The sequence below is a fragment of the Hypomesus transpacificus genome, chromosome 18, assembly GCF_021917145.1.
Source record: "Hypomesus transpacificus isolate Combined female chromosome 18, fHypTra1, whole genome shotgun sequence".
In the NCBI taxonomy this organism is placed as follows: domain Eukaryota; kingdom Metazoa; phylum Chordata; class Actinopteri; order Osmeriformes; family Osmeridae; genus Hypomesus; species Hypomesus transpacificus.
Genome location: NC_061077.1, coordinates 7,810,589 through 7,880,551, shown reverse-complemented (window position 1 = coordinate 7,880,551; position 69,963 = coordinate 7,810,589). Strand labels below are relative to the sequence as shown.

At 46.2% G+C, this 69,963-nt stretch overlaps 3 protein-coding genes across 6 annotated transcripts; 2 read left to right on the top strand and 1 right to left on the bottom strand.

The window, feature by feature from the left end:
* Positions 1 to 165: 165 nt before the first annotated feature.
* On the top strand, positions 166 to 10,317 carry LOC124481172 (DDB1- and CUL4-associated factor 1-like). Of its 3 annotated transcripts, none has more exons than XM_047041007.1 (25): positions 166 to 370; positions 1,025 to 1,145; positions 1,322 to 1,398; positions 1,479 to 1,552; positions 1,687 to 1,800; positions 1,890 to 2,027; positions 2,172 to 2,783; positions 3,128 to 3,229; positions 3,355 to 3,513; positions 3,643 to 3,822; positions 3,907 to 4,116; positions 4,256 to 4,425; positions 4,572 to 4,699; positions 4,875 to 5,110; positions 5,231 to 6,300; positions 6,484 to 6,682; positions 6,785 to 6,867; positions 7,681 to 7,765; positions 7,861 to 8,094; positions 8,275 to 8,368; positions 8,862 to 8,966; positions 9,078 to 9,151; positions 9,287 to 9,379; positions 9,474 to 9,726; positions 10,069 to 10,317. In XM_047041007.1, exons 2-25 carry the CDS (start codon positions 1,033 to 1,035, stop codon positions 10,122 to 10,124), a joined length of 4,659 nt encoding a protein of 1,552 aa, XP_046896963.1. In that variant the 5' UTR covers positions 166 to 370; positions 1,025 to 1,032; the 3' UTR covers positions 10,125 to 10,317. The 3 variants fall into 3 exon arrangements, with proteins under 3 accessions (XP_046896963.1, XP_046896960.1, XP_046896962.1); XM_047041004.1 differs by having other exon boundaries at positions 10,066 to 10,317; XM_047041006.1 differs by having other exon boundaries at positions 1,012 to 1,145; positions 10,066 to 10,317.
* A 3,873-nt stretch (positions 10,318 to 14,190) lies between these two features.
* LOC124480225 (dedicator of cytokinesis protein 3-like) lies at positions 14,191 to 44,648 on the top strand. The gene is made up of 52 exons (XM_047039331.1): positions 14,191 to 14,291; positions 19,945 to 20,028; positions 20,331 to 20,371; positions 21,885 to 21,940; positions 23,359 to 23,455; positions 25,172 to 25,320; positions 26,217 to 26,301; positions 27,669 to 27,710; positions 28,012 to 28,166; positions 28,475 to 28,556; positions 28,640 to 28,700; positions 28,788 to 28,935; positions 30,296 to 30,384; positions 31,045 to 31,170; positions 32,171 to 32,295; positions 32,455 to 32,617; positions 32,746 to 32,852; positions 32,986 to 33,157; positions 33,282 to 33,379; positions 33,572 to 33,655; positions 33,981 to 34,081; positions 34,252 to 34,333; positions 34,677 to 34,847; positions 35,631 to 35,823; positions 36,065 to 36,192; positions 36,652 to 36,798; positions 36,938 to 37,036; positions 37,189 to 37,283; positions 37,467 to 37,542; positions 37,715 to 37,815; positions 37,915 to 38,122; positions 38,244 to 38,329; positions 38,457 to 38,483; positions 38,593 to 38,688; positions 38,816 to 38,876; positions 38,964 to 39,057; positions 39,162 to 39,310; positions 39,607 to 39,693; positions 40,111 to 40,215; positions 40,455 to 40,596; positions 40,762 to 40,928; positions 41,042 to 41,128; positions 41,322 to 41,501; positions 41,614 to 41,697; positions 41,835 to 41,951; positions 42,059 to 42,201; positions 42,475 to 42,692; positions 43,110 to 43,225; positions 43,315 to 43,399; positions 43,516 to 43,638; positions 43,816 to 43,898; positions 44,037 to 44,648. Exons 1-52 carry the CDS (start codon positions 14,255 to 14,257, stop codon positions 44,646 to 44,648), a joined length of 6,264 nt encoding a protein of 2,087 aa, XP_046895287.1. The 5' UTR covers positions 14,191 to 14,254.
* Positions 44,649 to 49,089: 4,441 nt separating this feature from the next.
* Positions 49,090 to 64,820, bottom strand: pcbp4 (poly(rC) binding protein 4). Of its 2 annotated transcripts, none has more exons than XM_047041100.1 (13): positions 64,579 to 64,820; positions 64,286 to 64,309; positions 62,565 to 62,597; positions 61,124 to 61,240; positions 58,830 to 58,961; positions 58,111 to 58,239; positions 56,788 to 56,862; positions 55,820 to 55,891; positions 54,245 to 54,286; positions 54,011 to 54,098; positions 53,288 to 53,337; positions 50,409 to 50,578; positions 49,090 to 50,100 (listed from the first exon to the last, which is right to left on the bottom strand). In XM_047041100.1, exons 1-13 carry the CDS (start codon positions 64,684 to 64,686, stop codon positions 49,755 to 49,757), a joined length of 1,386 nt encoding a protein of 461 aa, XP_046897056.1. In that variant the 5' UTR covers positions 64,687 to 64,820; the 3' UTR covers positions 49,090 to 49,754. The 2 variants fall into 2 exon arrangements, with proteins under 2 accessions (XP_046897056.1, XP_046897057.1); XM_047041101.1 differs by having other exon boundaries at positions 54,023 to 54,098; positions 64,579 to 64,804.
* Positions 64,821 to 69,963: the final 5,143 nt, after the last annotated feature.

Genomic DNA, 69,963 nt, shown 5'->3' with positions numbered 1-69,963 from the left:
TTTTACATAATACCAGTAATATATCTTATTGTCTAAAAGTTATTCATTTAGCAAATCTATGATAATTAATAGCCTTTTCAATGAAAGCGCAGGAAAACGCGTGATGCCCCCCCAAGCCAACGTCATCAGAAGTCGACATTTGTCCCTGAATTTATGACGCGAGGAACGTGTTCGCCATAAACGATAATAAACCGTGAACAAGGCTGTGCTAAAAGTAGTGACAACGAGGGGGCTGTAAAGCCTTTGAATTTGTATTGTTTTAAACAATACACATACAGTTAACTTCATTTTTTGTAGGGTTTAGACAGTTATATTTTGTGCAAGGAAATAAACTCGGAAAAAGCTTAGGAAAACTGAACAGAAGAAGAAGGTAAAGTTGCTAGGCTAGTTGCGCTACACTAATAGCTAGCCTGTCAGCCCTAGAAGGCTAACGTTAGCTAGCTATTCAACACAGCTAGCGCCGTCGTTGATCCAATTTAATTGATTCGTCAACTTTAGCCAGTTGTGTAGTTTGTTACCCAAAAACCATAACCTCAATTTAGTCAGTATGGCTTGTGTTTGCAGTGTAGTGCAGCGATATGTGATATCTGCTAACCTAGCTACGGAACACTGAACGTAGCGATCGTACTGACACATTGACACCAGTCACTATCCGATATCTGCCTTCGCTTACACCTGGCCACAGTAAAGAAGCTAGGTGGTCAGCATGCTATGCCACAGGGCATGTTCCGTACTAAATTACTTAATAGTAGACAACAGTCCAACTTGGATCTATATGAAACGGAAACGTATGCTGCACAGACTTGCAGGAGAAGCTGTATCGCGGGGTTTTCAGACTAAGCTATGCATATGACTCCATCACCTGTTGACAGTTGAAGTCCCTATGGTGCACTGCAGCTGTGTGTAGAGGAAGTAATGGTATTAGCGGACATATCTGCTTTACATACGCAAGGGATTTAGAACTACGTTCTTTGGTCGAGCTGGTGAAATATATGTTCTGTTATCTTACAGTATTTTTTTGTAGGCCGCGCCATGGCGTCAGCATCTGCCAGTGTGGATTCCAAGGCAGAGCTGACTGCTTTGCTGGAACAGTGGGAGAGGGAGCAACAGGGCAGCACACAAGACCTGGTCAATATCCTCACCAAGTGAGTTTTGTTACAACATGATTTTGAAGAAATTTAAAGACGGGAGTAGATTTGCAGAAAATGCACTGGACACCTGTTTTAGAACACATCCTGTTTTGATACAATTCTAGTTATACCAATGAAAGAGTTTTATAAAGCTGTGCAATACATAGCTTAATGTTGCATTTTATTTTCAGAATCTCAGAGTTGGTGGAAAGGGAAACGGAGGAATACCATAAAGCTGATCCGGATCCCTTTGATGACAGGCATCCTGGTATGGCAGGAGAGTTATTTTAACAGCATTATTGACATTGTTGCTAACTAAGTGTCTTAACATCCCCATGTTCTTTTCAGGGAGAGCTGATCCAGAGTGTGTTTTGGGACACCTTCTCAAGATCCTTTTCAAGAATGATGATTTCATGAATGCAGTGAGAAGTTATTGCTGGCTTAACGAATTGTGTATACATTTCAAATAGATGTCAACATGTTAGGGACATAAACCCAGTTGCACAGTGTGATGCACACAGTTGATCTGAGTTGCTGGTTTCCTCTGCCTCCCTAGCTGGTGAACAGCTATGTGATGACAAGCAGAGAGTTCTCTCTCAACACGTCCGCCTGCCGCCTGCTGCAGAACATCATGCCCGGCCTTGAGACAGCTGTGGTTTTTCAGGAAAAGGTATGCATGGAAACGGTGCGCCGTTGACAGTGGAAGTGTCACTATGTTGACCAGAATCCTAAAAGGATGTGTGTGCCTCTGTGTGACAGGAGGGCATCGTTGAGAGGCTGTTTAAGTGGGCCCAGGAGGCTGAACAGCCCCTAAGGATCTATGCCACAGGCCTTTTAGCAGGAGCCATGGAGAACCAGGACATCGCTGCCAACTACAGGGAGGAAAACTCTGTTCTGGTCAGTGTAGAAAAATGCTTCTCATTTACCCTCATGCCTCCTGTGTCTTTGAAAGGTAAACAAAGTAACTGATTTTGCTGCGTCATAGAGTTGTCTATAAAAAAGTTTGGTCAGAGACTAACCTCTGTCTCTCTGTCTCTCCAGGTGCCTCTGATGCTGCAGCGGCTCCGTGAGCTTCAGGACAAGGATGCTGTGAACAGAAGGGAGTTCAAGAGGCCCAGCCCCCGGAAGGCCTTGGGTGAGCCTCTGCTTCCTCTGGACGAGGAGACCGTTGACGGGGGTTTTGAGGACAGCCCCTTCACCCTGGGCAGGAACGGGCCCGAAAGAGACGAGAAGGGACCAGACGAGGTCAGATCGGAAAATGTGTTCACCCTCCGGGAGCCTGGGAATGACCTGTCTTTCCACCTGGCATCTCTTCACAAGACCAGCAGCCGTGCCAACTCCACAGTTAAAACCATGATGAAGCCCGTCTCTGCTCCTAACTCACTGATGCACTGTGACGTCTCTGACGGAAGGGCAGAGGGGAGCAGTCACCTGAAGAGGAGGGCAGAGAGGGAGAACGGGCGCAAGGCCAAACAGAAGCTGAACTTCTCACTGCCTGAGCCCGAAAGAAACTTTAACGAGCTGTCAAATAGCAGCTGGTCTGAAATGAGTCCCTGGGTGATTGGGAACAACTATCACCTTTACCCTCTGACCCCAGAGATAGAGCAGAGGCTAATCCTGCAGTACCTGACTCCCCTGGGGGAGTACCAGGAGGTGAGCACTCAGTCACATGTTTGTAGGTTGATCCTAAGGTGGTAGTGCCACCTTCAGTTGGCTGGCTGTTCAATGGCTAAAATAACATGGAGTCTTGAGACTGTCTTGCTCTCATGAGTTAAACCTTACCACTACATGTCAGTGTACTTGTAGTGTTGTAACATGGATATTTAACATGAAAAAAAATATATTGAGACTGTCTTGTGAGCATGAGGACCACAGACAGGCACTAAACAAACTAAAGCTTTAGAACTTATCAGCTGGACAGTTGCTAACTAGGTGAACATTTACAGTTGTATTGTGTATATATTTGTATTGACACCCCCACCCTTTTTCCCGTATAGCTCCTGGCTGTGTTCATGCAGATGGGGGCTCGAGAGCTGCTCATGCACTACATGGACCTAAAGCAGACCAATGACGTACAGCTCACCTTCGAGGCTCTCAAGGTACCCCTCCCTGCCACTCGCCTTGACAGCCTCCAAAATGCCTCTAGATTTGATCATTCATAGCGAGTTTCGTCCGGTGAAAGGATTCTAATTGGATACTTTTTGCAATCCCTCCCTCCGTCCAGTACCTGGCCTCTCTGCTCCTGCACAAGAAGTTTGCAGCAGAGTTTGTAGCTCATGGGGGGGTGCAGAAGCTGCTGGAGATCCCCAGACCATCCATGGCTGCCACGGGGGTGTCTCTCTGTCTCTACTACCTGGCCTACAACCAGGATGCTATGGAGCGGGTACAATACCACACACATCCATTATATACACATCATTTATACATTAAAGCTTCATATAATATATTCATTCTAATATTAACAATAGTATGTTGTGTGTCTCCCTCTCCTGTGTTTGTGTCTGCGCCCCAGGTGTGCATGCTTCCCCATTCGGTGCTGTCTGATGTGGTGGGCTACACCCTGTGGCTGCTGGAGTGTTCTCATGCGTCAGGCTGCTGCCACGCCACCATGTTCTTCTCCATCTCCTTCTCCTTCCGAGCCGTGCTGGAACTCTTCGACAGGCAGGACGGCCTCCGCCGCCTCGTCAACCTGGTAGGAACTCTCTGGTTGTGTGCGTGTGTCTGTAGTTGTGTTGTTTTGTGTGTGTGTTCAACCAGTACTGTTACCTGTTTCCAGATCAGCACGTTAGAGATCCTGAACCCCGAGGACCAGGGGGCTCTGCTGAGCGACGATGCCATCTTCTCCAGCAGGCAGACTGCCAAACACACCTGCATGGCCCTGCGGAGGTACTTCGAAGCCCACCTGGCTATCAAAGTGGAGCAGGTCAAGCAGTCCCTGCAGCGGACTGAGGGGGGCGCTCCCATCCACTCCCAGCCCTACTACAAGGTAGGTGGAGGGAAGCGGCCAGCTCATGTGATTGCTTCTCCCCCACATTAAGTTCAGTCTTCTCAATAATGTAGCGTTTGACCTCTCTGTAGACTATGTCAGGTCAGCACTGATCAGCCGTTGTGCCATTTTCCCCCAGGCGTGCAGCTACACCCACGAGCAGGTGGTGGAGATGATGGAGTTCCTGATTGAGTACGGCCCAGTGCGGCTGTACTGGGAGCCAGCAGAGGTCTTCCACAAGCTGTCCTGTGTGCAGCTCCTGCTGCAGCTCATCTCCATCGCCTGTGACTGGAGGACCTACTACGGCAGGTAGGCACATGTACTCTCTCTCTCTGAGTAACCCCTTTGTGGGTGTCTCTAGGATTAATCAGTTGTGGGATATCTTTGATGGATTTCCTCGGTTGGACTGATACGTTGCATCACAGTATTTCGGATGGATTTTTTCTTCTCCACAGGAGTGATACAGTGCGCTACGCCCTGGACATCCTGAGCATCCTGACGGTGGTGCCTAAGACCCAGCTGCTGATGGCTGAGTCTGTGTCGGTGCTGTCTGACGAGGGGGGCGCCACAACCTCCATCGTGGGTACGTCCACTGGGCCCTCCACAGGGGTCCCTCCACAGGGGTCCCTCCACAGGGGGCCCTCCACAGGGGGCCCTCCACAGGGGGCCCTCCACAGGGGGCCCTCCACAGACACAGCACAGGGCCTTGGTGTCGCCAGTGGAGAAGCATTAAAGGTCTTGTCCCGGTCTCCCCTCAGGGATGAGCATAGTGCTGTTGGTGGCGGAGGGGGAGGTGTTCGTCAACGACGCTGAGATCCAGAAGTCGGCCTTGCAGGTGGTCACAAACTGTGTGTGCGCCCCCGACAAGCGCATGTCCAGCATCGGCAAGTTCATCTCGGGCACGCCTCGCCGCCGCCTGCCCCAGCAGACCAAGACCAGCGAGAGCGTGCTCACCAAGATGTGGAACGTGGTCCAGTCCAACAACGGCATCAAGGTAGGGGGGGGGGGGCACACACTGTGTAAGGCACACACTGCTCAACGGAACAGTTGCTGGTTTCGATTTCTACTGAGATTGGTCAAATCCACTGATGCCCTCACTTGTGCTGCCACGCAGGTGCTGCTGTCCCTGCTGACGGTGAAGATGCCAATCACAGACGCAGACCAGATCCGGGCCCTGGCCTGCAAGGCGCTGGTGGGCCTGTCTCGCTCCAGCTCCGTCAGACAGATCATCAGCAAGCTGCCCCTGTTCAGCAGCGGACACATCCAGCAGCTGATGAAGGAGCCCGTGCTGCAGGACAAACGCAGCGAACACGTCAAGTTCTGCAAGTTTGCCGCCGAGCTCATCGAGCGGGTGTCTGGGAAACCCCTGCTGATCGGCACGGACGTGTCTCTGGCCTGGCTGCAGAGGGCCAACGTGGTAGCCCAGTCGAGGATATCCTTCCCTGAGAAGGAGCTGCTCCTTTTGATCAGGAACCACCTAGTGGCCAAAGGCCTGAACGACACGGCGACCATCCTGACCAAAGAGGCAGACCTCCCCATGGCTATTCTGTCCCACCCTTCCTCCAGCGCCTTCCCCCCCGTCTCTGTCCCTCCCCCCCCCGCCTCCCCCGCCACCACCCTTCCCCGCACCCCACGGCTGGCCAATGGGGTGGCGGCACGCCTAGCGAGCCTCGCCTCCCATTCGTCAAGCCTACTGTCGGTCCACCCCCAGCCCCGCCCATCCACATCCCAAGCCCTCGTCGCTCCTCCCTCGTGTCCCGCCACGTCCGGACCTCACCAAAGCAACGGCTCGCCGCTCATCGGCCGCATCGTGTTCACGCGGGAGCGCCCGTCGCCGTGCGGCGTGGTGAGCTGCAAGAAGCCACGGGTGCTGAGGCAGAAGTCTGACCACGGGGCCTTCAGCCAGAGTCCCGCCATGAAGAAGCAGCTGGACCGCCACCTGCCCTCCCCGCCCGCCCTGGACAGCATCATCACCGAGTACCTGAGGGAGCAGCACGCGCGCTGCAAGAACCCGGTGACCACCTGCCCCCCCTTCTCCCTCTTCACGCCCCACCAGTGCCCCGAGCCCAAGCAGAGGCGCCAGGCGCCCACCAACTTCACGTCCCGGAACACACGGCGGGTCGTCTACCCCAAATACGGAGGGGTGGACGGGGGTTGCTTCGACCGACACCTCATCTTCAGCAGGTGAGGCGACGAGCCGCGCACGTCTGGTACGGCTTTTGTGGGCACGGTGGATCTAGGTTGTCTCCTTGCAAGCAGGGCGCTTATTTCTTGTTCCCTATCATAAGGGATGAAGAAATCGTCCTACTTTCCACTTTGGTGACAGGTCCCCCCACCCCTTCTCTCTTCCCCCTCCTCTCTCCCCAGGTTCCGGCCCATCTCGGTGTTCAGGGAGGCGGATGAGGACGAGAGTGGCTTCATGTGTTGTGCCTTCTCAGCCCGCGAGCGCTTCCTCATGCTGGGCACGTGCACGGGCCAGCTCAAGCTCTACAACGTGTTCACGGGGCAGGAGGAGGCCAGCTACAGCTGCCACAGCTCGGCCATCACTCACCTGGAGCCGTCCCGGGTCAGTAGGATCAATACCTCCACGGCGCACCCTCTTATTACTGCGGTCGGTGCGCGCCGTTATTGATTGGTTGATCTGTTGTTGATCTGGTCTCCTCATTAGGACGGCTCTCTGCTGCTGACGTCGGCGTCGTGGAGTTTCCCTCTGTCTGCACTGTGGGGCATGAAGTCAGTGTTCATCATGAAGTAAGTGACAGCTCTGACCCCCCAGGAGCACAGCTCTGACCCCCCAGGAGCACAGCTCTGACCCCCCAGGAGCACAGCTGTGACCCCCCAGGAGCCAGGAGCACAGCACTGACCCCCAAGAGCACAGCTTTGACCCCCAGGAGCACAGCACTGACCCCCGGGAGCACAGCTCTGACCCCCTTATATAGACACAGAGCCGGAGGACGTGTCCCCTCATTCTCCTACAGGAAGATCACCAAGCTGCCAGGCTGACTCAAACTGTGGAAACTATCCTTGTGAGCAGTGACGGGTTGTTCAAAACTTCCCTGGCCCAAAGGATCAGATTTTCACAGAGTAGACTGCTTTGTATAGGGACTGTTCTTGCCTTTTGTGTGGTTTCCTCTTCCCAGTGCTACATCTGCTCCATGCTATAGGCAGCTGGGAGCGGACATGCTGTTTAAGTATGCACTCTTAACTGCCCCGGGGCTGAAATCATCACTTGATGGAACACACACAGGCAGTGGCTCCTTCCCCCCCAGTTTAATCAAACTCCAGAGGGACTGGGGACTGAGTCAGAGCAGCATTCTGCTGTCCTCGTCTGGCAACGTGATTGAAAAATGTTTTGCTTTACTTTCATCGGATGGAAGAGAAGGGTTTTCAATTAGCAGTGTTCTGTGGAGTTGACTCGTCCATACTCCATGCTAGCAAACACTAATGCCAAATCATTAATCATAAATGTGTTCAACCCAGCTACTGTTGTTTTCTAACTCCACAAGCCCTAAGGATTTGAAAGGACCGTCAGAAAATGTATTAAAACATGCTTTTTGCCTCTAGGCATTCCTTCCTAGATGACCATTATGTGGAGTTTAGTAAACTTTCGCAGGACAGAGTCATCGGCACAAAGGAACACATCGCCCACGTAAGTACCCCGGCTCGTCACAGAACAACAGATATGAAAACACATCGCTTCTATTGATCAGGTCAGTGATGGAAATCTTCCTGTCGCCTTCCTAGATCTACGACATCCAGACAGGCCTGAAGACGCTGACCCTGAACAACCCTGACCTGGCCAACAACTACAAGAGGAACTGCGCCACCTTCAACCCCACAGACGACCTGGTGCTGAACGACGGCGTGCTGTGGGACGTGCGCTCGGCCCAGGCCATCCACAAGTTTGACAAGTTCAACATGAACATCAGCGGGGTGTTTCACCCCAACGGCATGGAAGTCATCGTCAACACGGAGATTGTATCTTTCACCATGTCACAGTAGAAGGGGGGGGGGGGTAAAGATTTTTTGTTTTTACTTCACTTAAAAGCTTGTTTTGCCCCAGGGTTATAAATGTATGTGTTGTGTATTCATGCCATCAGCTTTGGTTTACAGCCATATGAAAGCTAAGAGTGTTGTAGTCCTTAACAGTCATGTCAGTGGGACTTGCGGACCTTCCACCTCCTGCACACCGTCCCAGCGCTGGACCAGTGCAGGATAGTCTTTAACAACAACGGCACTGTGATCTATGGAGGTAGGCCTCGTCCCTCCTGGGAGATCCCACAGATTGGGAAGCTGTCACATGTTCAGCCGTGTGTGAGGGAGAGGGCTGAACACGTGACAAGTGTGTGTGTGTGTAAGAACTTTTGGCAGCTCCAGGATGTGTGTGTGTGTGTGTGTGTTTTGCCGTGCTGGAGGCTGTGTGTCTGAGTGTGTCTGTGTGGGCAGGGAGAGGTGTGAAGAGGGCCTGTAGAGGTGTGCGTTTCATGCCACCAGGTCCTGCTGAACCATATGGGCAGGAGGCTCAGCACTGGGCTGGCACTAGGGGGACCAGCTGGTTCACACAAGCTCACCGTCAGAGCCATGTAAGGGACCAGGCCTCAGTCACTGTGCCTGCTCATGTCTGGGTCTGGGCGCTCTGCATGCAACTGGTACCATGGATCTATCTGGCCATTAGTCTCTCCATCCCTACTGTGACCAGTGGAGGAGCTCTCTGCAGCCTGTTAACACGTGTGTGTGTGTTACAGCCATGTTACAGGCTGACGATGAGGATGACATGATGGAGATGCAGATGAAGACTCCCTTTGGCTCCTCTTTCAGGACCTTCAACGCCACTGACTACAAACCCATCGGTGAGGCCAGCCTCACACAGCCCTAGTTTGAGCCTGAGCACACCATGAAGCGGTGTGGTGTTCAGTGCCAGGTGGATGAGGTGCTGACTGACCCCCTGTTTGTATCCACAGCCACCATCGACGTGAAGAGGAATATATTTGACCTGTGCACAGACACGAAAGACTGTTACCTGGCTGTGATTGAGGTACGTCTGTAGTATCTGATACACGTGTCAATACAACTGTGTCTGTTCTGTCAGTGGTGAACAGAGCCTAAGAGGGCCGGGTGGCTGACATTGTACTGGACCGGTTCTCTGTCTGACCCTTCCCTCCCCCTCCAGAACCAGGACTCAGTCAACACAGACACTGTGTGCAGGCTGTACGAGGTGGGCCGCCAGAGGCTGGCGGAGGAGGAAGAGGATGAGGAAGATCAGGTCAGGCTCTTCACTTCCACTCACCCCGGCATGAACCGCATGGCGTCTCTCCGCTAGGCCTTTGTCAGCATCCTCACTCTCTTCCTTCCGCCAGGAGGACGACGACCAGGAGGACGACGACGACGAGGATGAGGACGACTCTGACGAGGACCTGGACACGGACCCCCTGATCGCAGAGCTGGAGAACGACAACGGGGGGGGGGAGGACGAGGAGGACGGCAACGACGACTTCTCCCCCTCCGACGACGAAGAGGTGGCTCGTCTACTGGAGGAGGACGACGAGGATGACGACGACGACGACGACTCGGACGATAACGAGGATGATGTGGACCTGGCAGCGGACAACAGTGAGTCTTGGTTTGTCGACGTTGTCCGCAGTCTCAGACAGACTCAGAAATTGGATGCAGTACACGCAGGGCTGAAGTTCGTCTTATATTTTGATGATGTTTGAAAGAAAAAAACAAGGTTATGTTGTACTAGTGTATTCCAGAGACAGAGAGACAGAAAGAAAGATTGACAGAACTGAGAGAAAAGCAGAGAGATGGGTGGGAGAGCGCTTTCACTCTGAGGAGATTCGGTTTTTGACTCTCTGCATTTTTATGCCGACACAGTGACTTCTGCAGTATTCCCTGCCTGTACTTTTCAACCCCTCTGAACCTCTGTTTGCTTGATGTCTGTCACCCCAGCAGACAGCTCTGACAACTCGTACCTTGAGGATGACATCATCCTATCCCTGAATGAGTGAGCTGCTGGGACAGAGGAGCTGGGACAGAGGAGCTGGGACAGAGGAGCTGGGACAGAGGAGCTGGGACAGAGGAGCTGGGACAGAGGAGCTGGGACAGAGGAGCTGGGACAGAGGAGCTGGGACAGCGAGGCCTGCCCCGCTGGCACGGCGCTGTGGGGACACGTGTGACACGGTTAGACAGACGGAGGAGAGCACTGCCAGTTAAACTGTTGGAGGCATTAACCCCTGAAGCAGGGGACCTGGGGAGGAGTGGACAGGAGGAGGAAGAGGTGCCAAAGGACAACTCCTCACAGACCAGAGGGAGGACATCCTGGAAATGTGCAGAGTCCTTGAGGAAGGAAAAACAGATTAGTATATGATATAGTTTTCTATGACATGGTGAGCTTTGTGGGTTAAAAAAAAAAAGGAAAGCAAAAAAAATCTGTTTATGGCCTAATTTTTCAAGGTTATTTTATATTTTCATCAGGGGGTCCACCTTTTGAAACCATTATTATGGGTCTCATTTCTGTCCATTTTAGTCCAACTAAAATAGATAGGATTTGTGAGGGATGAGCTGTCAGATTCATCTGTGCCTCCTCACAGGGCCAGACATGGCCTGACATGTGGTGTTAGACCCTCTCTGTAGCACGCACAAATATGCACACGTTGCCAACCGTCTAGCCCAGTGTTTGTGGAGCCAAACGGGACACATCCTCAGGGGCACCGCCACTCTACCAACATGTCACCATACAAATATCCATGACCAAAACGTCACTTACAACGTGCCATCAAGAAATATTGCCTCTGTGTTTCACTGTAGTCATAGGAATGGAAGAAATATGGTGCTCTTAAAAACTGTACACTCAATAATGAAAGTGTAAAACTGCTGACTTGAAGTGGGCCTGTTGTTGGTACATGACATGACAAGGCCTTAAAGGTTGCCTTCCATTATTTAGTTGATGTTCAGTGATGAACAGCGTATAAATTAGGCTTTAATTGATACTGCTTCAGTGGACCTCAGGGCCTTGTCCTGATAGAGAGGGACATAGGCTTTATCTTCCGTTGAGTTGTATAGGCATGGTGGGTGTTTTGAAAATTACAGCAAGCCTTTCTTATGCTTCATTTTACGCCACACACAGTTTTGTTTTGGTCTTATCGAGTGCCAGAGACTGAACTTGAAAACTGCATTGGACACAACTGGTGCAGATTACAGTTGGTTTGCCGAGGTGGTTTGTTTTCATGTTGCTGTTGGATATTGATAGACGGCTTGAGAATCTGTTTGAGGACAGCATGATCATCAAGCCATAACTTCTACAGTATGTGTTCGCAACATGGCTTGCCAACATCGTAAACATTTTGTGATTGCTGTAGTTTATGGCTTTTGGATTGTTTGATATCATTTCAAAATGTTGCCACCTCTGGTCTCTTTTTCTTTCATGTTGAGATACTTAAAAGATGTTGCTGTACAGAATGTATCAAAAGTATTTTACTATAAATAAAATAAAAAGTCAAAGCTTTTGTGTGTGTATGAGTAGCCCTTGAAAATGCCCATTCATTACACATTCTTCAAACAGCTATCATTCAGTTGATGTTATTGTAGCATCTCTGCCCACATACAGCCAGGAGTTCATGGTTGCATCAGACACACAATATTCAGAAACCTGTAAATCTCTGGAGGACTTTACACTTGCTTTTTTGAGTATGACATGAGTACACTGGACATGTTTGTGTAGGATTTATTAGAAAGTAGAACTATGCATGTTCATGGCTAATATATGTATGCATCACATGGTACCTTCTTTAGAGGGATAATCTTTTCACAGCTTTTGGTTGGGTAGTTTCTGAAGGTTATCATCAAGTAGGCATGTTGCCTTCCCCACAGACAAAATAATACTTGTGCAGAACTCAAATATGTATAGTATTGTGATGAAATGCGATGTAGGGAGAGACACTGATGAGTGTATTTGTGCGTGGGAGATTTGGAGTGCTTATGTGAGAGAGTGTAGAGCACTGGCAAGACTGAGAGGATGGATGTGTTCTTCTGTCTGTGGGTAACAGTGCCAGTGGAGGCGATCATCTTGTCTGTAGAGTGTTGTGGGAGTGTAGGAGACAGATCCTGTGGGCATGTAAGGGTGTGTGTCTGTACAGTCAGATTGTTATCCTTAAGACAGGCAGAGGGGAATGTGAGAGATATTTTGTTATATAGGTATTGTCTGTGTGGGAGAGAGAGAGAGGAAAAGTGTGAGAGAAGCAGATTGAAGGGATGTGTGAGTGGATGATTGATGAGAGGACTGGATGGGATTCTTATTACTACCTCCTCTGGCTCTTATTGTCTGCTGAAAGGGGAGTTTGGAAACTGATAGCAGCTTTCACAGTGTTAGGCAACCACAGTGCCCCATGCCTCCTCCCAGCCTCTCCCTCTCAGCTTGTGTACTCAGCCATGCCAGCTCAAAGACATCAAAGAGAAGGGGCCCTAACTTAAGGGCCCCTGCTTGCTACTGACATGTTTCTATTTTGGAAAAAACGCATGAGCTCGAGTTAGCAGGCTGCACAGTTTGTGTCGAGTAGGAATCAAATGTCAAGCTAAAAGTTTTTTTTACAGCCAATGGTAATGATCTGAGAATCATATTGAAATTATAAATAACATCAGACTCAACCAGCTGTATGTGTGTTCAAAATCCCACCCACTGTATTCCATTTAAGATAGATTGGGGCGTGGGGGGGGGGGGGGGGGGGGGGGGGGGGGGCTGGGGGTCAATAGCTATCATTACATCGTTGAATTCTGCCCCCACTCCCACTCTCCATCAAACTCACCGGACACTAAATCACTGTTTACTGTGAAATAGAAAACCGTAATAGAGAAAGTCACATAGGAACAGATAATCATGATAAAATCTATATTTCATCACGAGGCAATCCTTGTGTCTTCATCAACTCTAATCTAAACCATCTCAGGTTGTCAATTAGCTTTACGTATGTCGATCAATGTGTCAACTGGTTGAAAACAACAAATTACAAGTGCAGTGGTCATGGAGTGCATTTGATTTTATTGCCAGTGAGCCTCAAATGTTGCTGGTTTGGTCAGTCAGGACCACATAAGATGTGCAGGTGCAATGCCATAACATTTTTATGACATGCTCCACCAAATTGCCTTTTCAATAGCATGTGGATTAGTTTGTCTAAGTCTATTTGTTTGTAATGGATATGGTATATCTGGGTGTATTTTTAGTTTTAGGACCAAAATGTATGCATAGACGGTTCAATAGGCCCGTAGAAACACTGACTGCAGTCATTAAAGGACAAACACATACCAACCAAATGATATCTGCATCCTTTGACTGCATGACATGTTCTGGAGTCAGAAAAAGAATGCATCTGATGTAAAAAGCCATAGACTTCTTGGTCCAGACCCGAGGCCGCAGATTCAATCAAGAGGCACGTTGTCACCGTTTCTAGAAACCTGCCTTGTTTCAACCCTTGTATTGGATGCATCCGCCATGGCATTGGTATCTGGGAGTGCAGTATAGATTTGCAAATACTTGACACATTAGTGTTGACAAATGAGTCATACGAGGACCATGGTGATGGCGCAGTTCATGGTATATTGCAGTTAACTCATATTTTCTAGCACCCCAAGACCAGTTTCGACCGGCAAACGATATTCCGATTCTTAATGACCGCCTATGGGTTTTGACTCAACCTCGCCTCCAACAGCCAATACGGCGTAGGCTATAAAATTATAGTTGATTAAGAACTGACTGGAGCGATAGGCTAATCACCAACTGGAAAATACATTAATAATTCGTTGAAAAAACTATTCACGTTCCAGTCGATATGTAGCTGCTGCTGCAATAATAGGCTAGCGTTCGGATATTAGATTACCGTGGATGTGTGTGTGGTAGGTAGGTGGACACAGACTGCATCAGACTGGAGACACGGCGCGGCGAACACACCGGGAGATAATAGAACAGTGTCTCTTTATCGGTGGTCCGTTAATACATCGTTTGATAAAGATTTCTATTTAGACATGTAGTTCGATGTAAGGAACAGGCCGTACATTCACCATAGTTTTAATTTAGCAGCATCTTTCCACGGTATCGACAGAATGTGGCTTCATCGTCTGGAGGGAAAATAACCAAAAAAATCCAAATATGTGGATACCGACAGAAGAGGAGAAAATCGGAGTTGGTAAGATCTTTGTGTCGATCATTTGCTCGTTTTCAAAATGTTTTTAATTAGACTGCCACTAGTCTCGACATGATTTTCATTTGAGTCTGTAGCATAATGAATAATCGGAACCATACTGTTTAAATCTTTAGCTATGATATATTTTAATGTAACCTGACATCTCAATCAGTTTGATTATAACCTATGAAGGTATAGGCTAATAATGGCTGAATACTTCCCAATGATGCCTGAGATGGCAAATCATTGCGTGGGTGATATCCTATTAGTCCTTGCCTCACTGTTACTATTGGCTTTTTAAATAAAAGACAATAACCGAAGGCTATTCCTCTTATTCGTGCTTCATTCTACGCATTTTGGGATTTTGGTGTTTGAAATGCGTCAGTAGTATTGTAGCCTATGTAGTTAAGTGTTATTTGATTTGAGCATCACATTTGAAAAGGCGATTCATGTTGAAACCACGAGGGGGCAATGAGATTGCGTTCCTCCAACAGGTGTAGACTGTGTTTAGAGTCAGAGCAGCAGGCTATGCGTAACCTACCTGTAGACTAAGAAACATGCTTCAGCTATAGTTAACTGTTGAGTTCTATAAAAAAAAGTTTCACGACCACAACATCGCTCCCTTCATCCCCATGAGTATATTCTGTGGATCTTACATGCAACCTTTAGCCTATTTGAACCAAAGATAAACAGTATATATTTCTGCGCAAATTTCTTGGCTTTTGAATGAGTCATGTTGAATCTGTTGTGTCTCTTTGTGTGTGTCACACACGCATAGTATCCTTATTGCTTGTTCGATGATGCATTGCATTGTTACGAAAAGGGTGACGAATAGGTACCACATCGTGGTGACTACTCTGGCTTCCGAGAAATCGAGAACTGTATCCAAGTTAGAGAAAATCCCTACATGTTTTGCAAATGGGATTGAAGCAACAGTTACACAGCTGTTGGCTATCCCTGCAATCTATCCTTCAGCGTTTTAGTTTAACACTGTCCATGGTGCTGAAGGGATAACATTCAGGAGAGCAGGCCCGACCATTAATAATATCAACTGTGCATTATTATGTTCCTTTGGTAGCATCATATCATTCAGTAGACACAATATTACATTGATTAGTGTGGGCCGCAGTTGAAGTCAGAAGTTGTTATACATGGAAGTGTCGTCCTTGATTGTAAGTATCCTTATATAGCACTGCATCTATCTATATGAAGCTAACGTTATAAAATAAAAACCTTGGGGTTTGAAGTATCACACAAGGATAATATATTTATTACCTATCACCTACTGTTGAAACCTCTTATATACCGCTAATTCCAACCCGACAACTCCCATTTTGCTGTCCACTGATGTCTATTTATAGCGTAATTTTGTCTGTCTTATCTTAATGAGCTCTGACAAACAGAAGAAAAAAAAACATTTAGAGCCCACCTCATCCAATCTCAATGCCTTAATAGCAATCACTCTCTTTGTATTGGAAACAAGATAATGAATTGTCACTGGCTTTTTTCTCAAACAGTAGAACAGGTCAGATGTACCCTAATGTGGTTTGGATATGACTAGATCGGTATTTGTTATTTGTTGTGAACAGTCTTATAGTCTGATCATAGCTGTAAGCACCACATATACAGCTAATATTTAGCTTTGAGTGGTATTTGAGAGATTAGCATTGTTAAGCATTATTTCTTCCTAGGTTAAAACAATAAGACAACCATGGACAGGGCACAGACAGTCAGTCTGTGTGCTTGTCTGTAAGTGGGCTGCAAAAGGGAATGGAAGGTACTGAGGTCGTCACTGGCCAGTCAGGTGACCATCATACTGCAGATGGGCGCATAGTCAGACAGATGTGGCACAGTCCTGGAATCAGAACTGACAAAAACCTCCCCTGCTCCTATTGCAGATATCATTAGGTTAGCAAGACCTGAGTGAGTGTGCATTCAGGTCATGTAGACAAACATGACTCACTGGGCGAAACCCAAAGAGCGTTGTGTAATTTGCAACTTTGCCCTGTGAGGATCTGGGACATGGTTACTCAAACTGGGGGAGCAGGATCTCTGGGGGCTTCTTGCTCGGTCACAATGCAGTACAGAAATCACGAGAGGAACTCATCTGGGATTTGGCTCATTGTAATCACCTGTTCTACCAGTGAGGGTTTGCTCTGGTTCTTAAAAGATTGAGGAATCAATGAGGAACAGGAGTACAGTTTATATTACACTTCCCAGCCAGCATCACCACTATAGCCTCCACAGTGCCCAAATACATTAACAGTTTTTATTGTGATCTTAACAAGATGGAACCTGTTCTATCCCTACCTGATGTTGACATTATACTTTTACTACAGATTAAAACGTGTTGCCCTATAGGCCATACTAGGGAATGTTGTTACCATGGTTAGCATAGTGTCTCATAGAGGAGTGGTAGCATTGGCTGTTGTCTGGGAGGGTTTGATGTGTGCTGCCCTTTACACTGCTGTGTGTGTGTGTGGCTCGCTGTGGGGCATAGTACAGTACAGTATGTCTCTCTCTGCCTCCCAGACTCTGCACGTTCCCCTGGTGATGTGTGGCTACAAACCCGTTTTGTTTAGAAAAAAACAAACAAATTAAAACATTGTCAGCATTTATATCAAAATATTTAAAAAAAAATGTGTAATAGCCATAATAATGTGCTTCCTATTTTATACATGCTTTGGCTGACAGTCTTTTAGAATTAAACAGGTGCATTGTAAATGTTAAATACATCTATTTGCATGGCTGATTTAGCCAGAGGTCAGGATGACACATACTGTAAGCCTAGATTCACTGGACTGAAGGACACAGCAGTTTGTGTTTGTGTAAGCAGAGCCAACAATTAGAGAGTAGCGCAAAGACAATACTGCATGATCAAATATAAATTGTTCAAAATTGACCTTTTATTTTTTATGTTATTGCAATCCTAATATGGAGTAACATAACACATGTGATATGAGAGATGCAAACTCACAGAGTAACAGTTTTTCATTTTGTGTCTGTAATCGAGATTGTGTGTGTTTGTGTGTATAGATGCATGCTTGGCCTCAGACACCTGGCCTCGATATCCCTTCTTTTCACACTGTGGGGAGCACAGAACTGCAGCATCTGCCTACTATCATCACATATTGTCATGGAAGCCTGCAGAAAATGCTGTTGTATCGTAAAAATAGCATCAGTGAGGATTTTTACAAAAATAGAGCTGTATCTGTATTCCAAGGTTGGGGAATTAGGGGGCGCATCTTAACAGTTTGCTTTATATTCTTGCGAGCTAATCCATTATTCTACTGTGGTGGAAGGAATTTTCCACTGAAAACACATTCTATTTGTAGTGTAAGCAACTTTGTTCTTGCATCTGATCACATAACAGGCCTTGTAAAAATGGTCCGGCTATAAAAGCTAGGCTATGTAGCCTATGCAGAGATCTTTATCTCACATTAGGTGGAATTAAATGTGTCCATTTATTCTGTCATTACCCCAAACAGACCCTTGTTTGTGCTGTTGATCTTTACCAAATAACCATTGATGTCTGTGAAGGCTAAAAATGCCTTGGTTTTGCTCATGCTAACCAGACTTACTGCCTGGTCTTACTCATGCCATCATCATGATCAGTTTGCCACTGGACTGTGGCTGAGCCCCACAGTTAGCATCGTTGTTACAGTCAATCCAAATGGCAGTGCTTTATATAGATGAGGGGCGTTTTGGGACAGCAAAGGCACACATCTATAAGGGCTGCAGGCTCTCTAACCAGTGTCACAGCACTGTAATATCTCAAGCCTTCACATCAGATAGAGAAGTCTACAGATTTACTAGCATGCATGTTGGCATAGGCATAAAGTAAACATTCAGTTTGCAAGTTCCAGCTTATTCCCACGGGCAGAGTAGGGGACTGAGAGATGGATGGATCACATTCTCTAAAGATGAGACTGCAGTATTGTCAACAGAGCCGATGCAATTGAACCATCTCTTTAAAATCTGACAGGCCCATCTTCTTCCGTGTGAGATCTGTTGAGGAGTTTTCTAATGGTCTGGGGGCAATTTTGCAATTCAAATGAAGTAGAGGACATTAAGGAAGTGGACTCAAGTAGATAGTCTTCAGCCTTGGCTGGTAATGGGCCTGAAGCAGTAGAAAAAGGTGTCAAGTTATTTTCTTTCAGTCTATCTATCTTTCTCTCCCTTGAATCTCTGCTCTGTACACTTGATTTAGACCCTTGCACAGGAGAGCATCCATATTCCTGCCATTTTAAAAAGCCCATATCCCTGCAGCAGTTACAGTAAAGAAAGCCCTCCAGTTTGTAGATGATCTGTTGCCATAGTTACCATAGCAGAGGAACCGAGCACTCGTTTCCCACAAACAGGCGCCCGGCAGAGCCCCTCCTCCTTCTGTCTCCTCCTCCCCCTCATTGGGTCCCCTGGCTAGTTCATTAGCATAATGACTAACACAGAACTCTCCTCGAAGGGCCACCATTTGTGGGTTTTTGAATCGTCAATGGGGCTCTGTCATCATCAAACAATGTTGTCCTCACTGAGGCTTGTATACATTGCATCTCCTGTGATGTTAAGATCCTACCCCTCTCAGATGACACAAACTACTGATGAGAGAGGAGCCAGAGGCCATGTGACTTAGGTTCCTAACCATGCCATTTGTCTCTGAAGATTAATCACATCTACATCTTTAAGTTCACTTCAGAGTTTGAGGCACTGCATCTTTCAGTATACATCATGTTTTACACTTACCGGTCCTGGTTGAATGTGTGATTCTGCAGAAACAGGCAGCGGCACATTGAGGTTCAACAGGGAACATTTATGCAAATGCAGCAATATGACTGAGGAACATTTACCCCCCCCCCTCTTATTTAGCAGTAGAGTGTGTGTGTGGTCTATATCTGGAGACAGTGCAATTAACTTAACATTGCATTAAAATCAGGACTGCTAAAGAATGAATTGGCTATTAAAATGACTCTACACTTCAGGGAGGGTGCTTGTTTACAGTTGGTGAGGCAGTGGCTCCTGTGTGATTCTGTGTTTAGATGTTTGTATGAACCAGCTTATTAAAAGCTGTGATAACCAGTGGGGCACACCAAAACACATGTTTTGTCAAAACATGACATAGTTGGGGAGTCACCTCATTCATACATGTGAATAGCACAGATAAATAAGAGTCTCATCCTGAACCTAGGCAGCTTAATATTCATGCAATACTTTACCCATTTACACAACCAGACAAAGCGCTAGGTAGAACTATTTGTCCCTGTCGGGTTCCCCTCCTTAAATGAGCAAAAACCAGGTCAGACAGGAGTATCTACAGTACTACAAGTACTAAATTGCCGGTTTTGCAGGGCACTCTATGGATGCAATATTTTATTTAGAACCCCAAAGGACATTTACTCCGTTGAAGGCTATCTACTAATGAAATTTGCTTGGCTGGTTGCTAGATTGACACCAAGTTTGCTGAGGCAGAGAGACACACTGGCACCAGGCTGGCCCACCTTGACCCCAGTCCCCCTCTCTAACCTAATAAGGCTCCATTGCAGAATTACTCCCTTCATTTCACCTACTCCTATGGCACTGAGAGGTTGCTTTAATCCCACAATCGGACTCTGAAGCTTTATGGATGGCCACCGCAACCTGAACTTCTTTTTCCTCTGCGCAGTGATCTGTAACTTCCGGGGGTCAGTGTGTCAGGCCCTGGTCCTGGAGATAGGGGAGACCGTGCAGATACTGGAGAAGAGTGAAGGTAAGAACACAACGCCGTCTCTACATGGACAATAAAATAGATCAGCAGACATCCCCATGCATGTTGGATACATGCAAAGCTCTGAGACATCCAAGAATGTCTCGCAATACAATATGCTGAAGTGTACCAACAGCGAAGGTTTATTGAGGTAGTGCTCTCACAAGAGTAGCTAATGCTAGCTTTGACTCAGTCTTAACATTTCACAGCATGACATGTTTAGGAAACCAAAGAGCATGACAACGTAAATCTATGAGGATGTGTATGTGTGAGTTATTTTGATTTACCTTTCTGCTTTCCTTTAGGTTGGTACAGAGGGTTTTCCACCAAAAAGCCTTCCGTAAAGGTAAATAGGCTACCTGTAAAGTCGCATTGATCATGTTCATGTATACTCTGTTTTCTCAGACAGAGTGGTAATGACCTACCTGTTTCTTTGCTACCTATATGGATAGGAGAAATAGTTTAGTTGGTGGCACTGTTCATTCCAATGACAACAAGGATCATATATTTCCCCATGTATGGTTGCTAAACACAGGAAGCAGTTGTGTTGAGGTAAAAGGGTGGGCGAGGATGGGGTCCAAACCATCAGGTGTTTTGCCAGCCACTTCTCTCCAGAAAGCCTGCTGCTGTTGTATTTACATGGCGTTCCGTGTCATGTGGGCTTGCAGGCACCAGCTGGAGCTCATCCGACCCTGAGCCCCTCGGTCTTACCTAGCATGTCCAGTCCACTGCCCTCCCAACAGCCAGAGCACAAACCACCAGAGCTGTTGCCTGCTATCGATCAATACACTGCACTGCAGTAAATAGTTATCATATATTACTGACACATCCACTTCTGATAAAATCGACCGTTCGGTAAAGAATATTTATGACTGTGCCTAGACAGTAGCTTCATGTTCCTTCTCAAAATGTGAGAGTGAATCTGTTATACTTGCAACATCTGGGAAGACATGACATCTGGTAACCCCAGCTGTGTTGTTACTCTAAGGGCGCATATGAGACACTTCCTCAATCTAAAATGAATCATCTCCATAGAAATGCTTTAGGCTACGACTAGCCTGAATCTGTGTTATCTAAATCAGACTTCGATTTGTTAACCTACTGTGAATGCAAAGGTCATCAGAATTCAAAGGTTATGAGAATTCAAAGGCCAGATTATTCAAATGTTGAGGTCATGTGGGTACACAGCCAGGTGGGCAGAATGTTCCAGAATGAATCATTAAAACGGTTTAGTCCTGCTTAGATATTGGTCCTAGAGGCATAACAGCCTGCTCCTGCTGCTCTTCTCAGTGATTCACAGACCCTACCAGCAGGCCTCCATTTTGTCATGTGCTCTGTTGGCCCTGCTTTCTCCCTCTTCCTCCCCCTGAACTGGGAGAATCAGTTGTGTTCACTCTGACCAATTCATCACATCTGGCAGATCAGAACAAGAAAGAGGAGCTGAAAGGGTGGCACTGCTCTGTCTCTCATGATGTACTGTGAGCCAAGGCTCAATTGGGGCTGCCACACGTGACCATGCTCGCGTTTCCTTTGACAGAAAGTATGCATGTATAAGGTTGTGGGTGTGTTTATGTATTTCTGTTTGAAACAGAACCACTACAGGAGCTGCAGCTCAATGAAAATAATGAGATTTAAGTGATGTTTATTTTGGCATAATTCTTTTCTTACTATTTGAATGTGGTGCCAACAATCCCCAAAAACGTTTACTGACAGTGATTGACAGAAGTGTGTCTGCAGCTAATGGTCCACCCAAGTGGATTCCACATCGACAGGCTGCTACAGTACCCATAGCACCACACATACTGAATGGGGATTAGCCGCACTGTGTGTAACCTCTTTGCATCTTATCTTCCCATTAGGGCATCTTCCCAATCAGCTATGTTCACTTGAAGAAATCCACTGTGACCAACAGAGGGTAAGTCTCATGTCCAATCATCATTATTTATCCAAGCATGTCATCAACCAACCACAGTACTGGTGTCTTTGAAACCTGTCTTAACCCGTCCGGGTCTCACCCGCTCCATGTCAGCACACCATCGTATGAGGCAGCATCAGGCATCAGCGTCTCTTGAGCCGCCTCTTCACAACAGCTGTGCAGCCAGTCTAGCACAGTGTGCTGTGTGAGGGCCGTGTCAGCAGGGGCATGATGGACACAGAGACTCAGAGTGTTGGAACGGCTGGGAGCATTGACTCATTGAACTCGAATGGAGTTCTCCCTTAGCCACCACACAGAGCTGTGATTGGGTCATATTCATCGATGGATCATTGACAGCATGCCCGCTCGGCCCATTCCTGGCCGCCTCATTTCCCTCATCGCTGATCTGTGAGGATCCATACTGAACTAGCATTAGGAGTGCTTATCCAGTGTGGCGGAGGAACGCCCACTTGTGCACATAGACATGCATACTGTTCACACACGGACACACACACAAATACGTCGACACGCACACGCATGGGTTAGTGTCCGTCACGGCTCCTATGTTGAAGGAACAAAAGCTGTCGGTGGTTCTGAAAGCAGAGATCAGGGCAAAGACAAAGGCGAGCAGTGGAGCTCTTTATCAGGCTGTGTTCACAGAGATTCAATCTGCGGGTTGGCCTCGGTGGCACTGTGTGGATTGGGAGTATACTTCACAGTGTTATGTCAGTCCCCTCCAGTTCAGCTGCCACATAGAGAGAGGCCTCTTCTTGAGCTTTTAAACAATTAAAAGTGCACACTTAGAAATGGGAGTTGTGGTACATCCTCACTCCAGGAGTTGCACTTGGGAAATATGTGTTGCTGTCTATGGGAGGTAATGATCCGCAACACCTACAGTATGGTGGCAGTTTTCCCCAAGCATTACAGCTTTGGAGGATCACTTTAACTGGTTATGTAATCCATGGACTGTCTAATGTATCCTAACCAAAAAGTTTTCTTTGTAATGTAATCCATGATGGAACACCAAAGCTCAATGGCAGCCAGCCTGATTGGACGATTGTAAACCAAAAGAGGACAAAGAGACTCTGTTTGCAGCAGACTGCCCGTGTCCTCCTCCTTTTTCATATCAGAGGTCTCTCTTGTCTCGCTTTTAGGCTTGTGGCTTCCACTGGCTCGTGGCTGTCACACTCATAGAGTTAGGAATGATGTCTATTGTTTTTGTATTGAAGTGGCCCATCATGGCTCCTTATAGGCAGAGAAAATCTCATTACTGGGTACATTACATGTTTATCATCACTCAGTTGTAATGCCATTATTGAAACAGCTCAAGGCGGCGACCTAAATATCTGCATATATTTATCTGTTTGTTTGTGTGTGTGTGTGTGTGCGTGTGCACATGTGTGTGTTTCTCACCCTAGACTGTGTGAGACGGTGGTACCCCTGGAGGACCCTATCATCACTGAGACCACCTCCACGCTACAGGAATGGGGGGTGCTATGGAAGCAGCTCTACGTGGTCAGTAGCACCCACCCCCTCACGCCTCCCTGTGAAGCCCTCTGTCTAGCCACAGCGTGTAGTGGGCTCATGGATGCATATTACTTGGCCGGCTCAGAGATTTCTTAAAAAGCCTGAGCAGAAAGGGGAAGCATTACTGTTTTACAGATATGGTCTTAAGGGATTTGTCAGAGAGAATTGTTCCTGTGGTCTGCAGTTTTCTTTCACCTCATTCAACCGCTAAAATACCCACGTTGATTTAAAAGACCAAGAAATAGCATGACAGTTAGACACATATATGGGCCAGCTATTTTCCAATATATTCCTTTATGGTACGCAACTCAGAAGCCCCTTTCCACATGCTGTGACACAATCTATGTAGAACCAAATATAGTCTCTGGCCTTAGATAGCGGTTGCCCTCACAGCTGTCTTCAGCAATTTCACGCTGTGTCAGTTTGCCGTTGCTTTGGATCTTGGCTCTCCATTTTCAGCCCCAGCATCATGTTAAGACCCAGTGCTGCTTACCTCCCTCAGTCAGCATTCCCCCCATGAACGTGTTCACCAGGAACCTATAGCAGACCAATAACTGCTGACTGCCAGGGCAGGGGATGTGGTGGTTGGGGGGTTGAAGCTGAGGGGAGCTGTTCCAGAGCAACGTGTTTTTATGTAACCTCTCACTGAGGACTGCTCATGCTCAGAGCAGCCAATGAGCCGCCGGCATGGCTGTGATGATGTAACTTCCTTTCAAGCACAGCTAATACGGACCACTGATTTAACACTGCTCATTTTGGTAGCCCCCCTCTTCCTCTTCCTCCTCCCGCATGTGGTAGGGCGTAGTCACCACGGTTACCATCCATAAAAATAGGACGTATCATTGGCTAGATGTTTATAAGGTTTTCCTTGGATGTTTTGCCCTCGAGGCACATTTTAACCAATTAGAATGCATGGTGGTACCTCAGGGAGCAATGGCCTAAGCATAAGTGTGTATCTGTTATAATGTACATAATTAGCCCTACAGAACAGTCCGAGAGGGCTCATCAACTCTGACAAAAATCTTTGTTTTCGAACAGCTACCAGCATTTGAGGACATGTAATGTTTACCCTCATTAAATTTACATGAGCATTGTGGCAGCGTTTAATCTTTGCACTTATGTAAACAAACCTGGGAGGTAATGTGGGCTTGTCATGCTGTCGGGGAGAGAAGAAAATGCCTTAATTAAAAGTGCTGTCCTTGGTGCTGAAAAAAAAAGAAAAGTTTTCCCAGAAAAGAGATGATGTACTGGATATTATCTAGAGTTTTTACCTTGGTATAAACACTGCAACAAGCATTGTACTGAGTCGAATCTGTTTGGCACAATCTTTTTGACATTTTAAATAAATGCATAAAGGCGCATGTACCTTGAAAGCTGTGTTATAGCCCTACCTTTTATAGTGGAGATGTGATATACCTTTGAGTGCATTAAATATCCAAAGTTCCATTAGTCCTTCGATAGTCTAACAGCTTTACCTTCCACTGGGCACACACTCCACTTTCAACTGTCACGCACACCAAGTGGTATGAGATTGTGTGCAAACCACTATGGAAACGTAATCCATAATCATAAGTCCATTATCCCTCTCCAATAGAACTTCAATGAATTGCCTAGAAAGACTGTAGCCATACTGTAGTGTCTCTTGGACTGGAGTCATGTCATGCTCTACCATCTGTGGTCCAACTCTTACCTCTGCCCTGACAGAAACACAAGGTGGACCTCTTCCACAAGCTGCGCCACGTGATGAACGAGCTCATCGACCTGCGGCGTCAGCTGATCCAGGGTCACCTGGCGCAGGAGCAGACCCGAGAGATCAAACGGCACATCACCGTCAGACTGGACTGGGGCAACGAGTGAGTTTCCTCTGAAACGGGCTAAGATGGGAGCACTGGCCCTCAGGCCATGACCTAAGGCAGACGAACAAGAACCAATGGAGTTTATGACTGTTGTATGAAACGTGATATCGGCGAGATCATTTATAGTACTGTGTTTAATGTATGTAAATGTAGCTATGATGTGATTTTAAGGCTATTGAGCATGTGTGAATCCAAAGCCAATGAATAGCACTACTGTATGCACATTTTCCTGCCCTGGAGGACACCCCACATTCTTGGTGCTGCCAGCTTCTTGCTCCATCGAACTAGTCCGGGATCCATTTATATTGACCATTTATGTATGGGTTTCATCTCATCCAAGGAATAGCATAACCCTTAACATCATAAACATGCTGCAAAATAGAACTCTGTTCTCGACCAATCTGCCATGTCAAATAAAGATATTATAGATGACAGGGTTTACGTGTTAGAGTCTAGCTGAATATCTCCTTGTCCAAACTGACCTGAGGGCTGCCGGGGTTTGATTTGTCTCTTGGTAGCCGTATTGCCTGTAGAAGCAGGGATAGTGGTTCTGCGGTTCCCCCTCTCCCCCCAGCTCCTCTGGTTAGGGGTGCTACAGTGGGATAGTGTTATGACGCATAGCGTAAACGTGGACACGCGACTGTCACTTCCCATCCTACTAAATGTGGGATGACGGTCCTCACAAGAGCCACTTTGAGTCCTCCTGGGCCATCAGCCTGTCAGGCTTCAAACGGGTGTTTGAAATGTATTCATCTTGACCGCTTTGTTTGACTTGTGACTGACGATTGAAAGATTCTGCTTGGGATTTTTACTGTTTTTACTTTCAAGAAAGGGTCTGTTCATTTATCTAATTCTTGTTCTCTCTCTCTCTGTTTTCCTCCTCTCCTCTACAGGCACCTTGGCTTAGACCTGGTTCCCAGGAAAGAGTTTGAAATGGTGGATCCAGATCAGATCAGTGTGTCTGAATTATACAAAATGGTATAACTCGTAAAGAGTATTTAATTTTGGTTGAATCTTCTGGCAGAGTTTTGTGGTTCTGAATCAGAACACTTATCAGTATAACTCGTGGTTTCCCTTGGACTCCCTGAGCATTAGGAAAACATTGACCTTGTTGTGCATCTGTAGTAATGAGAAAAATGGTTCTCTTTCTCAGAATGGTTTAGCATTGGCACTGTGTGGGTGTGATTGTTGAAGATGCACTTTGTATTCACACTGTAAAATATCAGGACGTGAGTGTTTGCACCATGCATGTATATGCATTTTCCAGATTTTGTGTGTGTTGGTGTGAATGTGCTCATTACCAAATCATCCATAAGAAAGTGAGTCATGGGAGACGGCACGACTCTGCGGCTGTGGACTAGGCTGGATAAGAAGGCCTATTCTTTCTGTTCACCGTCCCACCATATTGAGAGTGTCCCTTCCCAGCATGCCCATGACTCTCACGAGCATGAATGTTAACTTGCAGCGCAGACATAATGCAGTGTGACAAGCCTGGGTGAGCCTTTAGAAAAACACACATTGGAATAGTAAATTAATTGAATATTACAGTTTTGGTTACGTAAACCAATGTCTTGACTTGAGACATAATTCTATAAATAAATCATGTCACAAATGTGCTTTTGGAATTCATCGGGAGCAATGTGGGTGTTCCAAATCTACCCAGAGAGAGAGGAGATTAGGACTAGTCCTCCACGTAATTATAACACAGACGTAGCGTAATGACTGTAATGTTTGGGGAGGCCATCTTGGAGAGGGGAGACACAGTCTGACCAATAGCAGAGGGTCCATATGTCAGCCTGAGACACTGCCCAACTGTCCAGCACTCTCCTATTATTCCTCTGCCATTTTTCTCGGCTTTGCAAGCAGATTGTTACTGCATTAAGTGCCCTGTCCAGAAACAACAGGGTAGTGAGTCCCTGCCAAAAAGCCTCCTCACTCCGTCGATAAAAGTGAGCTTGTTCTTGGCAGGCCATGGGGCCTTGGCACCTCCTCAGGTAGGAGTAGAGGAGCTCTTTTAGGTTGCTGAGCACGAAGGTGTGTGTGTGTGTGTGTGTGGTGTGTGTGGGCGGTATAGGCTTTGTCCTCTCCTCTCCCACTGGCTCACGTTTTACCTCATGTGGGCTTATTTTAGGCAGACAGCACATTGAAGGAGCCCCTTGGCTAAATGGGTGGGCGCATTTTAATCCAATTCTAAGCATCTGTACAGGGTAGTGCTGTACAGGTGCGGCCGGAGTGCACAAGCTATTTAGAGGTGAATAGGATCAACTGGTATGTAAGCTCTGATAGTGACAAGACCAGAGCGGACCGTCTAAACTGATCTGTTTCTCTCCTCTTCTTCCCCCCAGCATGTATCAAGCAGACACTGTGGCCAGCCAAGCACAAACCAGGTATGACCTGTTTAAAACTGCTGAGTAGTTAGCCAAACAAAAGTTGACTGCGTGTTTATGGCAACCCGTTTGACACACCTGCATCACAAATGCTTACAACGACTTTTTAACCACCACTTAGGCCTCTGCACGATAGAAACACACGCAGCGTCCACATGCTGACCCACACACAGCCACTCCATTCAGCATGTCTACCACCTCCCTACCACCTCTCACCACAGCAGGCATGTGTGCAGCAGCAGGACTGGGGCCCAGCAGTAAGGACATGTTTTGTTAGTGTTCGTCGTCCGTTCGTTCTCAGGGTGACAGCGTGCGTCAGCGCCACGGAGACGGTTGCCGTGTCCCGGTGCTGCACCACCTATTCGTCAACCTGAAGAGCTTCACCTACAACACCATCAGTGAGGACGCGGACGTGTTCTTCTCTCTCTACGACACCCGCGAGGCCAAGCAGATCAGGTACAGGGAGGACGGGGGAGGGACGCCCCGAGCACACACACTCACACTCACACACCACACACACACCACACACACACACACACACACTCACACACCACACACACAGCAAAGTACACTGTCCAAATACACGCACACAGGACACAGGATATTCACAGAACACACAAACACACATACAAGTCAGATACAGGACAGACACAAACAGGATAGGGTGCACAGGATATGATTAGCATTGACATTCTTTCAAAGTCAATCACAGGGGAGTTTATTCACTTAACGCTGAAGCACCTTACATGTGTCTTCCTTCACAGCGAAAGGTTCATGGTGAGACTGAACAAGAATGGAGGACCAAAGAACCCAGAGAAGATTGATCGTCTGTGTGCCCTCTTCACGGTAATTCTCCCTCCGTTCACCACGAGAGACCTTCAAAATAAAACTATATCCAAAGTTGACAACAATTTGTGTTTTCTTTTCAGGACCTAAGCAGTAAAGACCTAAAGAAAGATCTGTACATTGTTGCACATGTCATAAGAACTGGTAAGTTCACATGGAGGGACGCACAGAAAAGCCCAATGTACTGTTATCAGGGACAGTTGGAAAATAGTTGTTATTGTTTGTCCTCAGGTCGTATGTTACTGAACGACTCGAAGAAGGGCCCGCCCCATGTCCAGTACCGGAGGCCATACGGCTGTGCTGTCCTCGCTATGAGTGACGTGTTCCACACCATCACTGATCTCAAAGAGGAGAAAGACTTTGTGCTGAAAGTTTACACGTGAGTCTACAGCTGAATTTGGCTTTTGACTTGATGCTGTTGAGATTAAACATACCAGTAGTACGTGGATATAGTCCCTTGATGGTTGGTATAAATGAGTACCTTGTCGTTTTAATGTCCTCGAAAACTGGTTGCCTTCACCTGTGAGAGTTGTGCGAATTTAGTATAACTATACATCCATGGCAGTGACTCACCTACTTGGCACAATATTCTGATCTGAATCAGAGTTAATGTGTAGCACTGACTTCCTACACTGTAATTACAATGTGCAGCACCTGCCACTGTAATTACCATGCAGATCAATGGTTCCAGCGCCACTTGATGAAAGGTGGGATTGTAGCACAGTACAGTAGGCTCAGAGGAAGGAAAGTTGTTTGAACGTTCCGTAAATGTTGTGCATGACAACGGAGCGCTGGGCTGTGTTGATGGGTTGTGTGTTTTGACCAGAATGATAATGAAGTGTCCTCTGGAAAATCAATAGCTACTCACCCCGGGCCTGAGATTGTGCTCTTGGCGTGATGTGAATCTGGCTGCCTCTGTTAGGCTCCGCCAGAGAGAGATGCCGCTGTACCCCAGCCAACCAATGAAGGGATGTGAAGAGATAGAAAGGGAGGGAGACGGAGAGAAAGCAAGAGGGAGAGAGAGACATGACACTTAGATAAATGAACAAAGTTAGAGGACAAAGTTTGAGGAGAGGAAATAACACCAAGCAAAGCCGTGACTCAACGCATAGCTTATCTCCTTCTCTGCATCCTCTCTTGTTAGTGAGCTCAGCATCTGGCCTGCTCTCCATGGGGTCTGCATGGCAGAGAAATAATGGATGCTTCTCCATGATGCTAAAGTCACTTTTCCAGCAATTTCTGCTCATCTGTTGACAGGAAATAACATAGTTGAAATGTAATCAAATTGCACAAAATTAAATAAATACAAGTAGTGTTCCAGGTCAAATAAAGATGTTATGAGGATTGTTATTACATCTCTCCTTAAAGCCAAAGGGCTCCTCCTCTTCAGAAAGCCAGCAGTGATTCAGTGTGGAGCAAAGCTGTCTCTAAACTGTCCTTTCAGATCAGACTCCAGCCCGTGCCTGTCCCCGTGCCTCTCTCAGGGGCCCACGGGCCCCCACTAATGAAAAAGGCTGGTGGAGAAGTGGCTGTCAGCTTAGCTTAGCACGCTGTGCCTTTGGGTTCATGTGCTGCTTGATAGAGTCTCCCCCCGCTGGTACCTTTTCTCCACGAGGAAAACGGTACTGGGACACACGCTGCTCAGTTCGTCCCTCGTCGCCCGTCCCCCTCTCTCCATCTGGGTCCATTAATGGCTCTGTAGTTAACGGGCACTTCTTTGCTCTCGTCGTTCTCGCCAGATGCAACAACGAAAACGAATGGTTCCAGATCCATGAGAACATCATCCGCAAGTCCAGCACCAAGTACTCGGCCCCTAGCACCAACTATGGTAAACACACCTCAACACTGCAAACACATGGTGTTGATATGCAGTATTCTCTAATGTTGTTAATAAGAAAGGCCATCACTAGGGCTTGGAGTTATTTGCGTGTCATTGTGATAATCACCATTCAGGATAAGCTGAGGTAAAATACTGTTAGTATGGATGGGTTGGCATGGCTAGGAATCCTTAAGTACAGACATGGTCTATTACTCTGTTATTGGACTACCATATACTGTGTCATCTTCTTGTCTTTGGTAAAATTGAGTCACTGTGAAAATGTATGTCTGTAAATGTGCTTCTTCTTCTCCTTACTTTAGCATAATATGACTCACCAAGTTCTGTCATCAGGTCTTGTACCCAACACTGTCCGATGCTACAACCTTATTGCTTCTCTTTTTTTACCCTGACTCTGATTACATCTTTCCATCCATGCTCCTGTCTGTCTCTGCCTCCCCCACACTCTGACTAATGTCCCTTAAATACCCCTCTGTCCCTCCCTTCTTCTATCCCCCTCACCCTCCCTTTCCCCCCTCTCCCCCATCCTCTCTCCTCCATCTCTCCCATCTCCTCTCTCTCCCACCTTTCCCCTACCACATTCACCACCTATACTTCCTTACACCCTCTCCTCCCTCCGTTCTCCATCCTCCTCCCACCCACCCTTCCCAGGCCTCATCATCTCCCTGCAGCTGCTGCGGGGTGAGCTGGAGCAGATCAGACGGGAGAACCAGGCGGTGTTCAGCCGGGCCCTGGCCCTCACACGCAAGTTGGGCTTCCCGGACGTCATCCTGCCCGGTAAATGCCTGGGGGCCGGGGGCAGAGAGGGGAGATGGGGTGGGGGGAGAGGGAGCAGGAGGTAGGGATCAAAGGGAAGGAAGCTGGGGATAGAGGGAATATTAGAGAGGGGGTGGAGAGTGGGAGCAGGAGTAGAGAGGTAGAAAGGGCAGAGAAGGAGAGGTAGGGGTTATGGCAGGGGATGACAGGGAGGTGAGCTGCAGGGGATAGTGCAGAGAGGAGAAGGGACCATAGAGGTCAGAGACAACTCTCACCACAAAGTACTGTGGGAGTTGTACTCTGGGTTGAGGAGATGTCGGCAACTCTTGGATGCTTGTTCTGTGTCTCCATACATCAAGAGTGAACCTCAGGACTTTGTGGCCTTGTGTGCAATTCTGTTTGTTTCATTAGCCGGCATCGGCCTAGTTCTTAGTGGGACTGATAGTACAATTCACACCTCTCCTTGCCTCCCCTCTCCTCCACGCTGTCTAACAGTCTCCCCAACACCACTCTCTGTGACTCATCCCTCCCCAAGGAAATGAGTTAGGTATAAATAACAGTAATCTGATCTTATAAATAACTGCAATATCTTCCTCCAAACTTTCCATTGATATTTATTCCATTAAACTGTGACCTGACTAGCCACCCTGAGACAGTTATGAGATGTTGTGTTCTACAACTCAGAGAGGCCGTTCGTCATTTGTAAGAACAATAATGTGCCCTGCATGTCTCGACAACTCTGTTTGGTGCCAGCGCTGCAGCCTAATTTCTTTCGACCCCTCTCACTTCCTCTGAGGATCACACACCGAGGCTGAGACAAATTCAAACTTCTGAGGCCCAAATAGGAAATGTAAAGGTTTGTTTTAGCCTGGGAACTTCCAGCCTTGCAGTGACACTGACCACTAGTGACACTTTGCAGAGGGAGGCCTCAGAGAATATTCTAGAATAGGAACTCTAGTGAGGTACACGATGCATTGGTGTATTTATACCTGGCTGCGGTTGGCCTGTGTCCATATTCTAGGTGACATTCGTAACGACCTGTACCTCACCTTGGAGAAAGGAGACTTTGAGAGGGGTGGCAAGAGCGTCCAAAAGAACATTGAGGTCACTGTCTATGTCCTGTATGCTGATGGGGACACACTCAAAGTAAGAAACACAACCTTTTTTCTCCATCAGTCCACCCATCCATCCATCCACCCATCCGCCACTCATCCATTCACCTACCCACCTATCGATCCATCCATCCCTGCCCTTATCCATCCATCCATCCACTCCTTGTATCTAACCTGGCTCCTCCACCCTCAGGACTGCATCAGTCTGGGCAGTGGGGAGCCCAACACGAGTGAGCATCGCTCCTTTGTCCTCTACCACAACAACAGTCCTCGCTGGAGTGAGATGATCAAGCTGCCCATACCTATAGACCGCTTCAGAGGATCTCATCTGCGCTTTGAGTTCAGGCACTGCTCCAGTGAGTGCACACGTGGCCATAAACAACAGATACCCCTCTCTGATGTTGTCGCTGCATGAAGGTTTACGAATGATTTCGGCCATAAAACCTTTGGTAGATAAAACCAAATGCAAACTTTTTTGTTTCAGCTAAAGACAAAGGAGAGAAGAAGCTGTTTGGCTTCGCCTTCACTCCACTGATGAGAGAGGACGGCACCACACTCTCAGATGAGAGCCATGAGCTCTACGTCTACAAGGTGACCAGGAACCAGATGGCATGAAGCTTACACAGAGATGACTTGACTCTATACTGAACCACTTGTTCTCCAGCTGACTACTGTATCTCTCCGTTTCTTCCCCCTCCGTCCCTGTGTCGGTCTCCCTGGTCAGTGTGATGAGAATGCCACCTTCAGTAACCAGGGGCTGTACCTGAGCATGCCATGCTGTAAGGAAGACTTCAACAGCTGCCCCAGTCTGCCTGCCAACCTGCCCTTCCAGAGGAGCCCCAAAGAAACCTTCTGGGTCTCCACTCAGCTCTGCTCCACCAAGCTCACACAGAACGGTATGGCCAAGTCATCACTTCTCACACCAAATATGTTTTGTACTGCACTTTACTGTACTGTACTTTACTATATTATACTATACTGTACTTTACTGTACTTTACTGTACTGTATTCCATCCTCAGTGGATCTGCTGGCCTTGCTGAACTGGAAGGCCCACCCTGACAGAGTTCTGGACATCCTGGGTCGACTACGCCACATTAACGGAGAGGAGATAGTCAAGGTTAATATCCCCCATTATGTTTTGGACATTTCATCATGCTGACAGTCAACAGTATGTTAGAGTGGCATTCTATCTTTGGCAATAACAGATACAGTAGTAAAGCTGTAGTAAGCATGTAGTTTACATGATGTCTTTTAGTGTGTGTGGACCAGTACTGTCTTGAGATTGAGCATTTTTTTCTCTCTCCTACAGTTTCTGCGAGATGTCCTGGACACACTGTTCTGTCTTCTGGATGAAAACACTGATAAATATGGACCTCTGGTTTTCCAGTCACTGGTAATCCAAGATGGAATTTCATTAAAGCAATAGCATTTTAGTTTTTTTGTACAGGATAATGGGCACAGGGGTAGCTGTTTACTGGCACTTTCCAAAACATGTTTACTAATATTTTGCCCTATCAACCAGTCATTTAGCCCAAAGATGAACACATCTGTTGGGTACTGAAAACTATACATCCCTTAAAATATTTAGCATTCATGCTAGCTCTAAAAAAGTAGTTGTGGCGGTCATTTGAATTTCCTTTCTTTCTAGGTTAGCAATAACGTTTTTTGTTTTAAATCTACAGTATATGTTAATAAATCATATGTTTCTGTGTCCTCAGGTGTTCATCATCAACCTACTCAGGGACAGCCGCTTCTACCATTTCAGGCCTGTCATGGACTCTTACATCCAGAACCACTTTGCTGGAGCATTGGCCTACAAGTAACCCAGCTCTCATAACAAATTATTCAGATCATGTTGGACTCAGTAACGTGCAGTACCATTCATACAAGATTCACTGCTGCAAAGATAAATAGGGAGGAAGGGCTTTTTATACATCTATCATTACGTAACTAAATATGGCCTGTCTGTCCATCTGTCTGTGTGTGTAGAGAGCTGATCCGCTGTTTGAAGTGGTACATGGACCGCTCTGCTGAGGTGGTGAGACAGGACCACATTCAGGAGGCCATGAGGGTGAGGCGCCCCGCATCTACCAGTGACACAGACCATAATCACAGACCACATAGAGGAGGTCTGATGACCATACAGTAGTGAGAGGTACAGTGGGAGGAAGTCTAATGCAGAGGTCACATGAGCAGAGTAATGTCAAGCCAGGGGGAATCAGATAAGGGTCTGGGCAGTTGAAGGTTAAGGATCACTGGCACCAGGAAGTCTTTGATCATTTCCTCATCCAGGTATTGACATGTCTACATCTTAGGACGCTGACTGCATGACCAGACATGTCTTGTACTTGGTACATCAATTATTTTTTGAAATTGTAGCCATGTAATATCTTATCCCCCCCCCCCCCCCCCAGGCTCTGGAGTATCTGTTCAAGTTCATCGTTCAGTCCAGGATCCTGTACTCGCGGGCCACCTGTGGGATGGAGGAGGAGCAGTTCCGGGCCAGCATCCAGGAGCTCTTCCAGTCCATCCGCTTTGTCCTCAGTCTGGACAGCCGCAACTCTGAGACCCTGGTCTTCACACAGGTCAGGCAGTCCTGTGCACTTCCTGCCCACCACACCCTCACTTCCTGTCTGAGGCTAGTTTATCTGTAATCTAATGGCTAATCCCTCTTTAGATTTACTTTACATTTTAAAGACGTTGGAAACGTTATTCTTTTGGTTGAACTCATTGATATATTTTCTTTGGAGTCATCCTATTGTTTGATGTATCATTTTAATGTTGCACTGGTCCCTCCTCTTCCTGTCACCCTATTCCCGGTTTGCTCTTGGACAGTTAAGGGTGTGATCGCTGCATGCCTCTCTGTGGTAGTCTTGTTCCTGGGCTCTAGCCTGTCACAGTAAGTCACAGCGCCCCCCTGTGTTGGTTCCCTCGTGCAGCAGTGGCGGCGTACCACCTATTCGAGAAGGATGACGTAGTCCCATTAGGACAGTGATCTCAGGTCCTTTATGAGGGTAATACTCCTGTTATTGTAGATGGTTTGTATAGGCTAGGCTGATCCTGAATCAGAGCCTTCTTGTCTGAAGGTCTGTCCCAGGGCCTACAAACCACCACTGCAGTATCGACAGCTGAAGGGTATTACACAACCCAGCCTGTTCTGTTTGTGTGGTTGCTTTCCTCCGCATTTTTACATTGTTGTTATTCTTGGGTTACGTCTTACAAACTCTTACATTTGTATTAGCTGAATCTGAGCCGGCCAAATGTGAAATAGCATTTTGAATCTGTCTGTCTTTCTGTTTGAGCTGTACCTGTATCCATCTTCTCTTCTACTTTCTCCCTCTCTCTCTCTTCATCGTCTCCCCTCTCAGGCAGCGTTGTTGAACAGTTTCCCAGACATCTTTGATGAGCTGCTGCAGATGTTCACTGTTCAGGAGGTGGCAGAGTATGTGAGGGGCACGCTGGGGAGCATGCCCAGTACGGTTGACATCGGCCAGTCGATGGACGTGGTCAAACTGCAGTCCATTGCCCGCACCGTGGAGAGTCGGCTTTTCTTCTTCCCTGGTGAGCAACAGATGCACACACACACTTCTAGAATTCTTGAAGTATGTTTTAGGCGCATCCCAAGGTCAGAACAAAATCCCAACGTATTGTGCTTGTTGTAGATGTGGACGTTGAGTGCCATGCAGTTTACAGTGTGCAAGAACTATTACGTACACTAAATGCAACATTTGTCCTGTTCACTTAATTCTAAATCCTCCCTTCTCTGACTTACACGTTCTCCCTCTCTTCCTCTCCGAACCAGAGTCTCGTAGTATCTTGCTGCCCGTGGTCCTGCATCACATCCACCTGCATCTCCGCCAGCAGAGGGAGCTACTGATCTGCTCTGGCATCCTGGGAAGCATCTTTTCCATCATCAAGACCAGCTCCATGGTACAGCAGAGCGACCGCTCACAGCCTCAGTCCTGCACGTCCCCTCTGAGATCCAACTCACATTGTGTTCACACAGCACTACATACCATACATGATGGGGTTAAACCCCCTCATACCCAACGTTCCTATGTTAATGGAATGAATTATTTATTGGTAAAGCCTAAAGTACAGCAGTGTGTGGTTCAGGCATTATACATTATGCATGCTGGCGTTTGTCGAGTGATAATTTTGTAAATGGTCCATTCAACAGCACATGTTCATTTATTAACTATGCCTTAAACATTTCTCTTGTTGTTCTTGATCAGTAGAAATACTGACATTTCTCCCACCCTTTCTTTCTTTCTTTCTTTCTTTCTCTCTCTCTCTCTCTCTCTCTCTCTCTCTCTCTCTCTCTCTCTCTCTCTCTCTCTCTCTCTCTCTCTCTCTCTCTCTCTCTCTCTCTCCCACTCCTTGTCTCAGGAGTCGTCTGTGCAGGAGGAGGTGGAGATGATGGTGGAGAGCCTGCTGGATGTGCTGCTGCAGACTCTGCTGTCCATCATGAGCAAGTCCCAGTCTCTGGAGACAGCTAGGGGGCAGCGTTGTCCTCAGTGCACGGCTGAGATCACTGTGAGCACTTCTGCACGGCGTCTGCCATCCCACTCCACAGTTGCATCATTTTGACCGCCAATCTGTTTTAGGGCAGACTTAACTATCAACTGATGTGAGCGTGTGTTTGTGTGTGTCTGTGTGTGTTTTGTGTCAACAGGGCGAGTACGTGTCCTGCCTGCTGTCCCTGCTCCGACAAATGACAGAGCTCCACTTTCACCATCTGCTCAACAACTTCCACAGCAAAGACGAGCTCAAGGTGATAAGTTGCCTCTCAGTTTGTGTGGGATTAGTTGAGTCAGAACAAGGAAAATATTTCATTCATATTTTGCCTACGCATGTTTTCACGTATGGGTTACATGGCTTTGGAAAGAAAATTTAATAAAATGCGTATGACTAATCCTCCACCAGGAGTTTCTGTTGAAAATCTTCTGCGTGTTCCGGAATCTGATGAAGCTCACCATCTTCCCTCGAGACTGGAGCGTGATGAGGCTGCTGACGAGTCAGTAAGTCTGCCTGTCATCACCTGTCACCTTGTCTCCAATTCACACTACCTCCACAAACAGCCCACTCACTGAGAAGAAATCCACAAGGAAACTCTCCTGATACCTGGATTCTGATGACTTATCTTTATGTCCGTCCTTCATCGTCTGTTGTTTGGAAAGTGACGTATGCAATGTTTTCTCCAGTGTCATCGTGGCAACAACTCAGTACCTGTCCCCGGCATTGCACAAGAACTTTTCTGAGGTGGATTTTGACTTCAAGGTATGTGTGCTGAGAAGTAGCGCTATGGAACAGCTGAACTCAAGTATCAGTGTGCTGAAGAAACTTGGAAAACATCTCCTTATCTTTTTCATCTTTTTCTAGTGTCTAGTGCTCTCATCCTGTTTGACTTAAATTCCTCTGCATGTTTGTGTGTGTTTGTGTGTGTCTACAGGTGTGGAACTCCTTCTTTAGCCTGACAGTTCTGTACATCAACCAGCCCAGTCTGCAGCTGGAGCCTCTCAGTCAGTCTAAGAGGAAGAAGATCCTGGACAAGTAATACTGCCACCACATCCTAACACCACTTACCCCAGCGCCACCCCAGCCACACACCGCTCATCAGTCCAACCACGTGTCCCCTTGTCCCCTTCTCAGGCATGGAGATCTGAGAGTGATGATGGCTTATGAGCTCTTCAGTATGTGGCAGAAACTGGGGGAGAACAAGCCCCACTTCATCCCAGGAATGATGGGGCCCTTCCTGGGAGTGACGCTGGTGCCGCATACGGAGGTCAGGAACATCATGATCCCCATCTTCCATGACATGATGGACTGGGAGCAACGGAAGAACGGCAACTTCAAGCAGGTCCGTCACAGCTGGGTTGCTATGTCACAGCAGGTCTTACGATCTTAGTTTTGCATTTGAATTCACTGTTATTTACTTGATTTGATGCTGAACTACTGTGTGTGTGTGTGTGTGTGTGTAGGTGGAGGCAGAGCTGATGGATAAGCTGGACAGCATGGTGTCTGATGGGAAGGGAGATGACCACCATCGAGAGCTCTTCAGCCTGCTGTAGGCCTCACCACAGTCACAGCATGCTCACATCCTACACCCCTGTGTTGTCCTGCCACATGGTGTTCTGCTCAAGACCTGGCTAACCTCATGTTTCTCAATTCCTTTTTACTATGTTGGGATCCAGGACCCAGCTGTTTGGCCCTTACCCCAGGTCAGTTCCCAGACCTCCACGGCCTAACAATTGATTTCTGGACTGATGAAACCTGACTGTTTCCTAGGTACTGAGACTAAACGTGAACGCCCTGGTTGTCTGTCTTCAGCCTCCTGGAGAAGATCGAGCAGGAGACATGGAGAGAGACAGGCATCTCCTTTGTCACGTCTGTCACGAGACTCATGGAACGACTGCTAGATTACAGGTACCATCCTTTAACGTCCTCCGTCATCTCAGATAGGCTTAGATAGGAATTAATTGTGAATCTTGTGTAAACATCAGGCCTTGTTGGTCAATTGGTGCGACTTTGAAACTCTTCTGGGATTTTTTAGGGACTGCATGAAGGGTGATGAGACGGAGAACAAGAAGATGGGTGGTTCTGTCAACCTTATGGTGAGCCACTATACATTCGACCTCTGACCTTCAGAGATGTGTTGAGACATTTCACAATTCCTGAGAACGTTTCCCTCTCCTCCCCAGAACTTCTACAAGTCAGAGATCAACAAGGAGGACATGTACATCCGCTACATCCACAAGCTGTGTGACCTGCACCTCCAGGCTGAAGATTTCACAGGTAACCATCAGCCTCAATATCTCAGAGTGTTGATGCCAACACAGACAGGATGTGTTGTGCTGACCTGAGACCTCTGGCCTGGTCCTGCTCCTCCCCACCACCAGAGGCAGCGTTCACCCTGCTGCTGTACTGGGAGCTGCTGCACTGGGAGGACCGGCCCCTCAGGGAGTTCCTTCACTACCCGTCTCAGAGCGAGTGGCAGCGCAAGGAGAACCTCAGCCGCAAAGTCCTCCACTACTTCAACAAGGGCAAGGCAAGTCAGGACCAAGCAAGCTATGCTGAAGCCACTGCAGGCTATATATGGCTTCAAGCCATATTGTATGTTTGCATTTATGGTGAGTCCAACAGACCTATATGAAAGAAGAACATAAGCAGACTTGGTAGTTGGGATAAGGTCCTTTAAAATGAATCTCCGTATGTTGTGATATCTTTAATTGTGTTGTTTTTTTATGTTCCACTTTAAAATCATCCATGAGTTGTTTTCCATAGACAGGATATTGTAAATTGGAGTTTATAGGCTCATGTCTCTGTCTCTCCATCTCTGTCCAGTGTTGGGAGTATGGAATTTCTCTCTGCCGGGAACTGGCTTTCCAGTATGAAACGTTATATGACTACCAGAGCCTGAGCTGGATCCGGGTAAGTGTGTCCCATCCTTCAGTCTGTCATGTTGACTGGCCTCTGCTTTCTCCTTCAACTGGAACACACATTAGTTTATTTTTGTGGTTGGAGGGATAGAGTTTCCCAGTTTCCACACTCTATACCTCTATCTCTCTATGGCCTTCTCTCTCTCTCTCTCTCTCTCTCTCTCTCTCTCTCTCTCTCTCTCTCTCTCTCTCTCTCTCTCTCTCTCTCTCTCTCTCTCTTGCTCTCTGTCTATCTCTCTCGGTCACTCTCTCTCTTTTTCTCACACTTTTTCTCTCTTGAATCACATTTTGACATCGACAAAGATAGCATTTCACCCTCCAGAGCTTGTCATTGTAGATGTGTGCCTTTGAGTCTGGCGAAGAGGTTTCGAGGGTTAGTGATACCTGTGATGTTGTTTCCCTGGGGCAGAAAATGGAGGCTGCGTACTATGACAACATCATAGAGCAGCAGCGTATCGAACCAGAGTTCTTTAGGATGGGCTTCTATGGCAGGAAGTTCCCCTTCTTCCTCCGAGTAAGACCAATACACACACTTAACACACACATGTACACACATACACACCGCACAAACACACACCACTTATATCAATAATGTATACTTTCAAATAAAACAACCTCTCATCTCTCTCTCCACAATAAGGAGTATAAACACACACACACACACGCGCACACACACACACACACACATGACACAAACACTCATATCAACAATGTAGACACACTCTCCTGGATGACAACCTCTTATCTCTCCAGAATAAGGAATTTGTCTGCAAAGGTTATGACTATGAGCGACTGGAGGACTTCCAGCAGAGGATGCTGGGAGAGTTTCCTCAGGCCATCGCCATGCAGCACTCCAACCAGCCAGACGACACCATCCTACAGAACGACGCTCAATGTATCCTACTCCAGAGGCTTCCACTATAGATGACCCACTTTGACATCAGCTCCTTATTGGCTGGGTCTTGATAGTAAAGAGAAAGCATGTAGAAAGAGAGGACAAGCTCGCTCACTTTTGCAGTGTGTGTTTGTGTGAGTGTCCATCCTTGACGGCCTGGCCCAGACCTGCAGATCTATGCGGTGACCCCCGTGTCCGACATCTCGGACGTGCCCCAGCTGGAGCGCGTCCCAGAGAGGATCAAGAGCTTCTACCGCATCAACAACGTCAACCGCTTCCACTACGACAGGCCCTTCCACAAGGGCCCCAAGGACAGAGAGAACGAGTTCAGGGTACGGGCCGTGGAGCTTGACTCTGTCTTTTCAGTCTGCCCTGCCTGAAATGCTTCTTCACTGTCTTGAATGTACAGCATTCATTGTGTGGGTGTGTGTGTGTGTGTCTCCAGAGCCTGTGGATTGAGCGGACCACACTGATCCTAACACGTCCGCTCCCTGGGATAGCTCGCTGGTCTGAGGTGGAGAGGAGAGAGCTGGTGAGGAACTTACACACACGTGTGCTGACACATCAAAATGTCTTATCTCCGCCTCCACTGGGACACATCTGTCAGATGATGCAAGAGGGTGTATGTGTGATCTGGTTATTCAATTATCAAATCTAGATTCTCGACTTGAGACTCCTATATTCCACCCTAGAATCCTTTAAAGTGTGTGTGTGTGTGTTGCCAGGTGGAGGTGAGCCCTCTGGAGAATGCCATCTACGTGGTGGAGAATAAGACCCAGGAGCTGCGTACCCTGATCAGCCAGTACCAACATAGACAGCACCATGGCAACATCAACCCCCTCAGCATGTGCCTCAACGGAGTCATAGATGCAGCTGTCAACGGAGGCATCGCCAGATACCAGGAGGTGCTGAGAAAGCGAGATGGAGAGACGGGGGTGGGGGCGGGGGGGTTGATATTCAACGTTCTTTTGTGTAGGACTGTGCAACAATCTCTTTTATGACTGTGTTCCCCTACAGGCATTCTTTGACAAGGACTACATCAACAGTCACCCAGAGGACTCTGAGAGGATCACTCAGCTGAAGGACCTGATGCAAGAGCAGGTCAGATCATCTTCTGGCTCTCTCTCTCTCTCTCTCTCTCCTATTGGACAGGGAAACCCAATCCCATTAGAGAGTGCTGACAGCAAGGTCTACTACTCGGCATTGGCTGAGATGTTTTCTTTTGTTCACAATCCCAGGTCCACATCCTGGGAGTGGGGCTGGCCGTCCATGAGAAGCTGGTGCACCCTGAAATGCGCCCCCTGCACAAAAAGCTTGTAGATCAGTTCCACGTGATGAGGACTGGTTTACACCATGTGAGTAATTCTTCTTTGTGTCTGTTTTACATGCTCATGTTGACATGATTAATTCTTATGTTTGTGTTTGCATGTGTGCTTGACTGCAGTGTGAATATTCAGAGCAGTTGATGTTTGTGGCCCAGCAGGGCGTGCCTGGAGTGGACAGGTTCAGTCCTGCAGGCTGTTCTGGGGTCAGCTCCCCCAGGGGCATCCTGACCTCCCACAGCCACATGAGCCCAGAGAGCATCCGTCTGGTCCACAGGCACAGGTCAGGCAGGCAAACTCTCCAACACACACACTTACTCCTTCATACTCACACACATATGTACACCCCTAAAATACCGGCATACACAAACTGACTGGCGCACACAAACACACACACACACACGCACACACAAACAAACAAACATAAAGACAGGGTTCTATTTTTAACATCCACAAGGGCATGGTCTAACAGTCTGTCGCTTTGCCCCCCCTGCGTTCTTCCTTCACTTCCTCTCTTTCTGTCTTTGTTCCTTCTCTTATCCGTCTGCCTCTCCAGTCCTCTGAACCTGCAGGGCTCCATCCGCCACTCCTCCTCCTCCCTGTCCTCCCACACATCCAGCGAGGCGGGGAACCTAGTCATCCTGACAGACGGCCTGATGGGAGAGCACTCGGAGGACACCTCCCTCATGCAGCCTAGCCCCTCCTCCTCCAGCCTCAGCTCGATTCGCTCCAACTCCTCCCAGGTCGTCACCTCCGCCCCCTCCAGCGCCAGAGGTGAGTGACACTGGGGTGGTCACGTGACCAGGAGCCAAAACACAGGGAGATGGTTACAGAGAAGCTCTTTTCAGAGACTTACCATGATGAACAGCAGGGGGTGATTTCAGACCCCAGAATAGAGTCTCATTTTCACCCTTTACGTGCCTGACAGGCTGTGCTAAGAAGCTACACTTGTGATAATGTCATAGCATCAGCCTAAAGATCACTGATAATGATTTCAGCGACTTCAGGCCCTAATCAGATCTGGCGTATACCAGTGCAGACCTGTCCTCTCTCATTTGAGAACATGCTCATCCATAGCAGTGTGACTCAGGAGGGGAGTCAGTGCCAATATACATCTGTCCCAGAGAACAGCAGAGCTGACAAGGAATGAAGAAGTCTGATATAAACAACATGTCCCATCCTTCCTGCCAGGCTCTCCGTCTCTACCTGACAAGAGCAAACACAACCGGGAGGTGATGATGCTGCTCCCGCCGCACCGGGAGCGGGCTAACAACACCATGTACTACAGCATGACTGAGAACGGACAGGTAGGCCAGGACACGTACGACACCATGCCACGTGCTTTTCTGCTTCTTGTTTTTCTGGAAACTGGAGTCATATGGTTGTGTTTTGACAGACCAACCACCTACAGCGTGCCTTACTTCAACAAGTGAGCCCCTGTAAGCCTTGCGCTGATCCTCATATGGGTTTACCAGAGAAAGGTGAGAACTGGGCCCTAAGGCCAACCTTAAGACAATTAGACTGTTGTTGTTGCCCACTGTTGTTGTTGCCCTTGTGTTGCTGTGCTAACCTGTGCTAATGGTGCTGTGTGCTGCAGTGTTCCCCAATGCCCCCAGCACCTGGAGTCTGGATGGGGAGTGCAGGGAGACAGTGCCCTACATCCAGGGCCCTGCTGGAGGGGCCATCATGCCCCCTGTCCCCCCCAGATCCTTCCCCCCTGGTAGGAACCCTTGGACCTTCTACTGAACTAATGTCAGACTGGAGGAAACATGATTTATATCACGGAAATATACTGTACAATAGACTACTTCCCTGCACTGAGTTCAATCCTGCTCGTGTCTTGCGCTGGTCTCCATGGTGATGGATGGCCTATTTCAATGTTGTCTTTTCCTTCCAGGACATTTCCTGATGCACTTTGATGCGTTTCACCACCAGAACAGCGACCCGCCTCCGGCTCTGCCTGTTCGCTCTCTGAGAAAGGTAATCCACCTGAGAGCTAGCATGTAGAACACAAGCGTTAACCTCTCATCGGGCACCCAAACAAGGCCAACACACCCCCTTTTCTCCTTTCTGTGAAATGGTGAACTCGTATTTAATGCTTGTTTCTCTCCGCCACAGTCTCCCCTGCACCCAATCCCTGGCTCCCCCACCAGTCCTCAGTCAGCATTAGGGGGCAGCAACTCCACCCTGTCTGGCAGCGCCAGCAGCGGGGTCTCCTCTCTGAGTGAGAGTAACTTTGGAGGGCAGTACCCAGACCCTACGCCCATCAGGAACGAGGCCATGGAGCCCATACCCAGCCACCTGTGGACCCCTGATGAGTACCTGTCCTCCCCCTACCTGCACATCCACTACAGTGGGCCCGAAACCGACTCCATGGACCCTGTCCGGCCCCTCCACTACCGCAGCCCTGCCTCGCACCCCCCCTCTCACCCCCACTCCCACCCTCATTCCCACACCCAGCTGACGGGGCTGGACCCCCACTCCCATGCTTCTGCCCACCCCCACGCGCCGCTCCACGGCCCCCACCACATCCCTTACCGCCGGCCCCAGCCCCCGGGTGTGCCCCCTAAGCCTTACCTGAGGGAGGGCTGCATCCCTGAGGAGGAGCTGGTCCCCCAGCCCATCCCCCTGCCCCGGAGGATCTTCCACTCTCCCCACAGCCACAGGGAGGAGCAGGCCAAGCATGCCTGGGAGCAGTGCATCAGCGAGGAGCATGAGGAGACACCATGAGGACCAGTTCCCCCGCCCTCCACCTGCATCTCAGTACTCTCTAGTGACCCTCTCTGCTTCTACTTTCCTTCATCTGCGCTAATGTGAAAGAGCTGCACTGATGATGGTAGATACACTTTACTTTGTTGTGCAAGGGCTGAGTATAATGACTTCACCCATCTTAGACAAGGGCTGAGGAGGAAGTGTTTCATGTCAGCGCAGATGAAAGAAAGGAGAGTTGGAGAGGAAGCTACTTTAGTGAACCTATTATGAGGCCCACTCAGTCTCCTCACTGTGCTTCTGCTGTCGGATCATGAATGGAGTGGCCTCACAGGTACCAATAAGGGAATATTATCTGATGAACAATAATATAGATAATGATGACTTTGTTTCAATTGGTATTGATTGTACACTATTGTACAACTAGTCTGTGAGCATGTTTCGTTTTCTTTGCTTTGAGAATAATATATGACCATTTTGTAAAATACAGCAAACATGATCCCATGGTACAGTGCAAGACCAAGACTCCCCCGCCCTTTATCCCAAACATCAGCTACAGAACATTCTATTCTCAGTTTAAATGACTTCTCTGCTTGAAAGGCTTCATATCTCGGATATGTGATATTGACATCTTTGCTACATACAGTATGTGTTTTTCAATGCTGTGTCTTTCCTCAGTTTTTCAAATACTGTTAAGTGCTCCTTAATAGTGAACCGTATCACATGGCACATTCAGATCCTATGTGTTTCTCTTTGGCTATTGTAGAAAGCAGGTTAGCTATTAGGACTTGGGTCCCACCCATAGACCCACATCTCAAGGGACATGAACTTCAGCTAATGATTATCCATCCATACACAATGTATGGAAAACCAATGTGAATGTATTCAAATGAGATGTACTATTTGTACTACACAAGTGGCAATTATCATTTGTTTTGCTTTTACGTTTTAGTTAGGTCTCAGTTGGAGTTTCTTTGTTTTGGTGTGATAAAGATATCTAATGGGAGAAGGGTGTGCTGTATTCCAGACCAGCTGGGTTGATAGACTGCCTTGATAGACTCGGTGAGGTGGGAGTCGTGAGCATGACACACTGAGTTTTGGTGAGGTCACTCGACTTTAAAGTAATTTAGCATGGTGGGGAGAAGGACTGAAGACTAATGACTCAACGTACCTCAACCACCGGCTGGACATACTGAACACACAACACCAACCCCATGCCCCCTCAGCCTCTTCCTGTAATTTGGGACAAAGGTCAAGAAATGAGGACTGACTAAGGTCATCTGCTGTCAATGACATTGCCTAGCTCTTATGATGTGTAAGTTGTGTGGCCCTACGCCCTCTCACGAACAGCAGCAAATCCAGACTCCCTCAAACAGCGTTCAAAACGCCTACCTGCCTTAAGTGCACTGAAATGCAGTATAACCTCTCATCTGGACTCCACAGCTGATCGTCTCAGAGAAGCTCACAACCCCCTGCATCTTCACCAAGTTCTTAAGTTCTTAAAGAAATATATTCTGAATGCTCCCTGAACAAATGAGATATCAACATATGGCATTTGTATGGTTTTGTCCTGCCTTGGTTAGCGATTGTTGTTTGGTTTGTGTCGCTATATTTGTAGTTCTGTCTCCTCGACCACGCTCTGCAATATGAGAACAACAGTTTGTGTTCAAACGAGTGTCTAAAGCCCTGTGTGAGAGCAGAGTGCACCTCCCGTGGATGGAAGCAGCAGCAGCGTGTGGCGTCATGACGCCAACAGTTACCACAGTTGTTTCTCCATTCGTTTCTTTTGCCAGTAGATACTTTGTGTTCTCGTACATCAGGTTGTCAACTGCTCAGACAGCATCTATTTTTGTATGTGGAATCATCTGTAGTGAGACTCTGTAATTCAGAACTGCACCATGAAAGGACGCAGGGTGCGTTTTGCATGGGCTATGTTGGAGTTTGTATGGAAGAAATTAATTAATTAGAAATCTTCAAGGGGTTGTTAGTATTGACAGTAATTGTAGGGTGGAATGATACTCAGATGAAATATAGGTACAATAGAATTTTTCAAAGTAAATTCTGTTCTTGTACATACAGCGGTATTGTGAAATATTTTTGAGAATTATTGCAGACCCCCTATAATAATGTTCTTGTTGTTTTGTGTATATACATGTACTCCAGGAATTGGTGTAATTGATAAATATCTATAATCAATGTTGGAAAAGGACAAATCCATTAGACTGTGGTTGTCTGCATTGTTCTTGACTTAAAGTCTTCACATATAAATACTTTATACACTTTTCAATGTGCTTTCTTGTACATATGGTGTTAGCATGATCAAACAGTGTTTGGTTGTAAAAGTGGTTTTCCTACTTCCATAACTGCTGTGGTATGGACTTCATTAACAATGCCAAACATTAAAGACAATCTTTTATCAGCCCTGTTCTGCTCCTTTCCTGATCTTGCTTGGCAAACAGAAATAACAGCCTTGATTGGCTGACTAGAGTGCAGTGGAGGATAACAGAAGGGGTTGTTATAAAAATATGTACTGCTCTGACACCACACATTTTATTTAGACGGGAACATTTCTTTACTGAAACCTTGCTACAACATGGGTGTTCAAAAGATGAATAAGAGAGACAAGGAAAGAGAGAGTGGGTGGAAGTGAGGGCTGGAGTGTGTGTAGGTGTGTAGGTGTCAGTAAGACATGTTAGGGTTTCTCATGGTGCCTGAGTGGATAACAGGCCTGAAACAAAGACAGGAAAAAAAGTTAGAAAGCCTTCTTTAATTCCATCTGTTTCTTCTTTGCATGAACAACTTAGCTAAAGTATCATCAAAGTCTATACAAAAAACCCAGTTATGGGTTAAAACACAATTCCATTGTGATTATTATTAAACTTGCATTCAGCCCAAATAAACAGCTTGTTAGGTTCAGAGAACTGGAAAATGAATTCCTTTTGAACAGAGTAAACATCCAAAACAAGCATGCAGGACAGGACACTGGGAGCATTGAGACAGATGGAGAGGGGGTGGGATAAAGGTCAAAACCTGCTCAGATTACTTGATCAATTTCCTGGCTTCTTGTTTGTGGCTGAATTGTGTCTGCACTGTGTCTATATAGAATTCATCCTGTAGGTGGCGCAAGTGACTGACTAAAACTGGATGCCATCGTGTTATGCAAAGATGTCCACATTGACTCCTCCTTACAACTAATCAAAGATGAGCAAATAGTGATTGCATCCATTCATTTTTGTGTAGTCAGTGCCACTAGTCACTAGTCAGTGATTACAAAAAGTATTGCAGGATTTATTTGCACAAAATCAATACATTTTTTATTAATACTTTAGTAACTGTATTTGTATTCAAACCAGTCTACCATTATTCTAATTTATGTATTTATGTGTATAGTGGGATACACAAAAGGAGTGAGAAAGAGGGAGCAAGAGAGTGAAAGATAGCTAGAGAGAGAGGGATGTGGATACAGACCATTGATTGCATAGATATTTTATAACCTCTTTGGCTCTAGTTAGCGAGCGGGAGGATAGAAGGACACAACAACTGAGCCTCACGCTAACAGGAGCTCTTTCATGATGTCAGGACAAAGAACTGGAGAAAGAATATGATTCTCTCATGGCAGATTCTGCACTAGACTTCATTGAAATGAATAAAGTCTAAGCTTCATGAAAGAGTCATATTTCGGCATACCTCCGAGTCAATGTAGATGACAACAATGAGGATTCGTCGCTCTCAAGGCCTTCCTGCGTTACCACGGTGAAGTCTAAAGGAGTGAGAATAAAAGAGGGCTCTCTCTCCAGAGGACCCTGATACTGTAGTGCATGTTGATGCAGTTACTGACTTTCCTATTCCAGTGCTGCTGTGTCTCCTCTCTACCCCAGCTGTCACTGTATAGTATGCCCTCCTTTTCTCTCCTCCCCTCCTCCCCCCATTTCTCTCAGCATCAGTGGATCTGACGGTGCCTCGCACCACTGTGCGTTGTAGATTGGAGTGTTCATGTATGTACTGTGTTCTGCCTCCGTCTGTGTGTGTGCCTGTGTGTGCAGCGTGCTTGTGAATGCAGGCTTGGCCCTCTGCTCCACCGGGGATATGATGCCTCACACTGCAGTTATTGTTCGGGGACAAGAGCACAATGATGTGAAAAGCATCCCTCATAAAACCTGGCATTTGAAATGACGTGCCACCCAGTGGCTCGTGACAGGGGAACGCAGAAAGAACCTGGCTTGGAGAGATTTGGGATTGCATCATTTGTCATCGTTTTTTGAAGGCACGTGTTTTAAGAACATATTACATACTGTGTGTTGTCATTAGCTTGACATTGATTTGTTCTCTGGAGGTTAGGTTGGAATCTGTGTCACAGTTCTGCAGGTGCTGTGGATTAGTACATGTCAGTGTTCCTTAACCCTACAGTACCTTCGGAGAGTGCAAATGTATAATTATGGAGACAAATGTCTTTAGATATTTCAGGAAACAATGACTTTTAATAAACAAAACAATACAAATAAATAAGATCAAACAATTTACACATTTCAAATGAAATCCAACAAAACAAACAGAACAGTACAATACAGTACCAGAGCACAACAAAATTATTAAAATACACTATTTCCTCAAACATTTACAAATGTTCTTAAAAACTTCAAGAAGCAAACAGACATTGTAAAAAAGCATCATACTGTAGCATATTCGTCATCTGAGTATAATTTATAAACGTATTGTATGATAGATACTTTGAGCCGATTTCTAACTCAAGATGCACGCTTGTAAACCAATCTTGCACGCGTATGTCTCAGGTGAGAATCCAGCCCTTCATCAGTGATAGAACAATGATGAGGTGACGGCTGCCCTTCATCAATGATAGAACAGTGATGACGTGACGGCTGATACTGCAGCAGTCCACAAATTCATGGGAAACTCACAAATCATCTATATATGTGAAGAACTTATATTAATCGCCATTGTCCAAATGTTCTCTCGGTCTCTTTGTGGTGCTTCATCAAACAGGTACAGGTCAAGAGAAACTCTGGCAGAGGGTATGGCTACATCAGGCGTGTGGAAGAAAACAAAATAGCTGTCCTCCATGTCGCCCTCCAGGCGAGTGGAGAGGCTGAGGCTACACAGACGCTAGCATCAGTAGGGAGCAAACTTCTGTCTCTCTGGCTTCTTGATGCAGTTGGCTGAGGAGATTTTGGTGGTGTATGCCGCCAGCGTGGCGTGGGACGGGGCAGCGGTGACTGCTACAGCAGGGGCCGGGCCGGACAGAGTCAGGAAGGGGACAGACTTCATCCCCAGCAGGCCAGAGAGGGGCAGTGCGCCGTAGGGTGTGCCCAGGACCTGGGTGGGGGTCAAGGCGCCCATGGCTGCCAGGGTGGGGGCTGGGGAGGAGGCGGGAGAGACTGGCTGGCTGAAGGCCATGTTGAGGTCAACCGGGGCAGCCATAGAGGCCGCCTGGGCTGTGGACTTGGCCGTCTCTAAACTGTGGGAACAGAAAAGGGTCAGAAGTGAAGTAGAAAGAGAGGGGACATGAAGCGGGGGCAGTGGTTACAACAGAATGTCATCCCAAACAAACAGGCTGCTTCGATGCAGAGCAGATGTTCGACCAGAATTAAAAGTTGTGGCTTTAATGGTTCCCTCTGGGCCACTTAGCAACAACAAAGGAACACTGTTTGACCTTTTATCACCTATCACCATGCCAATTAACCTCTGACCTTGTTAAAACTATTTAATCTCCCAAGACTATGACAACCTCATTGATTGAACATACTCACGAGACACTGGCCTTACCAGGAAGTGATGAGGTACTGGGCAAGGTTAATGCTGATTGGAGTGCCAGTGATGGTGACGTGTCTGTCACTTGTTCCATCCAGCTGACTGCCAATCTTGATCTGAGCCCCAGACACCTGCCGGATCTCATTGATCTTGGTGCCCTGACGGCCGATGATGGAGCCTATCAGCTGGGGGAGAGACAAGGAGGGATACGGTAGGTTGGTGCATGGACGGATGGACAGGTGTATAGATGCATAGGTAAACATAGAATATTGTGTTTTATTTAACATCAAATTAGGACTTTACAACTATCCTTGACATTAAACTGACGGTCAAAAGACTGAAATAGTGATTATCAAAAACATTTGTACTGGGGAGAATTGCAGAAATGTTTGATGAGAATGTGCTTCATGGCCTGTGTTAGTACTGGATGTGAACTGCAGACCTCTCACAATATTGCATATTGTTTTGTCTTCAGTAGCCTGACCATCTATCATGCTATCTTCCTTAATTGCAACTCTCCTTGGCCTGGTGAAAGAGACGAGAGAGGGAACATTTGCCTCTCATTAATCTGAGTAGCTAAAAGGTTATTGATTTCCCCCAGTCGTGGCGACTTCCCAAACAAATCACTTCCCATACACAATCCAGCCAGATGAATCTTTCCTCTAATAGAAAGCGTAATGGAAAAATAATTCAAAACACGTGATATACCATTCAGATGGCTTGCATAGTGCTGACATTAGTTTAGAAGATGTACACATTTGTTTTCTGCATTATCATCATGGTTCTGTTTTCATTGGCTCAGCATGCAGGCCTGCCTATTGGAGAACAATGGGGTACTTAGCAGGCTGAAGCCCAGGTGATCCTCCCAGGCCCAGGATCAGTGAGCCTGGAGCCAGGTGTGCCAGGGGGCAGGGGGGCAGGGCACACATAGAGGGGGCAGATACCAGGGCAGATATATGGAGGGAGAGCTAGACAGTGATGGAGTACCTCTTGTACGTGTGCGTTTCAGCAGCTTAACATCGGCTGACGCATCGGTCGACACACATGCGTGGGCACACATTTTGGCACGCGCATGTGCGCAGACACACGCACTGTTCTTGCTCCTGTCCTTTTCCTTCACAATCACATTCCTATCCTGGGAAGTCAGCGGCCTGTTCCACACTTTCTAATTTGTCACCCAGCAACCTGGTTGGTCTGCCTGGCTATTATTGGCTCTGCAGATTATTCCAACACTAGGCTGAGAGCAAAGCTGGGCTGAAGAGCACCTCACGAGTACAATGACCACCACAGACCTGAGGTCAAAGTTAATGTCATCTCCCTGTGGGGAGAGAGTCACTGCACTGTCCTCTGGCCTTTCACATCAGCTGTCTATGGACGCCAGCTGTCAACGACTACTTTTAATCATCAAAACCACTGGACGGCTTCACTGCTTCATACTGTATGAAGAACAATGCCCTTCAATAGGTGACAGTGTAAGCACCCAGTTGTCACGGGCAGGTGCGTGGCATGGGCGGAGAGGTCTATTCCATGTTGTGTGACGTAAATACTCATCAGTGATTTTGGAGATGCAGCAGATTCACCTGACCCTGATTACTGGTACTAAGCAGCAAGCAGTGCACATATGCTTTGCCTGGACTTCTACTTTAACTGGCCCACATATTGTAGGAATTCTTGCTGAACCAGCCATTTAAAAGGACACAGGAAGAGGAATGGTGTAGTGGGATTGTCACCATTTTTCTTCTGGCTAAATCTTGCCTGTGCAGATGCACAGTATAGTGCTGACTGTGCGTAAGCAGCTCTTGAATACCTCCTCTCTACTCTCTCTGTATTGTTAGTCTACTGGAGCTGTGAGAATAAAGAGCCTGATTCCTGCACCGGTGCGATGTCTGTGGTCTGGCCAGGCCTCTGTGTGTGTGTGTGTGTGTCTGAAGGGGGGCTCCATGGCTGTAGGTCTCTGGAACAATGGCTGGAGCTTAGTTTGCAGCTGTCCTTGTCATGTACGGCAGTGAACAGTGCCATTCCTCTGAGAGGCTGGTGGCTTTGGTATGCAGGGAGTCTGCAGCAAAACACACCCCTCATTTCACAGACGCTAACCTACAACTATGTCTTGTTGAGTATCTCTACGTGTGCATATCTTCTACAAAACAGAAGAGTCTGTCCTTGGTTTTCTAAATGTCCTCCTTGTTCCAGATACATAGTCTGAGTTACGGTTCGAAAAGCTTTCGAAGAGGAAATGTCAGTGTATCACAGCACTACCTTGTGGATCACAGTCTATAGTCAGGTTCCCCATTAGATTGAGAAGGAATGTGATGGATTGAGAGCAAATTCTCAATCTACAGCTCCCAGATCAAGGCCCCCAGCAGCAGTGCTAGATCATTGGAAGATGAATTTGGGCTGTTTTCTTGTAGCATCAGAGCATCTCAGCATCACAGTCTTAGCTCTCAGACTGAGGAGGCTGGGTGAGAGTGAGAAGATCTTTGTCTCTTTTTTATTGGCTGTTTTGACAGCAGAGAGCTTCTAAGTAGGTCAGGGAACATGAGAGGATTTACTGGCTTCTCAAGGGAGTCACTCGGAGACAATGCAACTGGAATCCAGACAATAACACCAGGGAATCCATATCAGCTCAAAATTCTTCCAACCTTGGGTTAGGCTAGGGTTAGGCTGACTCAAAAAATTAATTTGTTGCAAATGCATTTCTTTAAGTTATCCAATATACTGTATTCACAGTCCTGTGGTAGAAGTCATGAGCATCCAGCATGTTGCTCTGTAACTGTAACATCTGGTGTCACTCATTTCGCGTGTACATTTTCTCTGCTGTTGTTTGTTTGATAAAATAGTTTTGTCTGATAAACTGGTGGAAATGGAACACGCAATATCTTATATTAGTTTCTTACATCATTTGGAATGAGGAGCTCTTGAGAAGTCTGGGCATTTGCATCTATCCCTAATGAGAGAGAAAGAGATATGGATAAAGAGAAACAGAAGAAGAGAAAGAGAGAGATATATTTAGAGTCAGAGAACAAATTATTTCATCACACATGTTCAATCTTTTTCTTTGGTTATCAGGGTCAAGCAAATCATCTTTGACATGCTATACAAGAAATCTCTTCAATGTAAAAGAATCAGATTTAGTAAAGCTAATTTCAATTTTAATGGACTGATGTTTAACACACCACCACTTTTATTTTGGTTCTCCCGGTTCCCTGAATCTGAACACATCATTTCACATAATAGCTTTATTTTGGCCTGGATGATATGGAGAACATTTAAATGAGAAAATTGTAGGGAGCTTGGTCTCACAGCCACGAGCACATAACAGCTCCACAAATGATGACCTCCTCATTGACTACTACAGACAGTCATGCCAGAAGAACCACAAACACAGTGGTTCGTCTCCACATATCCCATTTCTCCTTTAGACTATTCACATGATCTATTCATTTGGCTGCTAGACCGAATAACAAACAAACACAAATGTAATATCCCTGTCAGTAAATCATCATAGTTATTATAGTACACAGAGAATTTGCGGTAACCTTCCCAATGGCTTATTCTTTCAACCAAATGTATAAAAATATAAATGCCTGTTGGCTATGACCATGACCATGGCTACTCACACTCACACATACCCGGTAGGCCAGTGGAGGGCGGCTGGGCCAGAGGACTCATGTTCTGTTGCATCGACAGCTGATGAAGCTTGGCCAACTGTCCATGGAGAGAGGATGTTGTTTATGTTACCAGCAGGAATATTATAACACTTGAAATAAGCATTGTTTAAGTGGCATGCCTTGTTTGCCATTGTGACTATAGTTCATGTAAATAAGTATTAAACACTAGGTGAAACACCTTACCTCTGAATGTGGAATGCCATATTGGTTTTGTACAGTGTAAGCCTGTAAAGAAGAAGGTCGCTTCAATTACTTTAAAACAGTACAATATCAACATCGTCCATCTGTGTGTTTGTCTTAAACACCGTTTTTCAGCAAAAGCATAATGCTTTTGTGGATCTAAAGTGTTCTGGGTATCCAGCAGCTACTTCGCAGAACGCCACATTGAGCAAGCTTTAACGTGGGTGTTTTCCAGCACAGATTGGACATCAGCAGGAGACTTCAGTTTTCACAGCAGGGGTCTCTTTAACAAAACTCCGTACTCTTTAACGTGTCACCTGAAATATCTTCAAGCCTCCCTCCCTCCCTCCCACACACAAACACTTCAAGCCTCATCACATCCATATCCACTCTTTCTATATAATTCTCTCTTTTTATCCATCTGATACAGTATATCCACCATCTATCTTTCTTGCCCCCCCCCCTCCCCTCATTAGCAACGCTCGGGCAGTCTCCTCCTAACACTAACATGCCAGACAGCACTTAGCTAAACTCAATTCTGACTGCCGCCAGCAGTCTGGCTAGCATCACCAGGTCATAGCATGGCTATCAGCTGGGTAGGATTGCAAGCTGATCCCAGTAAGGTATCCATAAGCCTAAAACAAAGACCTGGAAGACACATTATTCACTATTGGAAGGGGCTTGCAGTAATTTTTATACCAGAGACCAAAATGTACAGCAAGATAATCAGTAACCTTCAAATTGTTGTATCTGGTCCTGGTGGTTGTGATCAATGTAAATTGACTTGCTTGTATTTCTTCAATGTAAACTGTGGAAAAATGTCACGTATTCCTCCATGTGCTATATGTATTAATGTTTTCATACAGTGTTTTCATAATAGCGTAAAGTGTGAACTGAGGGAGGGTTGACTTGACGTCGATGTGTAGTAGTGGATGGTATTATCTTGTGTCTGCCAGAGATATCCATGATGACTACTAGAACAATGGGCACAGCTTATTGCTTCAGCTGTTGTTTTTGTACATCCCATCCCAGTGATTGACTGTGTAATTGTCGACATGCCACAACACTAACCTCACCCCCAAAGCTATAAAAAGCTCACTCCCCTACACCTACTATACCGTGCACTTAGTATTCCCCTGTGGCCACATTTGCTTTATGTTGGCTTCTGTAATCTTCCAAAAGAGTTACGTAGATTGGTAACACATTATCTTAAGTGTTCACATGAACCATGCAACTACATAATAATAGCTGTAGTAACAGTGTAAGCATGTTGTGGTCATAGAGGATATGTTTTAAATTACATGGGCACACAGTTTGACTGTACAGGTTCACACATAGGAGATCTCAATCAGTGCTCTCAGCAGGTAAATAAAAACAAACAAGTAACTTCAGCTGCCCTTTTGATGTATACAGTAGATTCGCCCTCGGGAATGCTCCTTATCTCTACAGTGTAACTGCAACATAGTTACTGAAGATCCTGTATCTACTGTGTGAAATGACGTGATCCAATCAGACTTTTCATGATGCACTGTCTCCGCCATATCTAAGTGGTGTTGACATTTCCTGTGTCCAGCTCACCTGCTGGAGGTCCAGACCCCCCTGACTGACAGAGTACAAGGGCTGGGGGGCAAAGTCAGCTGCTTCAAACACCTGAACATGACAGAAAACAAAGGAAGAGCTATCACAACTCAATCCCAACATAAATAATATGGGAACACTTTTCTGGACATAGCAATTTAATCAAGCATGAATACCAAGATCAAATGGTTGATAAAACCAAAATCATACCATTTGATACGGGATGCTAACCAAAAATATATTGTACTTTATTTCTAAACATTTTTGGTCCAAAAAACCCATTCCTCTTCATTTAGAAATACCCATCCCAGTTTCTTTTCCTGCTGTGGTACTGACTATTAAAGATCAAATGTGGTCCGAGAGGTCCTTGAAGCTGCATGTCTAATTCTCTCAAACACACTTAACAGGCTTAGAGTATGAGTCACCGCCAGTGGGCTTCCAATTCCACTTCATTTCTCTCCTCCGACAAATTGCACAAACATCCTTCTCACAACATAGCATTCATTAAAGCCCTTCATCTTCCCAGGACCATAGCCTCATCCTAGACTTTAATTTGATAGCTTATTATAAGTACTATCACAGCACAATACCTCATCATAAATTGGCAGCTAGTGTCAGACAGTGCTGTGCTGAGGTAGCAGGCAGTGACACCAAACAGCCTCTGCTGGACACAGTTCAAACTAGGTCTCGACCCACAGGCTAATCGGGTGTCTTACTCCATAGACAGCTTGATATCTCGCTCACCCAGAAGCCCTTCCATATCCCAGCCCTACTTTCCTTCAAGTGTCTTATCTTCCCACTGTGGGTAGCCACAAGCTACTGCTACGAACTTATACCTCCAAACAAGGAGTAGCCCAAGTGTCTCACTGACCACCTGGACTGCATCTCCCAGTGGAGGTTGACATGGTCTATATAGTGTGCTTAGATCACTTCTACAGGATTATGGAGGTCACATTTCTCCTGCTCACCTGATTCCCAGAGATGAGGAGTGCTCCAGGGGAGGGGTTGGGCCGGTAGGGGATGGTGGCACCCTTTGGGGGAGACTGAGGAGTCAAAAATAGGACAAGGGGTCTGGGATTGTGAGATATATTTTTATCAACACAAATGGAACAGGAGAGCAGGTTGATGAGAAAGTCAAGTTACGGTACAATACCTTTTCCTAATGTCACGTAAGTTCGACAGTAATTGTGCAAGAGTGAAACGAGTGGAGCAAATTGAGTTGAACTATTAGGCAGATAAAAATACAACAACAATGATCTTTTTTACGAGTTGATGTTAGTCATTCATTGAACCATTCAACCATTACACTGGGGAATTCAATCTTTATGGTTGGCAGGACACATCAGCACTTGTTCTCCTTGGATATGTCACATCCACAGAAATATGAACCTCACTGGCACAGGAGCAAGAGCAATGTCACAATGACACTGGAAGCTTCTTGTTCAAATGTAAATAGGTGGAACAATGCACACAGGAAGTTGTATAATGTATTGAGTGGATGCAGTGTTGTTTTTGTCTGTGAATTTGGAGCATCTTTTCTGTGAGAGCAGTCACAGCAGATTCTTTGTATAACTTTGCATAATTTATGTCCCGGAGCCAAAAGCAAGGCCCCGCTGGTGGAGAATCCTAATGAAACTTGTAAGCCTTTGAAGAAAGCCCTAGAAAACTGGATCAAACTAGCAATTAGGCAGTCAGGTCCAGCTGCAATGCAAAAACAAAAAAGGATCTGTGAAGCACACATACATGTGGAGAGAAAAAGGGTTTGAGGTGGTTTTCCCTTTTTCCATTCCTGTTACTCAAGAGAGCTGCTGTATAAAGATGGACACACTTTGCAGCAAGTCAGTTTATTTTCGATTAAGAGTTCGAAGGTCTTTCCAACAACGGAAAACTTTTGTCATGGACTTTTGTCATTGACTCCAGCAAACAGTTCCAACACTGTGTGGATAGAGGAGGATCACGACAGCACCTTAAAGAGAGACAGCTAGCTCACTCTTCTTGGAGGGTAATATTACATTCAAGAAAGTGCTATAATGTACTCTTATCTGTATCCTAGCCAGAACTGGACATCAATCCAATTTGAACACTGAGTCAACAGTCTTTGCTGTGAAAAGGTAAAACTATCAATGATAGTCTTAAACAATGCTAAACGTTTTAATGAAGTTAATGACATTAAGTGGGTTTTCAAGTAATTTACTACTGTAGCATATACACCGAGCATTGAATGTATTTTCTGTAGTCTCAGGTACACGTGCCATTCTGTGAGGAGGAGAGAGAGACAGACAGTGCTTTACCTCAAGGATTACTGTGCAGATGAGCTTGACACACTGGATTACCGAGTCCTGACTTCCTGATATCGTCACCCCTCTCTCAGTTGAGTTGGGCAGCAAATCCCCCGCCACCTGTATCTGTGCTCCAGTGCTCTGCCAGTGACAAGGGTTTAGAGAAGGATTAGTGTGATTCTGGAGATATGACAGAGCATGATAACAATGACATGGTCCCATGATCTCTGGTTTGTGTTGACCTTAAAATAGAGATTGATCCATTGTGTTGAGTTTGTGGTAAATTTGGCAAAATCCTATCGAATGTGGTCTTAGACAGATAAGAAGATGTAAAAGGAGACAAGCAGTCGAAGATTCCCCGATGGTTCAGTGTGTATGTAGACGCATTGCACATGATAGGTGATCTAACACTGTAATACTGGGCAACACATGAAACACGTCGTCGTCGGCAGCACAGATCAGACCAGAGCATACTTCTACTCCAGCCATCTGAAGGACATCCTTTCTCATCTCCGGAATTTTCTAAAGGTAGAACTAAAAAGTGGACAGTGACACTAATGTGATAGTCAGTCTAGGATGGTAAGGGTATACTGTGCGCCAGGTTGACCAAGCTTGGATACATTCTTCTGCCATAAACAAGGTCCCATACTCAGTACAATGGGACAGTGGATGGAGTTGTTCTGTGTGTAGATGGTACTTGCCTAATGGAGATGCTCTGTTGTTATGCTTACCTCTCTGATCTCCTTGATCTTGGTCCCTCCCTTGCCAATGAGAGAGCCACACTGGCTGGCAGGAATGACCAGGCGCAGGGTGACCGGGGGCTTGGAGCTGATAGTGCCATTGGCTACCAGGGTGGTCAGGTCCTGCAGAAAGAAAACATAAACAGATCCATGAACCCACAGTAAACGACTTGGCAGAAATAGGGCCCTTGAGAGGTCATGACGGGTAAAGCCAAAAAGCCAAGACATTATTTAGACGGGCTCTCCTGTTTTCATTCAATTGACCAGGTAGTAAACACCCTTCTCCTCTCTCTGCCTTGGGAGGGATTGCGATGTTAATTGATGAATAGTCAGGCTCAGTTAGCCTTTGAAATGTAAATGATCCTGCTCACTGTCTTTCTGCCCATCAGCGCGCATCCCAACACCTTGGGTTGAATACTAGCGTGTGCCTCTCCCACCCTGCTCCTCAGCAAAATGGAAATCATACTGCATGGTTTTCAAACAGAATGTGTTAGGAGGCGAGCCGTAAGAATAATTTCACATACTTTAGAGAGGGGCCCCCAGGGGATTTGTCTTGTGAGGGAAAAAAAAAAACATTTACTTCTCCAACAGTTCTGTAGTTGAAGTTTAAAAGCCCCATATTTTGATGTGGCTATGACGCTGCCTTTCTCCACAGTGTCTATATTTAGGGAGGTGGATCAGGCTGGTGGTGTCTCGTCTCATTATATGAGGAGCACGTAGCTCGTCAGTAGGATCACAGGGCTCTGGGCGTCACATCCAAGATTTGATCTAAAAATATGCACCATATCTTAACAACTGTGAACGTCCCGCTCCTACCCCAGCCCCATCTTCACACCGAGACACTCTCCAAGCAAACTGGCAGAAATCAGACCGTGGGTTACACAAGCAGCAGTGACACAAAAGAAAGAGCCTAGCTTAATCCCCAATGTATGCTGTGGGTAGAACGATAAAACATCAATAAAGAATGACTAAGTGCCCTAAATTATGCGATCTACCTTCCTGGGAGCAACAAGTCAAGTACATGATACTCCTGAGCCAGGAACACCAGGTCTTTGAGATTGAAATAATACCAGAGTCTTATCTCCGCCTGTGCTCTCATGTAGATAACTGCAGTTCAGCCATGCTATTGAATAATAGGCTAGATTTTTTATCAAGTGAGGGATGATAAGTGATGGATTCTGATCATCACCAGATAGGCTCAGTGTCTCCATCAGTGAGTAAGGACTACACAAAGTCTGTCAATTACCCAATCATGTTTTCCCTCTCTCCTTGCTGTTAATTAAGATGTCAGACACATACCGTTCTGGCATGATGGGAGTACCGCGCTGTAGGTCAGCCAACCTGTTGCCATGACAACTCGGAGTTTCAGCTGAAGGTAGGGTTGGCAAGAGGTGAGAGCCTAAGATCTTTAATGAATGCTGCTCCGTGCTCCCAGCCAGGCGCGTGTTTACTGACAGCTATAGAACTGAGTGGGGAGTGTCTGCCTGCGAGCTGCAGTCTGCTCTCAGTGCATGTCTTATTGAGCTATATGAACACATTCACTGGTGGATAGGAAGGTCATCCTAAATTATGATGGTTTTAGGCATGATGCATACCTGTTCTCTGCATCTCATCAGCCAACCTAGGTTATCGCTCGCACAAAATTCCTCTGGGTTATTCATTGTCATGTTAACATATTTTCATCTGCTGTTTTTTCAAGTGTGCAGGAGGAGGGATGCTAAATGACATATTGTTTGTAACATACATGAAGCCACTCAAGCCACCTAAAAGCCTAGCCGAATGTAGCAAGATATTGTATAGCAAGCCCACAGTGTATAGCAGAAAGGACTAATGGATGCATCAGTGTGTCAATGTTCTCCCTGCAATATCCAAAATGGGAGCCAGAACGACCCTACACAGAACGCTCTGACACACCATCACATGACTCAGTGGGGGTAAGACCACTAGCAGGAGAATTGACCAATCACAGCTTGTTCCATACCAAGTCCAATCTGGCCCAGGAGCTCAAGTAGTGACAAGGGAACAATCATCAAGATTGGTTGGAAAGGGCTATCTCTTAATGATGTTCATGGGAAATGTCCTTTTCTGCATGGCTGTCATTGCAGTAACTAAATCTTTGTCCTTTACCCCCTACCTCCGAATGTTTCATCTCAAAGAGGTTGCTGTTTCTTACACTATGCTATGGTTCTAAGTTACAATCTCAAGTGTTACAACAACAACATATTCCACATCTACAATGGGCAGTTGTTGTTTGATGTGATTGTTATATTTTCGGAGTAAGTTACCTCCTCCAGTTTGTATGTGATCATTGTGAAGGCCCTGAAGACACAGTCTGTGGAGCCGGTGATGGTGATGATCCTCTCTGGACAGGAGCCCTCAGAAATGTTCACCCGGGCACTGCTCTGTGGAGGGAAACAAACAAGTCACCAGGTCAAAGTCACCTCTATCAACTGGTCCTGGGTCAGGCAGGTATTCATCCCCTGTTTGTTGTGGGTAGATTGGGGGTGGGGGGGGGGGGGGGTGGAGTACTATGACTCTAGATCAGGGCTTGTAGATGAAAAAGCTTAATCTTAGAGAGACTAGATCATCCACAACTTTTCATATGCAGATGACAGAGACATAATATCTGTAACTGTCCTTCCTTGCTCAATGCCGTATCGTTGCACAACACATCCTTTATGTCTCTACAGAGCCCCCGGAGTCACATTAGGAAAAGCAGGACAGTCCTCTGACCTCCCTGATCTTCCCTGTGGTCATGGCACTGAGTCATGCTCCCTCCATGACTACACAGCCACATGCCTGGAGAGGAACCAACACAGGACTGACTGACTCATGGACTGACAGACCGGTTGGGAGCATGGCTTGGTGATCATCATGGGTGACTGGTTTTTGTGGCTGATTTATTGTAGGTCTCTGCAGGGTCACACACTCACAGTCGTACTATCTCTCTGTTTATCCTTCGGCTTCATAAAGCACTAACATAACCGCTGTGCTCCAGGAGACATAGGGGAGAGAATGGACCATAACAATGGCAAGCTAATTACTTTTTTATACAAAGAGTTAATGAAGCTCAACTACTCCCTTGAGGTTTATGAGCGACAAATACAGTTATAGGAAAGACACAGGATGGAGAGAGAAAGGGACACATATCGAGAGATTGTGTGTGTGTGTGTGTGTGTGTGTGTGTGTGTGTGTGTGTGTGTGTGTGTGTGTGTGTGTGTGTGTGTGTGTGTGTGTGTGTGTGTGTGTGCAAGGGAGAGAGACAGATACAGAGAGACAGAGATGGTTGAGGCAAGGACATGAAAAAGTTGAGACAAAAAAGACTAATTGAAAGAGAAGAAGTCACTGTTTCCCAATAGGTAGGTCAGACTGTACCTGTTCAGTATGCTATTTAGACTGCCAGCTTCCAAACATCCTGGCTGAAGAGGAGTCGAAGCTTTAATATTTATAGAACTGTCTACCCAGCACTTTTACCAATATTAGAGTGTGTCTCCATTTGATTACATTATCTGAGCTCTGACCAAACAGTTATAAGATGCACTGGACAAAAGCACAAAGGAGAAAGAAAACCTATGCTGACGAAACATAGCACTGACTGTCCTCTAGCCACATGTGGCTATACATTCACACACACTGCATTTTGACGTGACACAACACACTGCATGCATTGAGATGATCATGTATGTTGGCATGATGGGAGCTGGACATCAGAAGCAGATAACGTACCTCCTCTCGTATTCTCTTCACCGTCTCGCCTTTCTGCAGAAGAGAAGAGGAGGGACAGCTGTGAAGAGGCCTGAGTGGTGTGCTTTGGTTCAAGGATTTGCCCTTAACATTGTCCTTCAATCCAGAATTATATCATTTACACTTTAAAATACATTCAATTGGACCCCCCCCCCTCCCCCCCCGATTATAAAAGAATGCATGTTCATAATCAGATAAGAACATTTAAAACGTATCCATCTACTGTACAGTGTAGCCCAGCTCTACAGGCTATCACCTTCCACCATTTACTGTATTGCACTTCAAACTCTCATCTGTCCTTGTGCCTCTATCCGTGAGACGTGGCTCGTGTGTGTACGTTTGTATGCATGCATTTACGTCTGTGTGTGTGGACAGCTCCCAGTCAGGATGAAGTCACACCTCTGTGTCATCCTCTGCCAGGTTTAGATTGTCTCTCCATCTGTCACTCTCCTCTTGGCTCATACCTATCATCTTCCTCACGATCATTCCAATTCACACCTTCACACATGACAACTACTAGCACTGAGTAATCCTGCTGTCTGGTGGACCATGTTACTATGTTTTTTTTATATTAGCAGCAATGCAATTGTGAACTAACTGCAGTTTGGGATAAGAGTGAACACTGGTTTGGGCTGTTCTTGTTTTGGTGAGGATATGAGATGTGGCTGGAGAAGGAGATAAAGAGAGAGGGAGGGAGAGATGAGATGAGAAAATGGAAAAATGAGGACAGGCCAGAGTGAGAGATGGTGAGAAAGGGAGCAAGATAAAGAGAGACGGGCATCTGAGGAGAGAGGAAGAGATGAGAAGAGAGAGGGAGGTGAGGTGAGGAAAGAGACAGGAAGAGATGAGACTGAAACGACATGAGGAGAGGGAGGGGGAGAAAGAAGAGAGAGAGAGATGGGGAAAAGCTGGAGTGAGAGATGAGGAAATAGAGGGTGAAATGAGGACAGAAAGAGGGAGAGCGGAAGTGAGAGAGGAGGAGAGGGAGAGACTGGTGGAGGGGAAGAGTTATTAAGAAGACTGTTGTAGATCAACTGCCTGGTTACAGGTCTGTCTCTGCCAAGCGTATACCACATTCAGCATCTTTCTCTCTTTCGCTCTCCTTCTTTTATCTTGCCGTCTATCTTGTATCTCTAACACAACTGTACATCTTTGGTCCTCACTTTCACTCTTATTCACTTCCACTTCAGGTTTCCCATTTCCAACTTAAAGCCCCTTGTCTCCCTCCTTGTTTATCCCTCTCCGCTCCCCCTTTCCTCCTCTGCTTGGGTTTTGTTAGATGTGGCAAGTCTAATGGGAGCTAGTGAGTGTGTAGAGAGCAGCCCACCTTCTCCTAACAGACATAAAACTGCTCACAGGGAGCCAGCAGTAATATGCCTTTGGAGCAGAGTTTCAGCAGGAGCTTTGCAGTCAAAGCACTAATGTTGCTGTGTGATGGATTACTGTACTGCATTAGGGGATGTGGACGGTCTTAAGAGGTTTGGTTTTAGCCAATTACATTTAGGATGGGGAAATATGGAACACAAACAGTTTGTCAGGCGTTTGGTGTAGATTTCACAACAGAGCAGAAAGACTTGGAGTAGGACGATAAATCCACATAGACATATTATGCATCCATTCAAAAGGCAATCTTAGGGACTGTGTGTTTAGAAGGGATTATAATTCGGTATTTTTGTGAAGTAACTGAAGAAAATAATTCTTACCTTTCCAATGATGCTGCCAACCTCCTACAATGAGATAATTGAGTTAAATTTATTTGAGAAAATACACATTTGCAAATAGAAAAAATAAAAACTTATTGTATTTGACAGCTCTGCTTTCATGACATTTATGTGAGTTAAAACCAATTATACACATTTAACCAAAACAGTTCCAGGATAAACAAGACCAGGTTAAATACAACAGCAATTGATTAAAAAAACCTGGGCAGTAAACTGTAAACTTTGGCTTTGTCATTCACACACAAACAGTTAAATGATTGCTAAATGTACGCTACCTTGCCGTGCATGAGTAGTCGGAGTGTGAGGGTGACGCCCAAGCCCCCGTCCCCAAAGTCCTGCTCACAGTTCATAGCGATGTGGGAGTGGCACGCAGGGAGACGCATGAACGAGGCTCATCCACTGGTCACGCTCTCAGACGAAGGCCAGCTTTCTCTCTCTCTCTTTCTCTCTTTCTTTCTTTCTTTCTTTCTTTCTTTCTTTCTTTCTTTCTGTTCTCTCTCTTCTCTCTCTCTCTCTCTCTCTCTCTCTCTCTCTCTCTCGCTCTCTCTCTCTCTCTCTCTCTCTCTCTCTCTCTCTCTCTCTCTCTCTCTCTCACACACACACACTCTCTCTCACCCTGACCTGTCAATGCACTGCTGATACAAAAAACAATAAACATTTCAATTCAATTAAAATATAAAAGCATATATAGGTTGAAAATTATAACAATATGGAAGACAAGGTTGCATTTAAAGAAAAGCAATATGCAGATGAACAAATCATTGAAAATTATTTTTGATTGATTCTTCTTATCACAGATGTCTGTGTTTAAATAAATATTCAGAATTATATGTGGTTTCTAGAATATCACATGAAATATCACACCCCAATGGCAAGTCCTTTTTCTAAAACTGATAAGTATTTTCTCAAAGCATATTTATTCTATTTCACTATTACAAATCCTGCATATGAATTAAGTGCATCACAATTTAATAATAAATTAAGTGTCATTATTCAGCAATCTTCACAACGCCTCCATTCAAAGTCTTCTGCACTGCCATGTCTACAAAGCCAGTGTGAGCTGCCTTGATTATGAATACAGTATGCAGATGGCTATCTCTAAGGCCTGCATTATGAGATGATGGAGGTGGGATTTGAGGACAGCATCAAGCTTAGACGAGTTCACAATATCCTGGAGGCTGTTTCCTTCTTTGCCTATAATGTGCACATTACAATCGTATCTCTCCATCTGCTGATAATGGGGTAGCACGCACACATCAATCTATGGTTATTTAAAATCGATGAACATTCATGAGAGAGTCATGAAGAGGAACAGTGTGTGTGTTCTCCATATTGACTCAAGCAGTGGGGGCTGTCGTGCGTGCTCCGGGCTGGTTGGCGGACAGGGAAATGGGCTTCTAACTGACAGTGGGTGGGTATCAGTGAGTAAGAGACTGGCCCTTAATTAACTGACTTTGAGAGAGACCTGCTGTGAGCCCAAAACATCATGTCACTGAATATGACTGCAAGATGAAGGAAGATTGCAGCACTTCAGTTTGCACTGCAAAATTACATTTGAAAACTGTTTTCAAAAGTATACATTATCCTTTGTTTATCTTAATCCGCCTTGTAGCTTTGTGCCCAGATTACAAACAGACCCACGAGAAGATTGTGTACTGCTCCCCAAATGACACTGCACCACTGGGTCTGGAAGCATGTCAGCTCCTGTGACATGTGGGGATTTATTTGTGAGCCCCCTGCGTGCTCGGCAGACAAGGCAAACAAAGGTTATAATTAGCTTCTGGAAATATTTACGTTTCCTCTTGATTTACAGTTCCTCAGTGTTGTCAGTCTGGACAGGGGAAGTACACCACAGACAGGTCAACACAGCTGGTGTCCGATCAGAAGTAAGAAGATAGTATGTGAAAATACTATAATCCTATGTTGTAACTTGTTGGTACTGTAGAAAAGATGTTTTAAAATGTACCCATTTATATAAATCTAAAGTTAAAGGTTTGCAGTGCATAAAGCTTTCCTTAAAGTTGATGGAATTTGCCCTTCAAAGTCTATTGCAATTATACCTTCTCACACTAATATTAATCCTTGCATGCAGCTTGATGTTTTTCCCCACTTATTATAATAGCAGCAAAAGTATTTAACTTTTTGTCGCCACTTTCAAGACATTTATAGCCCTGAAGCTGACTTTACAGTTCTTGTTGGTAGATTATGTTTTGCACTTGTCCCCTGAAGCATGGCTCATGTATCCTCTACTCCCCGACTGGTCAAGGCCACTTGTTTTAATATGAATGCCTGGCGCTTGTCAGCCAAGAGCATTCCACCTGGCCCACAATACCACAGCAGCATGCCAGCCCACTGCTGCAGTCGCCAGGGCTCGGAGCTAGGATACATGATTCAGCTCCTACATACAGCAGGTGCTCTTTAATTCACTGTCTATCCTCTCCGTAGATTGCATAAAACATGCTGGGGAGCAATGGGGATGTGCATTTTTGTAGTCTTTTTTTTTTGTGGGTTGTTAAGGCTGTGTGAGGAGATGATGTTTAATCAGAGTGAGTGTGATGTCTGACGAGGTGCTATTCCTGAGAGGACCCTTCCTGGCAGGTTTAGTGCCTTCACTCAACTCACAAGGCAGGGCTGCTCAATCTGTTTATTTATGTACTGTACAAAGGCCTGTTTAAATTTAACACCACGTCATTCTGTGGATATGAGACTGCAGCTTGGGATCTGGCTGGCTAACCTTACAGTATCCGTGTCAGTGACCATGTCAAAGTCATGCAATGCTGGTCTGTCATCATCGCTGGAAAGCAAAGGATGCGTGGAAGAGACTATAAACAACTTCATCTGTTCTTAAAGAGACAACACTGTCAATTTCTTTTACATCTCCTGTCTTACTAGTTTGCAAGACCGTTTTACCAACTAAATAAACATATATTCTGTATATATAAAGATTTTTTGGTTTTGTTCCATGTTCCAAGTGGGCTAGATGATGCATCAGAACGTATCTGATTATGAAGGCGCACATTTACGTAACTCATGCGCTAACTTCGTTATGTTCAGCCAGTCCCTGTAGGGCACGGCTAAAATGTTAGCGCTTTATTGCATTAGGAGTTAATGGCTGGAAGGATCATTATGTGCTGCTCTGTGGGCTGATAACAAGGCATGTGCTCTGCGTCTGTGAGGGGGCGGTGTGTGCCTCTGAACTACTCATTCCCAGAATCCCAAGCACTGACGTTCCAGAGTGAACAGAGCTCCTCTGTTCTGAATTAGACAAGGGGACTCAGGACCAGGGAATTAGTACGTTAACTTGCAGACTACAGCCTAAGGCTAAGGCTATGGTGGCGAGAGTGGAGCTTCAAGATGAAAAGAGAGAGGCAGCGGGTATGTCCAACTGTCTCTTTCAGTCTAACTTCTCACTACTCTGCTCCATATTACTGAGGCCCTCACGAATGTGCTTCTGTTGATCACTTGAGTATGTAGTAAGTGTTCAGGGAAAATACATTATTCCTTTACAGAGTATGCAAAATAAACCGCTGTCTCCTGATGTAGTCCATGGATGTTATAACAAACAACGTCAAGTCTTGTTCTGTGAAAAGTTGCCAAATTTCACAAAGATAGCACAAGTATTTCTTCCTCCTTTCTTGGAGCACACATCAAAGATGTCACAGATAAAAGCACCTCTCAAGCATCCCTCAACAGGCCCTAACAATTGTTTTCTTTCTCTGCGTTTGCAGGAGCGTCCAGTGAGACTGCTGCCAGATGAAAAGAAAGTTGCATGACCCACTTGCCTACAGAAGTGGACACCTGTTCCGAGACAAAGATGTCGCTAAAACAACGATCCAAACAGCAGGCTTGACGGCCTCGGGCCTGGCTTAGGGGAGCAGGGGCCGCGGAACGAGGACATAGCTCGTCACCATGGTGAGGGAGGTACACAGGGTTCCCCTTGCATACTGTACATGGGGAGGGTTGGGGGTGTAGGGTGTCCGCTCCATAAACACAGAGAGGGAAAGAGGATAGGGTGTCCCCCGCAAGACGAATGTAGAAGGGTGTCAATTTGTGTACACGCGCACTGTAAGGGCAAGGGTGCAAGCAATATCACACACATGCACGCACACGCACACATGGCAGCTGGGGAAGGAGTCTACATCACAGACTAGAGAGGGGGGCCCTAAAAACACAGAAGGTGCTCTTTGATCTCCACAGTCCACAGTAGTGGCGCACCAAGCATTCAGATATAGAATGGACTTGTCTTGATACCTGATATCACAATCAATCAATCAACCGTCATGACTGTATTAGGGAGATGTCCCTCCATCATCTGTCCATTAGTCTAAATAAGAAAAGCATATGCTATGCATTAGAGAGGGAAAAGCAGGGTGTCCTACACACTTTTCTGTTCAACAGATAAGAGTGGTCTGACAGACACTTAGGTTTTAATGGTACCACCCTTCCACTCGCCACTCTAATGAGGTCTGCAGGGAGCGCAGCCTCCATTTTCACTCTGCCTCCACATCCTCCACACGCTTCAGAAGGTTGGGATTGGAGCTTAGACCTGTGTGAGAGTGGAGAGCCTAATTATACAAGAGGTTAAATAACAACACAGTAGTACTGTATAGTATATTTGAGAGCAACTTCCACACCAGGTTTACTACCAGACTAGGGACCGTTTTTATTTCCACGATTTTTGGGGAGTCTTTTCCATTCTCAAATTGTATTGACTGAGGACATGGGATGCATGAATGTATGGAATGTAGAGATGTATGGAATTCTACATATTCTACAATGTATAGAGGTTTATATGTATGGATGTCTACATACAATACAAGGCCATTAGAGTCTAAATCACCCCTGAGCCCAAAGTTCTACAGCTGCTGTGTTAGCACAAGGCTCCTAATCTTAGCAAATCTGAAATGTGCTAGAGATTTCTGCTTAAGGAAAAGAATAGCTGGAATAAATGAAAAATTGTATGTGCCATTACTAAGCCCAGACTTAAATATCCTTGGCAATGTTTAAAGCTTAACAGTAGTGATGTCAAGTTTACCAGTTTTTTTTTAGGCAGTAATAGGCCGGCAATATTTTAAACTTTGGAAAAAAGGATATGAAAGACATTTAGTTACACTCAATAAATCAGGGTTAGTCTTAACCCTGGCTCGCGCCACTACACGCTGTCTGTCAAGCACCTGTTCAACCCCCCAGAGAAGGTGACTGAAGCCCTGGCTGTCTGCTGCTACTGGAGCCAGTTTGCTGCCGCAGAAAGGACTCCACCAGCCCTGCCCTGACTTGCCTGCACATATACACCAGAGAGATTGTTATTTCTGACTAAAACTGTACAGTTATAATTCACACCTCTACAGGGAAATTATATTTTTGATATTTGGGGTTTTCTTCAAAAGCATTATTTCTGTAGTCTTCCCTTACCGTAATTTGATCAATTTTACTCTAATAAATCAAAATCCATATTTTTTGTTTTGTTCAGTCATATAATAATTAGGCTACAATATAAATCTCCTTTCTCTATACAGAGGAATTCTGTTGGGCAAGGCAACTCAGAGAGGGGTGAATTATTCTCTGCTCATTAGAGCACCATCACCATGGTAGTTAAGAAAGGATTATTTAGGTATTTATGTGTGTTAGTGATGTGTACAATGAAATAGTTCACAACTGAC

What these genes read in the sequence shown, in the direction of transcription:
- LOC124480225 (XM_047039331.1), top strand. Translation starts at nt 14,255, where the DNA reads ATGTGGATACCGACAGAAGAGGAGAAAATCGGAGTTG. An exon ending in TCCACTGTGACCAACAGAGG is followed by an intron (nt 21,941 to 23,358) that starts GTAAGTCTCATG and finishes TTCTCACCCTAG; the next exon opens with ACTGTGTGAGACGGTGGTAC. An exon ending in GCCAGCCAAGCACAAACCAG is followed by an intron (nt 27,711 to 28,011) that starts GTATGACCTGTT and finishes GTTCGTTCTCAG; the next exon opens with GGTGACAGCGTGCGTCAGCG.
- LOC124481172 (XM_047041004.1), top strand. Translation starts at nt 1,033, where the DNA reads ATGGCGTCAGCATCTGCCAGTGTGGATTCCAAGGCAGAGCTGACTGCT. An exon ending in CGACACCTCATCTTCAGCAG is followed by an intron (nt 6,301 to 6,483) that starts GTGAGGCGACGA and finishes CTCTCTCCCCAG; the next exon opens with GTTCCGGCCCATCTCGGTGT. An exon ending in TCATCGTCAACACGGAGATT is followed by an intron (nt 8,095 to 8,274) that starts GTATCTTTCACC and finishes CAGTCATGTCAG; the next exon opens with TGGGACTTGCGGACCTTCCA.
- pcbp4 (XM_047041100.1), bottom strand. Translation starts at nt 64,686, where the DNA reads ATGCGTCTCCCTGCGTGCCACTCCCACATCGCTATGAACTGTGAGCAG. An exon ending in AGATCAAGGAGATCAGAGAG is followed by an intron (nt 58,240 to 58,829) that starts GTAAGCATAACA and finishes TGTCACTGGCAG; the next exon opens with AGCACTGGAGCACAGATACA. An exon ending in GGGGTCTGGACCTCCAGCAG is followed by an intron (nt 54,287 to 55,819) that starts GTGAGCTGGACA and finishes TCTTCTTTACAG; the next exon opens with GCTTACACTGTACAAAACCA.